The following is a 72089-nucleotide window of genomic DNA, read 5'->3' on the forward strand; positions in this document are numbered from 1 at the left end:
TAAGATGAATGCGTACTTCGGTCCGATCTGACTGTCTGCTGGGAGAAGTAGCAAGGATGGTCAGGGCAGTAGCCTTGCACGTCTCTTCTTTTTTACCCGACTCAATCATATGCATTAAATGGCATGAGTCAGGGAGGCAACTTGGCATTTGTGAATCTTGTCTGCTTTTGAGAAAGCTTCAGGTGTCTGTAGTAATGAATCGTTCTGAAATTGCACAAAGGCATGAAAATGACCTTATTTTTCATTTTTAGATATTCCATTTGTTTTTTGTATTCTTGAAATATTAATTAAATGCTATAATTTTATGTTTCATTAGATAATTAATTAAATTTGCTGGAATCTGCCTTATAGGAATGAAAATAATAACATAAATGTTTTACCATTTAACTTTAGATGAGCTAAAAACTATTCTTGAAGCCTTTGAATTACAATCCCGATGTCATTGTTTGTAAAATTATCAATAAAAAGAAAAGAAAAGAAGGAAAAGGAAAGCATTCAAGGGCCTAGTAACATTGCTTTTTCAAACAGAAAACTTTGCATTAATTTTCCGGTTACTAGGTGGGAAAGGGGATGGCCTTGGTGGGCTTTCCTTTTCCTTTTTTTTTATTAATAATTTTATGATTTCAATTAGATAAAGCACTGCTTACTTACACAGTCATGAGATATGTAACCTCAAATTCCGAGCTTCAAACTCACCAGCAGTTGTTAAAGAAAACGGACACTGACTGGTAAACAAAGAAAATGGGACGTTTTGTCATTCTGTGCTCCATATTTGACGAAGGGCCACTCACCAAAGAGGCTTTCTTTGTCGAATTGAGAGCTTACTGTATGACAAACGTTAAGTTTTCTTTGATTTTAGGGCGTTTGAAGCTTTCAGAAAATGGGGTTTCATGAATCTGATGCTTATATGTCATTGACTTCATAGTGTTTGTATTTCCATTATATAATTAAATTGATCACACTGAAACCTGTACTATGTTTGACATTCAATCTTCTGCAATAAAAGTCTATGATGAATTTCAAAGTTTTTCTTCAGCCATATTGTGTTAGTTAGAAGCTTTAAGTACATATTTAGGTATACTTTCGCGGTCAAAATTTCAATTTAATTGCTTTAACATAGAATTTGAGGCTTTTGAGGAATAGTAACTAATGGAAATAACAAGGTCATTATATATTATCATGACTTTATTCAGGAAAAAAAAAAAACTTTCGCAGACAGCTGAATTAAGAAGTGGACTTTAGTCCAAAATGAAATACCAGACAGTTCGGCCATCTTGACTTTCAAGATATCATTAAACACTGGTACTACTGCTCTTGTGCCCCAGAAGGGGGGTGAACAAACTGTATTTGGGGGATAATTAAGTCCAAATGACCAGGCGACTAGTTAGGAGAGAGGACTATTACATGAGATTTCTTGGCCCTTTTTTGTGGGGGATAAAGCATTTGCTGGTACTGAAAGAGGTAGGGGACCGTTTAGGGAGAACACTGTCATATGAGGCTTAACGTAGGGAGAATACTCCAGAGTCGCTCCAATTTTTTTTATTTACTTCCGTTTTCTATTTTTATCAGTTTTCTGATTTTCTTTTTCATACCATTTTCTTTTTTTTTTGTATTAGGCAAACTAAATAAAAATTTTTAATATTTTGTATATGCACTTTATTTTGGAATTCCTAAGATATTACAAAGTTTGAGCATGGACAATATCTTAACAGTTTAATGAAAATATAATTTATGGTTAACTAACAAATTTAATAGGCGCTCCTCAATGTTGCAATTAAGAAAAATTGTTATGGACGAAAATACTGAGATTACAAGAGCAAGGGTCCTGAATGATATTTATGGGGAAAATGTCATACTACCGCTAATAGTATAACTACATGTGTTGAATAAGTAAAGGTAAATTGCCCAGTATTTTGACATCAGTATAATGTGGGCATTACCAACTACTTTAGTCATATCTTATGTCCATTTTAGTCATTGCTGGAAAAGGTTATCATGAAAGAGTAAAAGATATTTGACTATCTTGTACTCTATCATGAATTAACCTTTTCCAGCTCAGACTATAATGGACATAAGATATGACTAAAGTAGTCAATAATGCCCATATTACTGACGTCAAAATACTGGACATTTACCTTTACTTATTCAACATATGTAGTTATATTATTGGCAGTGGTATGGAATTTTTTCCCATAAATATCATTCAGGACCTTTGCTCTTGTGTCCAAGTATTTTCGTCCATAATTTTTCTTATGCAATTGACATTGAGTAGCGTCTATCATTTACAACAACACATTTGAAATAATCATTCTACCCAATATGTTACAAATTATACAAGCATTTCACGTCTCAATCTAGTTTTAATTGATATTTATTGCCTAAAATCATAAATGACAAAACAGTATTTTATTCAATAAAAAGTAACTGGTTTTAAGCATTTGACATCTGCTTAATTAAAATGTTCAATTAACATCCCATTTATATTTTTTTTCTAGATTTGCAAGCAATTCTACCTACAAAACCTCTTGTATATTCAACCCGAACAATTTACCTCTCAATTTGTAATGTTATTACTTTAAAAGTACTAACCTTTAAGATACTACTCCTAAATGCTATATTGGAAGGAATCTCTCAATTATTCACCAAATCTTTTTAAAATACCCACAATTATTTTTTTTTTTACCTTCCCTAAAGATAATTATCCATTCCATTGTCCTAAATACCGAATACAACCCGATTATTATTTTCATCTTATGCAGTGCCTCACATGCAATTCTTAAATACTCTTAAGTTTACCCTATGCATCAAGAACAAAATGTCAGAGCATTCTCTTCACAAATAATTAACTTCAGCAAATATTCTTATGCAATCAATTGCCCTATTAATTATTGATGTATTTTCCCCTAAAAATATAACAAATATTATCCTTGACCCTTTTATTAGTTATAATTACTCTTCTAAGTCTTAAAAGAATAACCTTGAATTTTACTTTTAACCATTCTTAGAACATTACTTCAAGCAAGAAACATTCCTTCAATGTTGATTTTTATCAAAACTACTACACTGGCTGTTTCTTCCTCTTAAGACTACCATAACTCAAATTACTATTCCTTTCATAAAACCCTCTAATATAAATTTAATTGGCAATATGCTCCAAATTAAAACTAACTATATCAGCTATATTCTAGACTACAGCACGAGGCAGTTAATTGCATTTATTATATACAAATTATGCAAAGCTTAAAACCAGTTGACAAGAGATTTTATCTTTTTAATGAAAATTTTATCATTTGCATAATTTGAAATAAATTCCTATTCAATACATTGAAGAAAAATAAACAGGATCTTTTACTATAAACATGAATTTAGAATGTGTGTGACCAGAATAACGAAAATATTGGTATTTTGGGAAAATTTTTCATTTAAAATTTACTAAAACATACTGTGAACTTTTGAAATTATGTTACAAACACCTTGGAAAAGTTACAATCAATCTAAACTTATCTAGTTACATTTTTTATTGTTAATATATCCTTAATTCCAGGATATGAGAGAGAGAGAGAGAGAGAGAGAGAGAGAGAGAGAGAGAGAGAGAGAGAGAGAGAGAGAGAGAGAATATTATCCATCTAATGCTTAGAAATCCTATAAAACCTTAAAAACAGTGAATCCCTTCAGAAATATTCAAAATTATTCTTATTATGATTTTCCTTGCTTTCTGTTACACAAAATAAATGGATTAATTGCTTGCACATTATATAAACACATTTAATAAATAAAAAGAGGAATATTTACATGGCATACTTGGTTTTCTCTTCAACAGAAACATTTGGAAAATAATTCTGATGTTGGGGCTTTATATGAAATTTTCAATTAAGCAAAAAATGTCATTATTGCAAGAGGGAAGGAAATATGGCAGCTATTCTGAAATTTATAAGCCAAAATCATCAGTTAGTCTTTGCAAGGATCTGGCAGTATTTTTAGACTTCTGGAAGTGTTGTAAAAGTTATATATGGTGTCCGAGTAAAGATCTAGGAGTAATTGTTGACTTCTCTAGTAAATATACAAATACATGTACACATGTTGATTGCTAGAATATAAGCTATTCAACCACCAAGGAAAAAAAGTGACTGACTAGCACTCGCAAGCTGTGGCTAATTAGAGAGAGGACTTTTTCCCAAACTACTGCCTTAAGCATATCTACTTATATCTTTTAAAGAGAACATGGGCCCTCTACAGATTTCACATTGCGTAGAAGAAAATTCAATGAGTTGCTAATAATTGGAAGATAGTCTCGAAAGGCAGAGATGAAATTGTATACATAGACAAATTGTATACATAGACAAAGATGAAATTATATTCCTAGTTAAGAGATAGTCGAGGTTATATTCACATACAAATAATGTTTCTTTTAAATACAGATTGTGGAATGAATTTGAATCAATTGCTAAAAGATTATTAATATTTTCCCTTCAGTCACACACTTCAATAACATGTTTACAGTACTTTACACAATTAAAATATGATACGATCTTGAAGCATGTTAATAGGTCCAGAGGAAATTGACATTAGATTTAACAGCAAGTTAATGAAAATTGAAAACGAGCAGCAAATTTCTAAGGAAGTCACTCTTCATTTACATTTGATGGTCTTAATTTGTTATGTTAAATTTCTTCCTCCAACAAAAACATTTACAATACGACAACGTCAATTTAACATTACCTATAAAAATGACAGCTAACTATTTTAAAAAATAATAGGAATCCATTAACATTATGTATGTTCGTATTAGCCATGACAGTTTGCAGATAACTAAATGAGTGACTGTGCTTGTTTAATAAATAATAATAAAGAAATTGCAATTTGAATTTAAATTAGAAAGTCAAAGCAGCTCATAAATGTGAATCTGAACCTAAATTTCAAGTAAAATTTTGGGTGTTTAAAATCTAATAGAAAAATAGCATCACATGTAAATATTTTCTTTTACGGAAAGATGCAAAGAATTAAACACTAACTAGAAATAGTTTTATATGCACTGACTTTTGTAAAGATTAAGAGCTAATAAAATAGTTGCTACTAAACTCAGTACAACTTAAATTTATGCCCTTCTGAAATAAACACACTTTGATAAACTTGAAATAATCGGATATATCTTTGTTGTCAAAGTTGATATTACTTATTTACTGCAACTTCTCATTTCTTTACCTTCAGTTAGTGATTACTATTGAACCTATGTGATAAAAATGGAATGACAATTGTTAACACAAAACTCCATAAAATTTCAATAACTCTGGTAAATTGTGCATTTCAAGATATTTGTACTATTTCTCACAAGGGTATTTCAATACTCAGAAACGTTGCATGATAAGAGTGGCCACTTCAGTCGACATGATTTGGTAATGGATTGTTTTTCCGTAGTCAATCCCAGATTTACTGTTGTATCTTCCTCTTGATGTTATTTACAATGTCTCACTATAGTTAGTGCATGTGCATATTATTTGCAGGTTAATTTCCTGTTTTGAGCAAGAGGATATAAGTAGTCATTTTCTTTTAAGCAGGTGGTTATAATCTTTCCTTCTCGTTTGATGCTTCTGGTCTGAAAAATAAATAAAATGTTAATTGTAGAGATAATGTCTTTTTAAAATATTCTACTGTGCACTTCAATATCAAGACTATACTTTTAGTAAAACATTCTGCAAAATGAATGCTAAAAAATAACAAATTTGGAAATTTGTATTTTTCCTAACATACAAATCTGGAGCTATCTATAGGGTATTACTTTTGGCAACGCTGTAAACCAGCCAAGACAATTTTAGTGAGGGATAATTACCCCATCAGCTAGTAAGCAGGAGGGGGTTGGGGTAGACTAGCTACCCCGCTCACTCACACCTGTCGGTTGAGTCACCACTTTTGCTTTCTGGCAGGACTTCTAGGGGGACAGGGTGGCGGGCCAATTTGTATAAATAGCTCCAGGTTTGTACGTTAGGAAAAATACAAATTATTTCCAAATTTGTTATTTGTTCCGACACAGATACAAACCTTCACTATTTACAGGGTGACTTACTCTTAGGAAGGAGGAAGTTCTACCAACTGGCCTTGGTCATGACCCGGGGTTCCCTCTAATTGATCTTTGATCTAATTAGTAGGAACCCTACCCTTGCTAAAATCAAAGTAGTTACAAGGTAACTCGATGATAGCGGCCTGCAGAAGGTTGTGTGAGAGAGACTCGTAGCTTGTCTTTACGTAGGAACTTGAGGATAAGCATGAGTTCTAAGACATATCCAATACCCTCCCTCACGAGGTATTGGTGACGTAACAAAGTATTTATTCATACTCAGGATGCACTAGGAAAATGAATCTTACCTGCAGAAGGGCGAGGTCAGTTATGCTTCGGTCTAGCAGAGCTGTTTCCCCAAGGGGGGAGAAGGAGAAAGAAAGAACAGAGCCAGACATTCTTTTCATTCACCCCAGACTAACCCGGGTAACCTCAGCCCTCAACCCTCTGCTACTTTTCCATCAAGGAGCCTGATCACTTGTTGTGCGGCCACCACAGGACCAAAGGAGAAGGTTTCCATGCTCCTGTGGGTTACTAAGGCGAATACTCTCGTGAATACCTGGGGTGCTTGGAAAGACTGAAACACAGCACTCTGAACTGGTAATGGTTCCAATTGAACATGAATCTCAGATACTACCTGGAAGACGGGTGAATTGGGATCTGGAAGTATGCGTCCTTTATAGCTAGAGTGCACATGAAGTCCTGTGTCTTATCGCTTGTCTGACTGTGTCGGCTGTCTTCACCCTGAAAGGTGTGTGTTCAACAAACCTGTTCAGGGCCGAGAGGTCGACGACTGGTCTCCAGTCTCCAGACGCCTTTTTCACAAGAAAGAGTCGACTGTAGAAGCCTGGGGACCCGTCGAGGACCTCCTGGAGAGCGTCCTTCTCCAACACGGACTGGACTTCTGCCATGAGGGGATCCGCACAGGAGTTCGATGGAATCGGCACTCGAGTCAGTGGAGGGGGAGAGAGCGTGAACGGGATACGATACCCTGAACGAATCACCTCGACCATCCAGGGTTTGGCCACGTGGTGAAGCCACCTCTGCCAGCAGCTTTGCAGGCATCCCCCCACACGTGGGAAAATGGGAGGATTGCCTGTCTCATTGGGACCGGCCTCGGCCGGATCCCTTCTTACCCTTTCCTCCACGAAAGGACTTTTTGCTGTGAAAGGCCTGCTTCGCACACTTTTTACCCTGCTGTTTTGGGTCTCTAGCCCTTTTCGGTTGCGGGTTTTGCTGTGCTTTCCGCTGTGGCTGAGAGGGGTAAGGTCTAGGTGTTGAGACCTTTTGGATAAGGGAGTCCTGACTGGACTTCCTCCACCTCTCTGCCACCCGCTCGACATCCTCGGGATGGAACAAAGAATTGCCCTCGAAAGGAGCATTTCTCAGTCTCGCTACTTCGGCCTGAGGGAGACGTCTATGGAACTTGCCTATGAGGGCATCTCTCCTCTTCAGGATAGTGTTGGCCAAAAGGTTCACTACCTGATGGGAGAGGAACTTGATGGCCCAAGTGCCAGACAATAGGAAATCCAAAGACTTCCTGGAGGACTCCCAAGACAGGTCCTTAGACCGCATCAGTTGTCCTAAGGATCCTAACCAGAAATCCAGCTACGAGGTAGCCTGCATGGCATACTTCGCCACTTTCTCCTGGTTTAGGATTTCAGAGGCCGAAAAGGAGACTGGAAGTCCCGTAAGTTTCTCGAAGGGTGTGGCCTTCGAGAGTGCCTCTATAGAGTGGTCGAGAGGCAGCGTTGGAAGAGATTCCCCAAGGATCTCGTAGTACCTCCTCTGAAACACATACGGAGGAGGTAGGAGCTTGGAGGATGAGCTGGAGTGGAGAGGAGGTGGACCCAGTTGCCTGGGACACTGCCTTCTGTTTGGCACCCTTCAACCCTTTGACCAGGGCAAAGCTGCACTGGTCCTTTGAGGTTTCTGAGTGCCGTAGAACTGGTCAAGGACCGTTTCTTTTCCATCTAGAGGGGCTGCCGATGGATCTGGAAGTCCACTGATGGAACGGATGCAGGCTAGAACCTGCCAGAAGGCGTGTTCAACTCCTTCCTCTCATCCTCCGTAAGCTTAGGGCTAGCGGCTGCTGGCAGAGCGTAATCCTCGAGATCGCTCTGCCCTTCCACGTCCGAGCTCTCATCTATAGGAGCCCGGAGTGGGTCGAAGTCGTCAACTGGATAGACTGGGGATAGGGAGACTGCCGAGGAGGTGCTCGCTTCTGGCTGCCTGGGAGGCAGTGAGGAAGGAAGCCTGGCCGAGGATTTGGGGATGGTGAACAAATCCTTCGGTTCCCTCTCACGAGGCCGGAGGTCCTCTGTCCCCAAGGGCCTAGAGGACTCCGTCGGCTTACAGGTGGAATGTAAGTCCGCTGCCTTACGGGACGAGTCCTGTCTGGTCGCAGGTCGTGCCTCCTTAGACACTATCTTGACCGGTACGGGACGGAAGGAGTCTCCATAGAAAGTACCCCTATCCTCCTTGGGGGGCCAAGGACGAATCCTTTTCCTTTTCCCCTTTGGTCTAGCATGTGGTGTCTTGAACTGCAGGGGGGCTACCCTGAGGTTCATGCCTAATCTCCTCCAGAGGTCTTTTGCGAGGGGATGACCGTCTCCCCTTGCCAGGAGGACTCGCCAGTGCGGAATCTTCCAAACTCCTAGGATCGGAGGGAGGAGAAGACCCTGGGAAGAGAGGAGGCGATAAAGGGATCCTAGGTGTGTCACCTAAGGACTGGGAGCGGGGAACGACTCCTTTCATGGCTTGGCGCATTACATTGAATAAGGTGCTAAGCCACGGGAGGTCACGGGCTCCCGAGGAACTAAGGGGGAGGTCCTTAGGAAGGCACTGCTCCCTGGGTTTAGGAACCTGGGCAGGTTTCCTAACCCTTTTGTCTGAGGGAGGCTTCCCTACAGGCAAGATCGGAAGGCGGAAGGGTGCTCGTGGCGCGCAATATGTTGTTCAGGCGCACGGCGCGCAATATGTTGTTCAGGCGCACGGCGCCCAATATGTTGTTCGCGCGCATGGCGCACAACAGGTTCGAGCACATAGTGAGCAACAGGATGTTATGGCATATGGCACGCCATAGGATGAACCCGCGCGCCACGTTCGCCATTTTGTTCGCATATGACAAGTTGGTCATGCGCGCGAGAGCTCTAAGGTTGGTGAGAGAACTCACTGCTACGCTCACCCGAAGGTTCACGATAGCTTGTGTTGTGAGAACGCAAACAATCAACACAACGGGAGTTTGAAAACTACATCATAAAAAGAATGACTATGATCACGAGAGCCCGAAAGTTCAGTGTGAACTGCGTTGCGCGAACCCGAAGGATCAACGCAACAAGAAACTGAAGTTTCTCTGTCACGATACACCGAAGTGTTAGCGTGACTAAAGTTACGAGAGCCCAAGGGTTCAGCGTAACTCAGATTATGAGACCCTGAAGGATCAACGTAACGAGGAAACGAGGTTCCTCTGTCAAAAGACCCTGAAGGATCAGCGTGACTGACGGTACGAGAACCCGGAGGTTCAACGTTACCATCGATACGAGAGCCCGAGGGTTCAGCGTAACAGAAACCCGAAGGTTCAGCAGGACGGAGACCTGAAGGACTCCTGCTGTCATGAGAAATCGTAGGATCTACATGACGAGAGCCCGAAGGTTCACGATCACGCCAGCCCAAAGAGTGACCGTCACGAGACCCCGAAGAGTCAACGTGAGGAGAACCAGCAGGTTCAAAAAGACGTCTCCTCACAGCCCAAGGAGGAGAACGTCCAGGGTGGAGAGGGGTTACCCACCCCTCCACTCTATGAACCTCCGGAGAGGAACGTTCAACAGACTCCGCCTGAGGGGGAGGCTGATTAAGGTCTACAGATAATTCCTCCGCAGGGGAGGAGAGTTCACCCGAAGGAGAACTACGCTTATAACATGGTTCTCTTTCCACCCTCGGAGGAGAACGTAAAGCGTAAGGAGATTGCCAATGTAGAGAGGCAATCTTCTCTCGCGAACGAGATATGTTCCCCTGAAGGGGAAGCTTGCCTTGGAGAGAGCCCCTACCACCGCCCGTTGGGTTAGCTTACTCCTTGGGTCGGAACCAGACTCTCTGCCTGACCGATGGGCAACAGCGCCTGCGCCCAGAAGAGGAGGATCGACCTCTGCAGAGGAAGAAGATGACTGCCTTCTCTCTGCTCCCCTTCGGAGGAGTTCGAGAAGAACTTCCTTCGTAGGGGGACCATCGACGCCCAGCGATGGCCACAAAGACACAAGGTCTGGAAAGGAACAGACTCTCCCTGGGGGAAGAGAAGGAGCCGACTCACTAGGGGAGCCGCCACCCTCGCCTATCCCCCAGGGTTGACCTGGAGTCACAAACCCTGCGCTACTGCTCGACCGTGCCCCGGAAGGGCCTCGTCGAGGATTAGCTTCAGGTAGAGATTTGGGCGTAGAGGAAGTAGAAGCCCGCGATTTCTTCGATTTCGAGGAAGACCGCGAAAGCGAAGACTCGCGTTTAGACTTTTTCTTTTTCTTACGTACAAACCTCTCCCACTGGGAGGCAGGCCACTCCCTACACTCGGAACAGGTGTTGTAACACACGCCGATACACACAAAAGAAAAAGGAAAAATAATAGTCAAGGCAGTTTGTTTAAAGGGAGAGAGAGACGGCACGTCCGCACTCTACCGAGCCAAAAGCAAAAGTGGTTACTCAACCAACATGTGTGAGTGAGCGGGGTAGCCAGTCTACCCCAACCCCCTCCCGCTAACTAGCGGATGGGGTAATTATCCCTCACTAAAATTGTCTTGGCTGGTTTTCAGCGTTACCGAAAGTAATACTCTATAAATAGCGAAGGTTTGTATCTGTGTCAGAACAAATAAAAGATATTATTATGTAATATAAAATAGTTGAAATAATGACAAACTAGATTACGAGACCCCGAAGGATCAACGTAACGAGGAACCGAGGTTCCTCTGTCACAAGACCCCGAAGGATCAGCGTGACTGACGGTACGAGAAACCAGAGGTTCAACGTTACCATCGTTACGAGAAACCAGAGGTTCAACGTTACCATCGTTACGAGAAACCAGAGGTTCAACGTTACCATCGTTACGAGAGCCCGAGGGTTCAGCGTAACAGAAACCCGAAGGTTTCAAGTCGCAAGAGCCCGAAGGTTCAGCGTGACGGAGACCCGAAGGTTTCAAGTCGCAAGAGCCCGAAGGTTCAGCGTGACGGAGACCCGAAGGACTCCTGCTGTCATGAGAACCCTTAGGTTCAGCGTGACGGAGACCCAAAGGACTCCTGCTGTCATGAGAACCCGAAGGTTCAGCATGACGGAGACCCGAAGGACTCCTGCTGTCGTGAGAACCCGCAGGATCTACATGACGAGAGCCCGAAAAATTAAAAATACATTTTGTAAAGTGGAGAAATATTACTTACTAAATTCTAATAAAAAAGATACTGTACTTCACTACAATAATAGAATGGCTAGCCTCTGGTAATCCTCTTCCAAGAGACTACTTAAAAAAACATTATTCCTTATATAAAACATTTACCATTCACCACAGAAGATACCTGGTCAAACACATACAATACTCATAAAACATTTATATAAAAAAGCTATATATAAATTGAGGAAAAAAAAAAATACTGACATGGTAACAGTTTCAGGAGTAGAATATTACTGTATACAAGAGTATAGTGCTGTGGAATTTTTTTTTTTTCAATTTAAAAAAAAAAAGAAAAAAAAGAAGACCAGGAACTTAATAAATTTATCAAACAAATGTATCACTTTCATAATTGAAATGGCATACTAAATTCTAATTATAATTATTATATTGATCCTCCATAAATTAATTCCAACTGTCCTATCATTTCAATTAATTAATTCAAGTGAATTTTCTGATTAACTTTTAATCAAAGAACCAGTCTATTCTACCCATCTTCCTCATGTTACCTTAAACTATGGAAATTCTTATCACATTCCCTGACTGGCAAACCCAGTCTTAATTAGTTTATTGAAGAGTTTATTCAACAGTATTGGTTTTTACTTACTGGGTATACTTCATCCATGGGGTAACCTATTCAACACTATTAAAACGGCAACCTTGTCTCACCGGAGTCACGTCTCTAATGTTTATAAACACAGAACAATAATGTATCTTTTACCAATGATTAATCAATGTTAATCCAACTTTAGCCATGAATCATATAATCCTGCCTTTATCCTCCATTGGCTTCCGTATCCTGCCTCTGTCCCTTAACCGACCTATCATTGTCTAATCAAATTACTGATTTCATTTTATTTCAACTAACAAATTAACTCTTGTTTTGACTATTAAAGTGTGTATACATCACTGAATCTTTAGCAAGTCGACATGACTTCAAATTACAAGCTCCAGATTTTAGTACTCCTTTGTATGAATCTAAACCAGGCTATGTACTGATCTAATAACTTGTTACTGTAACAAACAATGGCCTAGATTAAGTGACCTATCCTACAACCTAAGAGTTATTAAAAATATTATCATAGGATCAAGACATTCTTTTACTTTATTCCTCTTAGTGAATTGGAAGTAAACCTTTCTCAGATTTCTTTACAAAATTTATTTATCTATTAGGATTATTGAAAAATATTTGTAATTTTCTTAACTACAAAAAAACCTGAGTTCTTCAATAAAAGTGTGATTCAGCTTGGCAACAAATGAGTGTACTTTTCTAGAAGGGCGTCTATGAACAATAGTGTGTTCCCAATAAGAGACATGACATCAAAATTGGATGAATGCTTGCCTCTTGAGGAAGTGCATTCGATCAGAAGTGTGTGTAAAATCGTAAGCGTACTTATGTGCGAATATGTAGGAGCGCATAAGCATGAGGATGCTCCAAGTCAGATGAATGAGCGTGAAGAGACAGGCACACCCAGTTTAAGTCCAATGAATGAGAGCATTAGCACAAGCAAGTGAGGTGATGCTACAGTAGGGGAGCACCCTTGCAAGCAGGCGAGGTGGCTGTGGTTTTCCCATAGGGAAGTTCTCTTGCAGGCAGGTGAGGTGGTGCACGATTGTAAGAAGGTTAAGTGGTGCATGATTGATTGCGAGCAAACAAGATTCTGCAATGATCAATTGCGAGCAGGTGGTGGAAAGAGCATATGAGATGGAACTTAAATAGATGTGCTTAATCACTCGCATGTGAGGTGGCGCTACCATAGATGGGTTCGATCACGAACAGCTGAGGTGAAAGGAGCATGTGATCAGATGCAATGGCACTCAAGTAGAAGAGTCTGATCAAATGCCATGGCACTAGAGTAGCCTACTCTAGGAGCACCCAATCGAGAAATAGGGCTGTGATCGCAAACAGGTGGGATGGCATTCCCATTGTTAACGGATGAAATTACGCTTTTTTTTCCATCCTCAATGAAGGATTGGTAAACACAAGCTCCCATGGGGAAAGAAACAATAGGATTGACCCATATGTAACTTGAAGGACTAATTATCTAAAAAGATGAAAAAGAAGGGCAGTGACTTCTCTTTTTTCTTCCTTCTGGCAGTGCGCACCAAGTTCAATTAATGCAAGGATCAGCTTTCTGTGCTAAGAGATGAAGATGCATCAGATTCGAAGTTCTTCTATTGACGGAGAGCAATGAAGTTCCATGTTACATTCCTAAATTACGATGACATCACTGTCACTATTACTCACTAGTCAAGGGCATAATCATCTACAAAAATGCTGTTAACAGGAACTGAAGTGTATATCAGCATATTAACTCAAAGAGCATCAAAAAAGTAACCGCTTTGGCTCTGGATAAGACCAAGTCTGTAAAATTCTTTTTCCTCCTAGTCACGTAAATTCTGAAAAGCAAAGTACTGTACGATTCTATATTGGACTGATGGTCCAGCCAGGATGTTGCTTGGAGACTGGCCATAGAGGTGGCTTCCATAACAGCAGTCTAAGAAGAAGAAAAGATTATGCCCAGTCTCTCCACCATGTCGGTTGGAAGGGGAAAAGGGCTCGATCCTTCAGGAACATAGAATCTGCAATGATGGAATAAGGTCAGGAGTAAGATCCTGTACGACCTGCTTCCTATTAGATTGCCTCTTCAGCAGGTTCCGACTAAAGAAATTTTTACCATTGCAGAGCACCAAAGGGCCAATTAATCGAGGTCTTTCCTCCTTTCGCAGGGTTCCTTAAAGCCTCACCTTAAGTTGTTATCTTTATGATCAGAGCACTTTGATGAATGTCAACTCCATCTCCAAGTTCTCTGCCTCCCCTGGAGCGGTACCTTGTTTGGGGGTTACAGGATCTGTAATCTACGTCGACCCCTCTTCACATCGAGGAGACAGTACACTGTTGTGGCTCAATTCTTGACTCCCTAGCTCCAGTGCAAACCTTGGCTGACTTATTCCCTGTACCGCAGAGGGGTTTGCGCTATCCTGTTGGAAGAACCCTTGGACCAACTCAATACCATGGTCTGGAGAATGCATACGTGAGAAGATGACCATTAGAACATGGTACGGACAATACTTTGTCCTTGTAGCAACTGCCGATCTTGTGAAAATCTCCCCCTCTAGATATCCTCCTCTGAGGATCTCGCCTCAATCAAAACATGCATGTACTTTTGACTATGTGCTAGTTATTTTTCATTGCTAGGATATGTGCTAGTTGCTTTACATTGCTAAACGAGTGTCTGCAAAATCTGTTGTAAACACCTGAGTGATACAAATTGTACTGGCGCTTTGTAACTGGAGACTACTTTCCGGCATTAAAGTGCTAGCATGTGCAGGCCAATGTACTTTCTTGCAACCTAAAATGATAAGGTGAGCAATCATGAGTAGGTAGATGATAGAAACTAGAAGAGCCAGCCTGTAATGGTGAATCCTCATCCACATAAGAGTGAGTGCAGGGAGTTGCAAGTGTCCAAAATAGAGAGCTTGAAGTGGTTTCAGGCTCCTCAGAGTGCATTGTAAAATAAGAGGACATGACGCAGGAGAACCTACTTTGATAGAAGGGGTGCATCCTCTCTTGGTGTGAGCAAACAGGTGCATCTGAAGAAGATCGCTCGTTCGTCAGGGGATGCATAGCAGGGAATGAGAACATGTGTGAAGGACAGCATGTGCAGGAAATGTGTTGGGGAGAGCAGGAGCGCGTAGGTGATTAACACTCCAGAAAAGGCATGAACATATTGATGAGTGTGCGCATATAGGTGGGAGTGCTGTCCAGGGTGTGAGAGCTAACAGGAGAGGATGCAAGGTCTCTCAGTGTTCCAAAGAATCCAATAACATGATGGCCCTTGTTTTACTTGCCATAAAAGGTGCCTCTTCACAGTGCATGTCTTTCACCTCTGCAAGGTGCACCGAGATCGGTAAACACAAAATGGAGAGCAAGGTTTATTAAATTAGACTAGTCAGAGGGGTAGTTCAAGGTCACTACTTCTTCCTTGAAGTTGCCGTAACTGTTTCTATGGTCTGAACCACTTTGAATACATATGAGGAGGGGGGTCCAAATGAGGGAATTCCTCTGCCCATGTGGCAGATGAGGAAGATACTGGCTTGAAAGTACCCACGACTTGCAGCATTTTATGCCTCTAATCCCAAAGAAGCTGGCAAGTCCTTATGGACATTTCCTTACCATTCCTCAACTCAAGTTTGAGGCTATTTACTAGGCGAAGAGCAGAGAATAGCTATGTCTTCTGGGTAACCAGCTACTATCAACTCTCTTGTAGCTTACTCATGAGGGAGAGAAGAAATTCCATCAATACTTGTCACCCACCCAGAGGAGGGGGTCAAAAGTTCAGGTACCAGAACAACAACAACTGTGGACTTTCTCGTTTTTGAGGATGACCACAGAGATGGATATTTTGTTTTGACTGATGGCCAATCCTTACACTAATTGCATGGGCAAGACTGCAAACAATCATGACCCACGCTAGAGGCACATAAAGAATAGGATCCACATCTACTCATGAAGATTCTGCACTTATGTCCAGCAATCCCAGGGAAGGGTTCAATATCCACCATTACAAACACATACACTATGTAAAAATAAAGTGACTTCTTGGTGTTCTGGCGAGAAGTTAGGGCCTCCCTTCCACACATCTGTAACTATGGACACCATTATAAATCTTAGCAACCTAGTCCTAATAAAAGGACTAGGGTTTGCATTCATGTAAGACCATACATTGCGAATTCAACACTATCCTAATATATTGGTGATCAAATCCCACCTTAATTCATTAGTAATCCATTACTACCTTAGTCTTCTAATGAACACTTGAAATCTTCATCTCCCTTTACTGTATAAAACGTAGGATTAGTCCAACTAACAATTGCCAATGAAGTACAAAATGAAAACAATCCTACTGAAATCTAATACCAATAAAATTCTGCCTTGAATAACTAATTATTAGTCCAACTAACAATTGCCAATGAAGTACAAAATGAAAACAATCCTACTGAAATCTAATACCAATAAAATTCTGCCTTGAATAACTAATTATGAATAAAATTATCTAATTTCAATACTGATCAAATCCATAAACTTAATTGTACTAATGCAATTGACACTCCATAATCCTCATAATCCATAAAGCGGTTAATCCAAATTTAATTTACTCAAATAATTTTAAGGTGTATTTCTTGACTGTAACCTGTCTCTAAATGCCCAAATGTATAATGTAATAAAAATGTTATTTTTATTAGTAAAATAAATTTTTGAATATACTTACCCGATAATCATGTAGCTGTCAACTCCGTTGCCCGACAGAATTCTATGGAGGGATACGCCAGCTATCACAATACTAGAAGGGGGTGTACTTACCAGCGCCACCTGTGGCCAGGTACTCAAGTACTTCTTGTTGACACCTCCTCAATTATTCCTCGGTCCACTGGTTCTCTCTGGGGAGGAAGGGAGGGTCGATTAAATCATGATTATCGGGTAAGTATATTCAAAAATTTATTTTACTAATAAAAATAACATTTTTCAATATTAAACTTACCCGATAATCATGTAGCTGATTCACACCCAGGGAGGTGGGTGAAAACCAGTGTACAAGATTAAAGGATAGCTAAGTATCCCATATTTCATATAACAGTTATCTCAAATAACAATGAAATAAGTACCTGGTAAGGAAGTCGAATAGAACCGTTACTCTGCCTCTTTTTTAAAGTTCGTCTTCCTTACTGAGCGCAGCGTTCCTCTTGGAGGCTGAATCAACCCAAAGGTGCCAAAGTACACGGGGTTGCAACCCCTACTAAAGGACCTCTACCAAACCTTTAACCCAGGCGCTTCTCAAGAATGAATAGACCACCCGCCAAATCAAAAGGATGCGGAAGGCTTCTTAGCCTACCGTAACAACCATAAAAACAACAATAAAAGCATTCAAGAGAAAGGTTAAAAAAGGTTATGGGATTAAGGGAATGTAGTGGCTGAGCCCTCACCTACTACTGCACTCGCTGCTACGAATGGTCCCAGGGTGTAGCAGTTCTCGTAAAGAGACTGGACATCTTTCAGATAAAATGATGCAAACACTGACTTGCTCCTCCAATAGGTTGCATCCATTATGCTCTGCAGAGAACGGTTTTTATTAAAGGCCATCGAAGTAGCTACGGCTCTTACTTCGTGGGTCCTTACCTTCAGCAATGCAAGGTCTTCCTCCTTTAAGTGAGAATGTGCTTCTCTGATCAGAAGCCTTATATAATACGAAAGCCCATTCTTGGACATGGGCCTCGAAGGTTTCTTGATGGCACACCATAAAGCTTCTGACTGTCCTCGAATAGGTTTAGACCTCTTAAGATAATATTTGAGAGCTCTGACAGGGCAAAGAACTCTCTCTAGTTCGTTACCTACCATGTTGGAGAGGCTAGGTATTTCAAACGATCTAGGCCAAGGACGTGAAGGAAGCTCGTTCTTTGCTAGGAATCCAAGCTGAAAAGAACATGTTTCAGATTCGGTTGTGAAACCAATGTTCTTGCTGAAGGCATGAACCTCACTGACTCTCTTAGCTGTTGCAAGGCAGACGAGAAAAAGAGTCTTGAGGGTAAGGTCCTTGAAGGAAGCTGACTGGAGAGGTTCGAACCTAGATGACATAAGGAACCTTAAGACTACGTCTAGATTCCAGCCTGGAGTGGAAAGACGACGTTCTTTAGACGTCTCAAAAGACTTAAGAATGTCTTGAAGGTCCTTGTTGGAAGACAGGTCCAAACCTCTGTGGCGGAGAACTGAAGCCAACATACTCCTATATCCTTTAATCGTAGGTGCTGAAAGGGATCTCTCATTCCTAAGATGTAGAAGGAAGTCAGCTATTTGGGTCACAGAGGTATTGGTAGAGGATATTGAATTGGCTCTACACCAGCTTCGGAAGACCTCCCACTTAGACTGGTAGACTCTATGAGTGGAAACCCTTCTTGCTCTGGCAATCGCACTGGCTGCCTCCTTCGAAAAGCCTCTAGCTCTAGCGAATCTTTCGACAGTCTGAAGGCAGTCAGCCGAAGAGCGTGGAGGTTTGGGTGCAACCTGTCTACGTGAGGTTGACGTAGAAGGTCCACTCTTAGAGGTAGAGTCCTGGGGAAGTCGACTAGCCATTGAAGTACCTCTGTGAACCATTCTCTTGCAGGCCAAAGGGGAGCAACCAGCGTCAGCCGTGTCCCTTCGTGCGAGACGAATTTCTGCAGAACTTTGTTTATTATCTTGAACGGTGGGAATGCGTACAGGTCGAGATGGGACCAGTTCAGTAGAAAAGCATCCACATGAACTGCTGCAGGGTCTGGAACAGGGGAACAGTACAGCGGAAGTCTCTTGGTTATGGAGGTGGCAAACAGATCTATGGTAGGTTGACCCCACAAGGTCCAAAGTCTGTTGCACACACTCTTGTGGAGGGTCCATTCCGTGGGAATGACCTGATTCCTTCTGCTTAGGCGATCTGCTGAGACGTTCATATCGCCCTGAATGAACCTCGTGACCAGAGTGAGGTTTAGACCTCTTGACCAAATGAGGAGGTCCCTTGCGATCTCGTATAGGCTCCTCGAATGGGTCCCTCCTTGCTTGGAGATGTAAGCCAAGGCTGTGGTATTGTCTGAGTTCACCTCCACCACTTTGCCTAGCAGGAGGGACTTGAAGTTCAACAGGGCTAGATGAACTGCTAGCAGCTCCTTGCAGTTGATGTGGAGTAATCCTTGTTCCTCGTTCCACGTTCCCGAGCATTCCCGTCCGTCCAAGGTTGCACCCCAGCCCGAGTCCGATGCATCTGAGAAGAGATGAAGATTGGGGGTCTGAATGGCCAACGATAGACCCTCCCTGAGAAGGAGGTTGTGCTTCCACCACAGGAGAGTGGTCTTCATCTCTTGGTTGATAGGGATAGAGACTGCTTCGAGAGTCGAACCCTTGTCCCAATGAGCTGCAAGATGGAATTGAAGAGGGCGGAGGTGGAGTCTCCCTAGCTCGACAAACAGGGCCAGTGATGAGAGGGTCCCTGTGAGACTCATCCACTGTCTCACTGAGCAACTGCTCCTCTTCAGCATGCTCATGATGCACTCTAGGGCCTGGCTTATCCTGGGGGCCGATGGAAAAGCCCGAAAATCCTGACTCCGAATCTCCATTCCCAGGTACACAATGGATTGGGAGGGAATGAGTTGAGACTTCTCTATGTTGACTAATAGACCTAGGTCTCTGATTAAGTCTAAAGTCCAATGAGATTCTCCAGACAACGACGACTCGTGGAGGCTCTCAACAGCCAGTCGTCTAAGTAGAGGGAGGCTCTGATGTTCGACAAGTGTAGGAATTTTGCTATATTCCTCATCAGATGAGTAAAGACCATAGGAGCTGTGCTTAGGCCAAAACACAGGGCTTGGAATTGGTAGACAACCTTTCCAAAAACGAATCTCAGGAAAGGTTGGGAGTCTGGATGAATAGGAACGTGAAAGTATGCATCTTTCAAGTCCAACGAGACCATCCAGTCCTCCTGTCTGACCGCTGCTAAGACCGACTTCGTCGTCTCCATTGTGAACGTCTGCTTGGTGACATACTCGTTGAGAGCGCTGACGTCCAGCACCGGTCTCCAACCTCCTGTCTTCTTGGCCACAAGAAAGAGACGGTTGTAGAAGCCCGGGGATTGATGGTCCCGGACTATAACCACTGCCTTCTTCTGCACAAGTAGCGACACCTCCTGGTGCAATGCTAGCCTCTTGTCCTCTTCTTTGTAGTTGGGAGAGAGGTTGATGGGCGATGTGGTCAGAGGTGGTTTGAGGCAGAATGGAATCCTGTAACCGTTCCTCAGCCAACTGACAGACTGGGCGTCTGCACCTCTCTTCTCCCAGGCTCGCCAGAAGATCTTGAGTCTGGCTCCTACTGCTGTCTGGAGATGCGGAGAGTCAGTTTTTTCCTTTAGATGTCCTGGATCCTTTCCTAGACTTGCTCCTGTGAGAGTCTGGGCGGGAGCTTCCTCGGCTGGGGGCTCTACCACGAAAGGGCGGTATGAACCTCGTAGCAGGGGTATCAGCCACTGGGGAGCGATAAGTCTTGGGGACTGAGGTAGCAACCTTAGACTTACGAGCCGATGAGGCTACAAGATCGTGTGTATCCTTTTGTATCAGGGCAGCAGACAAGTCCTTAACCAGCTCTTCGGGGAAGAGGAACTTCGAGAGCGGAGCAAAAAGGAGTTGTGACCGTTGGCAAGGTGTAATGCTGGCGGAAAGGAAGGTACACAGTTGTTCCCTTTTCTTCAAAACCCCTGATACAAACATCGACGCAAGCTCACCCGATCCATCCCTAATGGCCTTATCCATGCAGGACATTAATAGCATGGCAGAATCTTTGTCCGCAGGAAAGGTCTTCTTGCTGAGGGCCCCCAGGCACCAGTCTAGAAAGTTGAACATTTCAAATGCTCTAAACATTCCTTTCAGCAAGTGATCCAGGTCTGAGAAGGTCCAACAAACCTTAGAGCGCCTCATTGCAGTTCTCCGAGGCGAGTCTACCAGACTTGAGAAGTCAGCCTGGGCAGAGGCAGGTACTCCCAAGCCTGGTGCTTCTCCTGTGGCATACCAAACGCTCGCTTTCGAAGTGAGCTTCGTTGGAGGGAACATGAAAGAAGTCTTGCCAAGGTGTTGCTTAGACTGCAGCCACTCCCCTAAGATCCTTAATGCCCTCTTAGAGGACCTAGCTAGGACTAGCTTAGTATAGGTGGACTTAGCTTGTTGTACGCCCAGCGAAAACTCAGATGGCGGAGAGCGGGGAATAGCAGAGACAAAGTGGTCTGGGTAAACCTCCCTAAGTAGAGCCAAGACCTTACGAAAATCAATAGACTGTGGAGAAAGCTTGGATTCATCCACGTCTGATGAGGGATCCAGGTGTGCCTCCTCATCATCAGACGCCTCATCACCAGAGTGAAGCGAAGGTATCGGACAAGAATGCTGAACAGCAGAGTCAGAACGAGTAGGAACAATAGTAGTGGTTTCCTCTACAAGTAACTGTTGAGGGAGAACCTGAGGCTCAGACTGCAAAGGCTGAATAGCAGACGAAGCAGAAGGAAGGCGCATGGGTGGAGGAGGCTGACTCCTAGCATGAGCGGTTGAACCCAAGGATTGCGCTTGCTGAGCGGTTGGTGGAAGCGGAGTAGCAAGTTCCTGTTCCTGTGGTGTGAGCGGAGCGTGATGAGGTTGAGGCTGCGCAGAACAAGGTAAATGTCTCGCAAGCTGAGGCTCCTGAGGCGCAAGGCCAAGGTGTAGTGGAGCTTGCCTTGTGGATGGTTGAGCTCGCTGCAGCGAGAGCTGAGGAGACTGACTCATGGACGGGAGAGGTTGTTGTACCTCAGCCAAGAGTTGCACCACTGGTGGAGCAGCAAAGGGAGGTGGAGGAAGAGAGGTATAATCCTCCTGATCCCATAGCAAAGGTTTCCTTAAAGAAGGCGGAGGCTGAACACCACTGGGAACAGCAAACTCAGACCGTGGCTCAACATCGTACGCCTGGCAGGTGGTACTGCGATCAGGCGGAGCAAGCGCAGGCGGAGCGAGCGCAGGCGGAGCGAGCGCAGGCGGAGGGAGTGTAGGCGGAGGCGGAGGAGCAACACTCTCAGCCCGACACTCACGCATCAAGTCCGAAAGCTGTGCTTGCATGGACTGTAGTAGAGTCCACTTAGGGTCGACAGTCGAGCTCTGTTGTGGCAGAACCTTACTCCTCTTGGGCGGAGTGCAGTCGACAGATGACTGCGGCGAGTCAGAGCTGAGCCAATGACTGCAACCTGGCTGAGCACTCGCGGACTGGACTCTGCGTTTAAGTGGTCTCGAGACCTGAGACCAACGTTTCTTCCCTGACAGATGATCAGCGGACGAGAAAAAGACGGGCTCAATCGTCTGCGGGTGGGAGTGACGGTCTTTGGAAGACACGCCCGCAACCACCGAGGAAACTTCTGTGCGCCTAACAAGGCCTGCCGAACCCTTATGCCCTTCGACATTGCTTCTCCCCTGGGCATGGGAGCTTGCAAGAGGTCCCGGACTTTGAGGACGACTGGCTCGCACAGAAGAATCCTCACGCACCACACTGGCACTGACACTAGCACTTGGCACTGCACTGACACTAGCACTCGTCACAGCACTGGCACTAACTCCACCCACTGCACTCTTGACCTTAAGTTCCTTAACTTCGGCCATCAGAGACTTATGGTCACTTACCACTGACTCTACTTTATCGCCTAAGGCCTGAATAGCACGCAAAACAACAGACATATCAGGCGGAGGGCAAACAGTAGGTTCGGGGGTAGCCACTACAGGGGTAGGAAAAGGTAGGGGATCATGAGGTGAGGAAAACATTGAAGAGTGAGAAGAACTCCTCCTAACTCTACCTCTCTCTAACTTAGATGAATATTTTAAAAGACGGACAAATTCCAGTTCCGAAAGTCCGGCGCATTCCTCACATCGATTTTCTAACTGACAGGGCCTGTCCCTACAGTCAGAACAAGCGGTGTGAGGATCTACCGAGGCCTTCGGAATACGCCTATTGCAAGACCTACAACGTCTATGGGAGGGGGCTTGCGAAACGTCAGACATCTTGAATCAAAGAGTTAGCCAAAGGGGTTTCCAAAATCAAGCAAAAGATCGTTAACCGTTAATCAGGACTATATAAAAGCTATCTAGCTAATATAAGAAGGTTTCCAGTAATGCGACAGCCGAAATCTGAGAGAATACTTCACCAATTAGCCGTGAACAAACTCGAAGATCATAAGCGTATCCCAGAACGTCTTGCCGGAAGCACGACAGAGGAATAATTGAGGAGGTGTCAACAAGAAGTACTTGAGTACCTGGCCACAGGTGGCGCTGGTAAGTACACCCCCTTCTAGTATTGTGATAGCTGGCGTATCCCTCCATAAAATTCTGTCGGGCAACGGAGTTGACAGCTACATGATTATCGGGTAAGTTTAATATTGAAAAACTGCTGGTTATCATCTAAGAAATATTGCGTTTATAAAAAAGTACCAGGACAAAAATTCTGTAAAGAAACTTGTGATTAACTGGATTACCAGGATTGACTACTGAAACTATATTACAATTTACCAAAAGTGCAACTCAAGAAATTACAAAAAAAAAAAAAGAACAGAGGAGCAAGACTGATAAAAGGTGTCCCACCTAGAGAAAGGATCACCCCTATAGGCTACTAATCAAATTTACACTGGCTGCCGATTAAAGCGAGAACTGAATTTAAAATATGTACAATAACCCACCAAGTTATCAGAAACGGGCGTCCAAAATATTTAGGATAATTGCTACATATTGCCCAGCCAACAAATCTTGTCGACATGAGAATAGTTACAGCTGGCTTCAAACTGTTGGAACCTAGATTTATGTCTACTTTAGGCTCCAGAGCCTTTAAATATGCAGTCCCGAGACTATATAATAAGCTCCCACAAAACATTTGAATGATTGAAGACATTAAGGCTTTCAAGAGGATACTGAAGACTTTTTTATTTCAACAGTCATACAACAGTGACAATTTAACAGTAAATGAATAATACGCGATATGAAACGTTAAATGCTCTGAACGAATAAGGTAAAACGACAGCAGAGGTCCTGTAGAAAGTGGGGTTCCCCTGCTGTATGGGACTGGAAAAGCACCCATCAAAGTAAAGTAAAAGTAAAGTTTTTTTTTCTATAATTTCATTCAAATCAAACAAAAAATCCTCCTTATTAATATTACCTTTAAAAATGTCAGCTAATGCAGCTCCAGTAATTGGTTTTCACAGATTCTATGCTCTCATTGAAGAGCAGCAAAATTTATTATAAACCTTCAATTTCCAGTCTCCCATAGCTCATTGCTCAAGATTCACCTGAAAGAAAAAAAAAAGTGAAAATATTTTTAAAAATTTGCCAAACCTTCTGTATAATTATATAACAGAATTAAGCATGATGTTCTTGCTATCATAATTATCTAAAAGGACCTTTCAAGAGCCAAAGTTACCTATTAATTGGTATTAATGGATTGATAATCATAAGTTTGCAGTTTCAAAAATATCTGATTAATACTATTGACATTGAAAAAATGAACAATACTAATAAATAATTATCTACACGCTATTCTTAGCAACCAAAATTTCTTTGTACAAAAAATATTATTGCTGGGTGTCTAACCTAAGATCCCCATCATTAAAAGTCGCACACATATGTAGATGCATTTCTCAATGAAGCTGAACAAGAGATGTCTACGGCTGTGAAGTACTGAAAGTTTTATAAATAGGGGACACTGTAAAGCACAGCCATGAGAAAAGTATCCAACTAAATTCTCTCTAACAACCTAATCAAAGAGCTAGCAGATCAATATATCACTACAATTAGGAACCCCACTGAGTATCCCTTAAAAACTAGGAGGGATTGGAAATATAGACGGAGATGTTCCACTTCCCTTGAATGAAGAGGGTACTCAGACAATTTCCTACTACCCCTATGTCAATAGCATCTGAAATACTAGGCTCATGCATTGGTTAATCAAACCTAAGGGAAATAGTCAAAGGATTAGCTGTTATTCCCTTCTTGAGGTAGTGAATGGCTTCAAAGGGAAGCATTTTTCTTACCCATACCAGACTTATGGCGACGGGTCAGTGCCGCTTGCTCATCAGTAACATGTGTAAAAGCCATAGCTGCCAAAGCAGCATCTTTCTCTGCTTGATGAACCTCTAAGGGTACCAAGGGTCAAGTAAGCTCCATTACACCCTACTAGCAGAGGCAAGCGGCTCTCTAAAAGCAAGGACCTTTCTCTGTCATAATAGGAATGGGGAGCATAAGTGCAACAACTCTTTCACCTGACCAACAGTGCTGGTGATCAATCCCTAGTGGGCCTGTTTAACTGCAACCGATCAAAGGCAGTAGCCATCATTTGGTGTCAGAGCTACTCGACCGGATCCAATGATATCAGTTAGTACAAATTCGATTAAAGGCAGTAGCCATCATTTGGTGTCAGAGCTACTCGACTGGATCCAATGATATCAGTTAGTACAAATTCAGATGCTCCCTCCTGATGAAGGAAGGTGGCTTCCTTAAGGCCAGTATTCCTTCCATACCACAACAGGAACAATTCTCTTAATAGTAAACAATGGACTGATGAAATCAAGTGGTGTTCAAATTTCTGACGATCGATAGGTTTGTGTTAATATGCTCTGGCCCATTAGTAATACATAAAATGCGTAAAAATGTTATTTTTATTAATAAAATAAATTTTTGAATATACTTACCCGATAATCATGTAGCTGTCAACTCCGTTGCCCGACAGAATTCTATGGAGGGATACGCCAGCTATCACAATACTAGAAGGGGGTGTACTTACCAGCGCCACCTGTGGCCAGGTACTCAATCATTTGTTGTTGACACCTCCTCAATTATTCCTCGGTCCACTGGTTCTCTCTGGGGAGGAAAGGGAGGGTCGATTAAATCATGATTATCGGGTAAGTATATTCAAAAATTTATTTTATTAATAAAAATAACATTTTTCAATATTAAACTTACCCGATAATCATGTAGCTGATTCACACCCAGGGAGGTGGGTGAAAACCAGTGTACAAGATTAAAGGATAGCTAAGTATCCCATATTTCATATAACAGTTATCTCAAATAACAATGAAATAATAAGTACCTGGTAAGGAAGTCGAATAGAACCGTTACTCTGCCTCTTTATTTAAAGTTCGTCTTCCTTACTGAGCGCAGCGTTCCTCTTGGAGGCTGAATCAACCCAAAGGTGCCAAAGTACACGGGGTTGCAACCCCTACTAAAGGACCTCTACCAAACCTTAAACCCAGGCGCTTCTCAAGAATGAATAGACCACCCGCCAAATCCAAGGATGCGGAAGGCTTCTTAGCCTACCGTAACAACCATAAAAAAACAACAATAAAAGTATTCAAGAGAAAGGTTAAAAAAGGTTATGGGATTAAGGGAATGTAGTGGCTGAGCCCTCACCTACTACTGCACTCGCTGCTACGAATGGTCCCAGGGTGTAGCAGTTCTCGTAAAGAGACTGGACATCTTTCAGATAAAATGATGCAAACACTGATTTGCTCCTCCAATAGGTTGCATCCATTATGCTCTGCAGAGAACGGTTTTTATTAAAGGCCAACGAAGTAGCTACAGCTCTTACTTCGTGGGTCCTTACCTTCAGCAATGCAAGGTCTTCCTCCTTTAGGTGAGAATGTGCTTCTCTGATCAGAAGCCTTATATAGTACGAAAGCCCATTCTTGGACATGGGTCTCGAGGGTTTCTTGATGGCACACCATAAAGCTTCTGACTGTCCTCGAATAGGTTTAGACCTCTTCAGATAATATTTGAGAGCTCTGACAGGGCAAAGAACTCTCTCTAGTTCGTTACCTACCATGTTGGAGAGGCTAGGTATTTCGAACGATCTAGGCCAAGGACGTGAAGGAAGTTCGTTCTTTGCTAGGAATCCAAGCTGAAAAGAACATGTTGCAGATTCGGTTGTAAAACCAATGTTCTTGCTGAAGGCATGAACCTCACTGACTCTCTTAGCTGTTGCAAGGCAAACGAGAAAAGCAGTCTTGAGGGTAAGATCCTTGAAGGAAGCTGACTGGAGAGGTTCGAACCTAGATGTCATAAGGAACCTTAAGACTACGTCTAGATTCCAGCCTGGAGTGGAAAGACGACGTTCTTTAGACGTCTCAAAAGACTTGAGAATGTCTTGAAGGTCCTTGTTGGAAGACAGGTCCAAACCTCTGTGACGGAGAACTGAGGCCAACATGCTCCTATATCCTTTAATCGTAGATGTAGAAAGGGATCTCCCATTCCTAAGATGTAGAAGGAAGTCAGATATTTTGATCACAGAGGTATTGGTAGAGGATATTGAATTGGCTCTACACCAGCTTCGGAAGACCTCCCATTTAGACTGGTAGACTCTACGAGTGGAAACTCTTCTAGCTCTGGCAATCGCACTGGCTGCCTCCTTCGAAAAGCCTCTAGCTCTAGCGAATCTTTCGACAGTCTGAAGGCAGTCAGCCGAAGAGCGTGGAGGTTTGGGTGCAACCTGTCTACGTGTGGTTGACGTAGAAGGTCCACTCTTAGAGGTAGAGTCCTGGGGAAGTCGACTAGCCATTGCAGTACCTCTGTGTACCATTCTCTTGCAGGCCAAAGGGGAGCAACCAGCGTCAGCCGTGTCCCTTCGTGCGAGACGAATTTCTGCAGAACTTTGTTTATTATCTTGAACGGTGGAATGCGTACAGGTCGAGATGGGACCAGTTCAGAAGAAAAGCATCCACATGAACCGCTGCAGGGTCTGGAACAGGGGAACAATAAAGCGGAAGTCTCTTGGTTATGGAGGTGGCAAACAGATCTATGGTAGGTTGACCCCACAAGGTCCAAAGTCTGTTGCACACACTCTTGTGGAGGGTCCATTCCGTGGGAATGACCTGATTCCTTCTGCTGAGGCGATCCGCTGAAACATTCATATCGCCCTGGATGAACCTCGTGACCAGAGTGAGGTTTAGACCTCTTGACCAAATGAGGAGGTCCCTTGCGATCTCGTAAAGGCTCCTCGAATGGGTCCCTCCTTGCTTGGAGATGTAAGCCAAGGCTGTGGTGTTGTCTGAATTCACCTCCACCACTTTGCCTAGCAGGAGGGACTTGAAGTTCAACAGGGCTAAATGAACTGCTAACAGTTCCTTGCAGTTGATGTGGAGTAATCCTTGTTCCTTGTTCCATACTCCTGAGCATTCCCGTCCGTCCAAGGTCGCACCCCAGCCCGAGTCCGATGCATCTGAGAAGAGATGAAGATTGGGGGTCTGGATGGCCAATGATAGACCCTCCTTGAGAAGGAGATTGTGCTTCCACCACAGGAGAGTGGTCTTCATCTCTTGGTTGATAGGGATAGAGACTGCTTCTAGAGTCGACCCCTTGTCCCAATGAGCAGCAAGATGGAATTGAAGAGGGCGGAGGTGGAGTCTTCCTAGCTCGACAAACAGGGCCAGTGATGAGAGGGTCCCTGTGAGACTCATCCACTGTCTCACTGAGCAATTGCTCCTCTTCAGCATGCTCATGATGCACTCTAGGGCTTGGTTTATCCTGGGGGCCGATGGAAAAGCCCGAAAATCCTGACTCTGAATCTCCATTCCCAGGTACACAATGGATTGGGAGGGAATGAGTTGAGATTTCTCTATATTGACTAATAGACCTAGGTCTCTGATTAAGTCTAAAGTCCAATTGAGGTTCTCCAGACAACGACGACTCGTGGAGGCTCTCAACAGCCAGTCGTCTAGGTAGAGGGAGGCTCTGATGTTCGATAAGTGTAGGAATTTCGCTACATTCCTCATCAGATGAGTAAAGACCATAGGAGCTGTGATTAGGCCAAAACACAGGGCTTGGAACTGATAGACAACCTTTCCGAAAACGAATCTCAGGAAAGGTTGGGAGTCTGGATGAATGGGAACGTGAAAGTATGCATCTTTCAAGTCCAACGAGACCATCCAGTCCTCCTGTCTGACCGCTGCTAAGACCGACTTGGTCGTCTCCATCGTGAACGTCTGCTTGGTGACATACTCGTTGAGAGAGCTGACGTCCAGCACCGGTCTCCAACCTCCTGTCTTCTTGGCCACAAGAAAGAGACGGTTGTAGAAGCCCGGGGATTGATGGTCCCGGACTATAACCACTGCCTTCTTCTGCACAAGTAGCGACACCTCCTGTTGCAATGCTAGCCTCTTGTCCTCTTCTTTGTAGTTGGGAGAGAGGTTGATGGGCGATGTGGTCAGAGGTGGTTTGAGGCAGAATGGAATCCTGTAACCGTACCTCAGCCAACTGACAGACTGTGCGTCTGCACCTCTCTTCTCCCAGGCTCGCCAGAAGATCTTGAGTCTGGCTCCTACTGTTGTCTGGAGAAACTGAGAGTCAGTTCTTTCCCTTAGATGTCCTGGATCCTTTCCTAGACTTGCTCCTGTGAGAGTCTGGGCGGGAGCTTCCTCGGCTGGGGGCTCTACCACGAAAGGGCGGTATGAACCTCGTAGCCGGGGTATCAGCCACTGGGGAGCGATAAGTCTTGGGGACTGAGGTGGCAACCTTAGACTTACGAGCCGATGAGGCTACAAGATCGTGCGTGTCCTTTTGTATCAGGGCAGCAGACAAGTCCTTAACTAGCTCCTCGGGAAAGAGGAACTTTGAGAGAGGAGCAAAAAGGAGTTGTGACCGTTGGCAAGGTGTAATGCTGGCGGAAAGGAAGGTACACAGTTGTTCCCTTTTCTTCAACACCCCTGATACAAATAACGACGCTAGCTCACCCGATCCATCTCTGATGGCCTTATCCATGCAGGACATTAATAGCATGGCAGAATCTTTGTCCGCAGGAGAGGTTTTCTTGCTGAGGGCCCCCAGGCACCAGTCGAGAAAGTTGAACATTTCAAATGCTCTGAACAACCCTTTCAGTAAATGATCCAGGTCTGAGAAGGTCCAACAAACCTTCGAGCGTCTCATAGCGGTTCTCCGAGGCGAGTCCACCAGACTTGAGAAGTCAGCCTGGGCAGAGGCAGGTACTCCTAAGCCTGGTGCTTCCCCTGTGGCATACCAAACGCTACCTTTCGAAGCGAGCTTCGTTGGAGGGAACATGAAGGAAGTCTTGCCAAGGTGTTGTTTAGACTGCAGCCACTCCCCTAAGATCCTTAAAGCCCTCTTGGAGGATCTAGCTAGGACAAGCTTAGTATAGTTGGACTTAGCTTGTTGTACGCCCAGCGAAAACTCAGATGGTGGAGAGCGGGGAATAGCAGAGACGAAGTGGTCTGGGTAAATCTCCCTGAGTAGAGCCAAGACCTTACGAAAATCAATCGACAGTGGAGAAAGCTTAGATTCGTCCACGTCTGATGAGGGATCAAGGTGTGCCTCCTCATCATCCGACACCTCATCAGCAGAGGGTAGCGAAGCGATCGGACCAGAATGCTGAACCGCAGAGTCAGAACGGGTAGGAACAATAACAGTGGTTTCCTCTTCCAGTAACTGTTGAGGGAAAACCTGAGGCTCAGACTGCAAAGGCTGAACAACAGACGAAGCAGAAGGCAGGCGCATGGGTGAAGGAGGTTGACTCCTAGCAAGAGAGGTTGAACCCAAGGATTGCACAAGCTGAGCGGAGGACGGAGGCGGAGTAGTCCGTTCCTGTTCCTGTGAGATGAGCGGAGCATGATGAGGTTGAGGCTGCGCAGAACAAGGTAAAGTTCTCGCAAGCTGAGGCTCCTGAGGCGCAAGTCCAGGGTGTAGAGGAGCTTGCCTTGAGGAGGGTAGAGCTCGCTGCAGCGATGGCTGAGCAGACAGACTCACGGAGGGGAGAGGTTGTTGTACCCCAACCGAGAGTTGCACCACTGGTGGAGCAGCAAGGGGAGGCGGAGGAAGAGTGGAATAACTCTCCTGATCCCAAAGCAAGGGTTGCCTTAAAGAAGGCTGAGGCTGAACACCACTGGGAACAGCGAACTCCGAAAGTGGCTCAACATCGTACGCCTGGCAGATGGTGCTGCGACCAGGCGGAGCAAGTGCAGGCGGGGCGAGCACAGGCGGAGCGAGAACAGGCGGAGGGAGTGTAGGCGGAGGAGGAGGTGCAACACTCTCAGCCCGACACTCACGCATCAAGTCCGAAAGCTGAGCTTGCATGGACTGAAGCAGGGTCCACTTGGGATCGGCAGAAACGATAACAGACTGAGGTAAAGTCTTAACAGTCGGGCTCTGTTTTGGCAGAACCTTACTCCTCTTGGGCGGAGTACAGTCGACAGATGACTGAGGCGAGTCAGAGCTGAGCCAATGACTGCAACCTGGCTGAGCACTCGCGGACTGGACTCTACGTTTAAGCGGTCTCGAGACCTGAGACCAACGTTTCTTCCCTGCTAGTTGATCAGCGGACGAGAATAAGACGGGCTCAATCGTCTGCAGGTGGGAGTGACGGTCTAAGGAAGACACGCCCGCAACCACCGAGGATAGTTCTGTGCGCCTAACAAGGCCTGTCGAACCCTTAAGCCCTTCGACATTGCTTCTCCCCTGGGCATGGGAGCTTGCAAGAGGTCCCGGACTGGGAGGACGACTGGCTCGCACAGAAAAATCCTCACGCACCACACTGGCACCACTAGCACTTGGCACTGCACCGACACTAGCACTCGTCACAGCACTGGCACTAATTCCACCCACTGCACTCTTGACCTTCAGTTCTTTAACTTCGGCCATCAGAGACTTATGGTCACTTACCACTGATTCTACTTTATCGCCTAAAGCCTGAATAGCACGCAAAACAACTGACATATCAGGCGGAGGGCACACAGTAGGTTCGGGGGTAGCCACTACAGGGGTAGGAAAAGGTAGGGGATCATGAGGTGAGGAAAACATAGAAGAGTGAGAAGAACTTCTCCTAACTCTACCTCTCTCTAACTTAGATGAATATTTTAAAAGACGGACAAATTCCAATTCCGAAAGTCCGGCGCATTCCTCACATCGATTTTCTAATAGACAGGGCCTGTCCCTACAGTCAGAACAAGCGGTGTGAGGATCTACCGAGGCCTTCGGAATACGCCTATTGCAAGACCTACATCGTCTATGGGAGGGGGCATGCGAAACGTCAGACATCTTGTTTCAAAGAGTTAGCCAAAGGGTGATCCAAAAACAAGCAAAATTCGTTAACCGTTATATCAGTATTATATAAAAGCTATCTAGCTAATATAAGAAGGATTCCAGTAAAGCGACAGCCGTTAATCTGAGAGAATACTTCACCAAATATCCGTGAATAAACTCGAAGACCATAAGCGTATCCCAGAACGTCTAGCCGGAAGCACGACAGAGGAATAATTGAGGAGGTGTCAACAACAAATGATTGAGTACCTGGCCACAGGTGGCGCTGGTAAGTACACCCCCTTCTAGTATTGTGATAGCTGGCGTATCCCTCCATAGAATTCTGTCGGGCAACGGAGTTGACAGCTACATGATTATCGGGTAAGTTTAATATTGAAAAAGAAAATTCCATGTCCACTGGAAATTAAAGTATCGAATGTTGACAAAATTAAAAAATAGTGCAGTACCAGCTGAACTCGGTTGAGTCCCTTGTCAGGCTGGGAGGAACGTAGAGAGTAGAGGTCCCCTTTTTTGTTTTTGTTTCATTTGTTGATGTCGGCTAACCCCCAAAATCCGGGGAAGTGCTTTGGTATGTGTATGTATGTATATATATACTGTATATACATACTGTATATATTTCGAATTATAAAACAATCCTCTAAACCAGGCGCCTACAAATTGTTTCAAAGTTCGGTATCATTGTAGTGTATTACCGGGCAATGTAGCCTAGTAAAAAAAACTACTTTTTCTTATAGAAAAATTACGCTCTCTTCGAAAATGACACTCGTTCCCGTCGCAAATGAATAGTTTCAGAAATATGTATATATCTATATCCTACGGTAATGGGGGACCCCCAATGGGAACTCAGGGTTTTGGGTGGGGAAAACATACTGGGGAAACTATGTATAATCGTAAAACAAACATTTTCTTCATTATACATTACCTTCTTGGATTTATAAAACCGGAGGAAAAGTCAAAACAGTATAACTGGATAAACTTGGAGGCGCCGTTGCAAAGGTTATGTCTCATGAAAAAATACAGTACTGTAACCAGTGCTGCGAACATCTAATCTAGATCAAATGTTAGCATACCATGCTAACATTAGCACCCTCTCGTACGTACGTACGTGCATACCAGTTTTCGATCTTCTGCACAAAAACCCCGCCAACTGCGCAGAAGCTTTTCCCCCACCAATAGGATTTCTTCTTCTCTAACCGTGCAATGTAACTTTCCGTCTCTCTACCAGCTCTGTTCAGGTCTATTACTTGATTAGTTATGTAATACCCCCGTATACATATTAATTTTGACCCAAGAATTACTAGTTTTATTATCCTATACCTTATAAAATCAGCTCATTTTATATTCCCATTCAATATCATTTATCATACATTCCATTTCATCTTCCTATATTGGGTTTATTTCTTTTGTTATTTCCTTGTCACTCCCCAGTTTCACATAAATACTTGCTCTGGACAAGTTTCCCTATCCAGTTCACTCATGTTTACCCTCTAGACTTCGTTGTTTTCCGTTAACCAATCACAAACCGATACAAAGTTTACACAAGGGGGTTGTCAGTTGATATTTCCCTACCCCATTCCTTTATCTCTTTAAGTGGTCTGTTCATACCCCTTCCACCAAATCCTTTTCCCTGGAAACCTTTGACCTAGTAAGGAGTCCGTCATTTCATGTGAGATTTATTTTTTCGAATTTTGCGATGGAGGAAGTTATAGAAACTTTTAACGGCTGCAGTATTCCATACCTAAAAGCATTTGCTAAATTCCAAGGTGATTTTTATAATTCTTCATCCAATGTTGATAATTTCCTTAAAGCACACAATGTAATTCCTCAACGTTTACAGTGCCATTCCCTCCTATCTTACAGGAAAGACACCCACGTGTTTTATTGTAATACCGAAACCAAGATACCTAAAACCAAAAAGAAACGCTGTTGTGGTTACTGTATACCGTTACTTCTTATAAAGGTAAATTTTTGGGGGAAAAGTCACCTGCCCCCATGGAAGATGATAATATTTGCAAAACCCTTTTTACATAAACATTGGGACCATGATACCCTCATGGAGGGTATCGACATATCCTCCAAAACTAGTGTCGATTGGAGAAGTTTCTGTTCCGAGGTTACCGAATACTTCTTCGATAATCAAGAGGCGATTGGTGGAGCTGGAGTAATAGTTGAAATAGACGAATCACATTGTGGGATCCGTGTGTACGATATGTTTTCCCGCGCATTTATAAAGACGTGCGGAGCCTGTTGCAGGCACTTGTAATCTGGGTATCTGATTAATAAACAATGAATCGTCATCGACTCTTCTTCTTCGACCCCAAGATGGCGCAGTGAGATATGAACCTACGCCTGTGGAGCGTAGATCAGGATGGCACCACCTATTAGACCTCGTCTTGCAACGCCCTCCAGGAGGGCCATCGCAACTCCGTCACTTCGTCAGGCCCGCGACACCATTATGTCCCAGCAATGAGCTATCACTGCACTGCAAACCCAGGTGGCTAACCTGCCGGTAGCCGGAGTGCCACGGGTGTCCAATGCTTCAGCTCCTGAGAAGTGTGATGTGGAAATGTCTTCAGCGGCGTTCAGGACATGGAGGCGGTCTATGGAGTGCTGGATTCACCTGAACAGGTGGCCTAGTTTGGAGGCCGTCATGCACATCCGTCTTCTGTGTGTGCCAGCTCTACAGAGAGCTTTAGATGCAAAGTTCTCAGCGGCCCAATGGTCATGTGCGAGCCCCAAGGAGGCATTAGATAGCGTTGAAAAGCTAGTACTACGGTCATCCAACCAAGCAGTGCTATGGAGCGAATTCTTTAATGATGTTCAGGCCACGGATGAGCCTATCAATGTGTATTTTCAAAGGTGTTCTCAGTTAGCTCTAGATTGCAAGTTCGAGTGCCCACAGTGTAATTCCGATCTGTCTGAATATATGCTATTGCGTAAAGTGATGGTAGGGTTGAATAATTTAGTGCTTAAGAGAAATTTTTCAAAGTTATCATAGGTATGATAGCGTAGACGCCCTCAGGGCACAGTGCATAGCATTTGAAGCTGCGGTTAGGGATGTAGGTGAGAGCGGGAAAATTTCCCGCCAAATTGCAAGTTATCCGCCAGTCGAGGCAGCCAATGTCACGGAGGAGGGGGTGTGTGCAGCCGCCACTATCCACCGTGCTGTGCATCGTACGCCGCCAACGAGGTGCGGCAACTGTGGCAGTTCGCACTCTGCTAAGAATTCGTGTTTGGCCAAAGGTGTTACTTGTTATAATTGCCAGAAAGTGGGGCATTTGAAGAAATGCTGTAGGGGCAAACGTAAGGTCCTGCCAGAAGTATCTAGTGCTGTAGTGATTGCATCTACCGCCGTTGCGGGACAACCGTTATTAAATGTATCAGTGTCAGTGCCGGGGGGGAGGGAGTGTGTACCCACCACCGCCGTTGCCGATACGGGGGCCCAGGTTTGCGTCGCTGGCAGCGAGCTGTTGCAGCTGCTGCACCTCGACCCCGCGAAAGTTGAAAAGCAGCAGACGCTGAGAGATGTTGCAGGCATTCGTTTGAAGTGTTTAGGGGCAACTAAGTGTTGTGTATCATTAAATGGTCGATCCTCTATGCAGGAGATTTTCTTCGTGAATTCTGCAACAAATTTATACTTGTCATTGTCAATGTGTAAAGAGTTGGGTCTAGTCCCAGCTACGTTCCCCTATCATCTCGCCAGTGTTGCCACCGTTGATACAGTAGAGGAGGTGGATCTCTCACGTCCGACAGTGTTACCATTACCCCCGCTGGAAGAAAACGTTCCCTTACTTCAAGATTGGCTACTCCAACGTTTTTCGGCGACAACCTTCAACACCTCCAAGTCACCCCTCCCAGTTATGGAGGGCCCACCCCACCGCATCCACCTCGTCACCGGGGCCATACCCTATGCTTGCCACACACCTGCAGCGGTCCCAAAGCACTGGGAAGATGAAGTCAAGGCTCAGCTGGAGGAGGACGTACGTAGGGGCATCATCCACCCAGTACCACCGGGGGAGGCCACAGAGTGGTGCGCCAGAATGGTAGTAGTGGCCAAAAAGGATGGCCACCCGAGGAGGACAGTGGATTATCAGCGCTTAAATGCATGTTGCAAGAGGGAAACGCACCATACACCAGCACCCTTTGATATAGTATCTGGTGTACCTGTTCGAAGCTATAAGACTGTTGCAGATGCGTTCTGGGGTTTCCACCAGGTGGAGTTGGATGAGGACAGCCGAAGACTGACAACTTTCATAACCCCATGGGGCAGGTACCAGTATCGTCGCACCCCGATGGGCCACTGTGCAGCTTCCGATGCCTACACTCGACGGTTTGATGACGCAATTATGGATATTCCTCGCAAGTACAAGTGTGTAGACGACACCCTTCTGCATGACATAAGTGTTGAGGGAGCCTTTTGGCACACCTTTGATTTTCTCATTTTCTGGCTACCTGCGCGAAGAAAGGCATTACCCTAAAACCAGAAAAGTTCTCATTTTGCAGGAGAGAGGCTACCTTTGTTGGTTTTTACCTGGGGTGGGACTCGTATGAGCCTACAAGTGAAAGGTTGGCTGCCATAAGAGACTTTCCCATGCCAGCCCAACCATCAGTTACGGATATCAGATCCTGGTATGGTTTCGTCAACCAGCTGGCACCCTTTTTGGCCACCGCGCCCCTCATGGAGCCGTTCCGGGAACTACTGAAGAAATCTACAGGAAAGAAGGTATATTGGGACGAACAACTGCAACACAAGTTCCGACAGGCTCAAGATATTATTTGTCGGCTGGCAAAGGATGGACTACGGTATTACGACAAGACTAGGCCTACAGCAGTAATCACAGATTGGAGTAGGGAAGGTATAGGTTTCGTTGTCCTGCAACAGTACTGTGGTTGTACCTCCCTAGAGACCCCTTGTTGTTGCAAAGGGGGTTGGCGGCTGGCTCTGTGTGGGAGTCGTCACCTGTCTGCTGCCGAATCCGGATACGCAGCAGTGGAAGGAGAAGCTTTGGCAGTGGCCTGGTGTCTACGGAAAGCAAGATTGTTTCTGTTGGGATGCCCCTCCCTCATTATCGTAACAGACCACCGCCCACTAGTGAAGCTTTTGGGGGATAGGGCCCTCACAGATGTGGTGAACCCAAGGTTATTCCGCCTTAAAGAAAAGACTCTGCAATATAAGTTCACAATAAAGTACCTGCCAGGAAAGTGGAATTCAGCAGCCAATTTTCTATCTCGGTACCCCTCCCTAATGGCAGTCCCAGATAAGGAGGACACCATACAAGAAGAAGATATCTCCGCGGCGGTAGCAGCAGCAACAGTAGCTGTATTGAGCCAAGATGACGGTATTACAATGGACGAAGAGATGGTCATGGACGCAGCAAATAATGATCCCGTATACCAGCTGTTGCTTGCAAGAGTCCGTGCTGGGGACTGGCCTAAGCAAAAATCCCAAGAACTACAGTGTCTTCGACCCTTCTACAGCGTAAGGGACAGGTTGGCTGCTGCACAAAGTATGGTGACATATACCCATGAGGAGGGGGCAGTGAGATTAGTGGTACCTGACTCATTACGTAAAAAGTAGCAAGGAACCTGCATGCCAGCCATCAAGGGCTAGATTCGATGTTACGTCGTGCAAGAGCAACCGTGTATTGGCCTGGAATAGCAGGCGACCTGGAACAATGCCGAGCTTCCTGTGATGTCTGCAACCTGCACACGCCCTCTTCACCGCCAGAAGTCATGATTGTTACCCCTCCCCCTGAGTACCCCTTCCAGCAGACGGTGGCTGATCTCTTTCAACTCGAAGGACAAGTTTATTTGGCCTACGCTGACAGACTGACGGGTTGGCTAGAAATAACGCATTTCCCCAAGGGAACTGGTTCCAACAAAATTATAGCAAAACTACGTGGCTACTTTTCCAGGTGGGGGGCTCCCGAGCAACTCTCCACTGATGGAGGCACTAACTTGGCTAGTGAGGAGATGATGGACTTTCTTAAGAAATGGAGGGTTACTGTCCGCCTTTCATCTGCTCATTATCCGCAGTCAAATGGGAGGGCAGAGGCTGCTGTGAAATCCGCCAAAAGAATCATCCGCTCGAACACGGGGGCCAACGGTAGTTTGGACAACGACAGGTGCACACAGGCAATGCTGCAATACCTGAATACGCCCTTGAGAGAGATAGGCAAGTCACCAGCTCAACTAGCAACAGGAAGAGCACTTCGTGATGGTGTTCCTACAGCAAGACAGCAGTATAAGGTAGATCGCCACTGGAGAAGAACCCTTCGACAGCGGGAAATATTGATGGCATCGTCTAGTGACAGATTTCCCCAATCACCAAGACAACGCTCTTGCAACATGACTCCATTGCATGAGGGCACCCAGGTTAGGATTCAAGATCCCGGGACTAAAAGGTGGGACAGATCAGGTGTCATCATCTCCCATCACCCATACCGGCAGTACACAGTAAGGCTTGACGGGAGTGGAAGGTTATCATTGCGCAACAGAAAACATTTAAAGGGACAGATAGCTTGTCCCACGCCCAGCCCACCGTCTGACCCAACCCCTAGCACCACACCAGCAGCAGTGAGAGCCCGCCCAGGTCTAGCTCCCCCACACCCAGTCTACCCCGTGCTACGAGACCGCAACGCTCCAGGAAAGAACCTGGCTGGCTCACTGAATTTGTTAAGTAATATGTAATTGTCATTGCTTTTGTGTACTGCTAGCCTATAAATAGATGATTTCCTTGTCCACGTGTTATTATGGATTTTTTTTTTTTTTTTTTTAAAGAATTATTGAAAATTCATGCTATACTATACATCTGATAGTGTTGCTCACATTGCTTTGTTCTGTGAATGTTTTAATTTTTTCTTGTATGGCTATGTTTGCAGTATGCAGTTGATCCATTTCTATTATGCCAATTCGACCCATTTTTATTAAGCGATTATAGATTTATTTACTCTGATTATTTTTGTGTAGCTAGATGCTACATTGTGCATCCTATCTGTTTTGTTACTGATTTACCCCATTTGATAATTATCAGATTGCAGTGTAATTGTTGTAATTATTACATGTCAATCTTGGAGGGGCATGTGGGATCCGTGTGTACGATATGTTTTCCCGCGCATTTATAAAGACGTGCGGAGCCTGTTGCAGGCACTTGTAATCTGGGTATCTGATTAATAAACAATGAATCGTCATCGACTCTTCTTCTTCGACCCCAAGAGGAAAAGCTAAATACAACCGTGGTAGACTGTTAAGTGCCATATGGGTTTTTGAACGTGAATCAAAGAAATTTTTCATCCCTTTAGTTCCCCCCCGTTTCTACTAAACGTGATTTTGTAACTCTAATTCCCCTCATTCAGAAATATATCAAACCTGGTAGTGTTATTAGTGTTAAGTGGTCTGCCTACAACTCTCTTTTGGAAATTGGTTACGAACATAAAACTATTAATCATTCTGAACATTTCGTTGACCCCCAAGACTCCATCCATACACAAAATATATAACGACTCTGGAGAGAAGTGAAGGAGTGGGTACAGAGACCTGGAATGAAGACTGAATATTTCAAGCAATATTTTTCCAGGTTCTTTTTTACCCACTGCTACCCAGAACATGCGTTATTGCACCACTTCTTCATTACTGCCAGTCGACTCTACCCTCCGATACAACAAAAGCCAATGGACCCCCTAGACCCACAAGACCCCGATGTCCCACAACCATCCACATCCCAGTCATAGGAGTTAAGATGTCAGTCTCACCCTCCCATGACCAGCAAGTTTCAACATCCCCTTCTTAAAGGTAAGTCATTCCACAAAAGTCATTATATTGGTTTTGTTACCTGTTAACTTCTAGGTTAGGTTAGGTTGGTTTGTTAGGTTCTGTACCCTTTTTATATATTATTACGTAAAGTGTATATGGAACAATTCATTAAAATACACATGATAATATTACCGTAACATTGCTACCATTAGCAATGCCTTTGTAACGTTGCTCATTCTAACGTTCGTAATACATACATGAGTTTTGTGACCTGGGAACTCCTAGGTTAGGTTAGGTGGGTTTGTCAAGTTCTGTACCCTTTTTGTACTTTTATATAGTGTAAAACTTAAATGGAAAAATTATTTAAAATACGTAAGGAAATATCTAGCATTATTATCGCTAGTAATGTCACCGTACCGTTGGTACCGATGTGTACCGTTCGTAAAGTGGTTAATTTTACCGTTCTCAGTAAATACCTGAGGTTTGTAACCTGTCAACTACTAGGTTAGGTTAGGTTAGGGTGGTTTGTTAGGTTCTGTACCCTTTTAATACTTTTTATATAGTGTAACCGGTAATATCACCTTAGCATTTGCAACGGGAACAATCCCGGCCAACGTTGGTAACACTGTGTATCATAGGTAACGTTGCTAATGTTATCGTTCACAGTACATTCGTGAGTGAAGTGGCACCGTTGAACAATTGCTTATATTTAAACATTTTAACACAACATCATGATTATATTGAACCATTTAACAGAATATGTGTTTTCCTGCAGAAAATAACACGGTTTAACCGCTTTCACCTTCATTTCCTCCGTAATAACAGCAACCAATTTGGCAACTTAAAGTTAGTCGGATTGGTTGATCTGTTGGTTTGCAGTTGAAATGAAGGTCAAATTCGGTTAAATCGCGTTATTTACTATAGGAAAACATATTCTGTTCGAAACCACACCCTGTAATACAATACAACTTTACCCAAAGTTCTATATTCTATTAAAACTAATATTCATTACACATCAGACTTGCGTAGCAGTTAGGATTTGGATCTAAGATGTGCCAGTGGTACAATGTCTTGGCCTATGACTGCAGACTCAAAATGGAGTAGGCCAACCAACATTACAAACTACCTATCTATACATTTATTAGTTGAAAATAACTAATAATACTTTAATATAACTGTCTCTGTATTCAAATTAACGGTACTAACCTTTTTGGGAAAATGTGGGATGTTTCATTGCAGAAAATGTCAGGTTTTTCAATTACTGTGTTCCTACATGAAGACCAAAAAGTGTCGTGACACACCTGGATGCGGAACAATACATTTGGCAGGATTATTGGAACGTGGAAATATTTTTTCTAATCAAATCCTTATTTACTATAATCTTTCTTTTTTTATACAATGACATAAAAAATAAACCAAAATATGCATTAAATACACACTTAACTCAGCTTGTTTTACGATAAAATGGAGGAAATACCATGGACTACTTTCTGACTTTTTTTTCCCAAATTTATTCTGATTTTTTATACAAGATTGATTGATTGATTTGAGGTCTTCAGTTTTTATACAAGTAATATATATATATATATATATATATATATATATATATATATATATATATATATATATATATATATATATATATATATATATATATATATATATATATATATATATATATATATATATATATATATATATATATATATATATATATATATATATATATATATTAAAGTGAATGTATTATTTTTGGAAATGAAAAAGATCTAAAAAGAATCGAATGCTTCCAAAGAATTGAAATGGGTCAATCGATTATTGACCTAAAGAAATCTGTCAGGAATCTTGGAGTAATCATGGATGATAGACTGACAATGAATGAACATATAAATAATATGGTAAGAAATTGTAACTATCATATTAGAAACATAGCATTTATTAGTAAATACTTAGATGAAAATTCTATGGCCATACTCATTAATAACCACATATTTTCAATAATTGATTACTGCAACTCACTGTTCTATGGCTTACCAAATTATCAGCTGAAGAAAATTCAGAGTACAAAACAGAGCCGCTAGATTAATAAAAGGACTACAAAATAGGGAAAGAGTTACCCCTGCACTAATTAAATTACACTGGCTACCGGTAAAAGCGAGAATTGAATATAAGCTACTCTTACTAACGTATAAGATACTGAACCAAAATATCTAAGAGAATGCCTGAATAAACTAGAACTAGAAACAAATGTTAACATAAGACACATGAGTGACAAACATAGGCTATCTGAACCAAGAACAAATAGTAAATTTGGTGAAAGGGCTTTTAGCTACTGTGCGCCTAGACATTATAATAAACTGCCAACTGAAATGAAGGACCTAAAGGGAGCAATTGAATTTAAGAAGAAACTAAAGACATTACTTTTCACAAGATCATATGATTTGGAAGATGCTACAATCAAAGAATTGTATAAGTTATAATGAAAATGTTTCGTTAGATAATTAATATGGTCCCGCCCGAGAAGTAGTTCACTCGACTTCAGTGGAGGGTTGGATTTAAACCCAAAACAAGTAACAAATAAGTATATATTATATATATATATATATATATATATATATATATATATATATATATATATATATATATATATATATATATATATATATATATATATATATATATAACATTACAAGGGGATATTTATTAGTAGGCTAAAGATTGTCCTTTTTCAAATATAATATTACTTTTATAATTTTCCAAAACCTTTTATGAATTTCTAGAGCATAAAATTTCCTGTTTTCATATATGAATAGTAAATATTAGCAAAAACGCAAAAAAAAAAAAAAGCCATTTCAATTTTTCTCTGAAAACCTTTTGAGATATCAACCATCAATTTTTTTTTCTTTTTAATAGAAATCACCCAGTTAACTTAATTAGGGTTTACTTAAAACTTTTAGGGTATTTATACCTCACCACTGGAGACCATAGAGACATAGATAATCACCATATTTCAATGTTATTTACTATGCAGTGATGAGCCTCCCTTCCCTTTCCTGTGGCAAATGCCCACCTATGAGTAGGATGTTGCTAGTTCAATATAGTCTATCCTATTTTTTAGACAAATTTTATGCTTTATTCATATTTAGTTATTGCCTCTGACATTCCTTGCATCTTTGAACATAGCCATAAAATAAAATAAAAAAAGAATAAATATATGAATGAGCAAAGAAATTCAATGAAAATTAGATAATAAAACGGGCTACAAAACTTTACCTTATGTCCTGTTCACACTACCAGGCAAACCATAACTGATAACGCCAACTTGCAAACTAGGTTAGTAGGAGGACGAACAAAGTTTACAGCCTAAAATTATGGTGACCTATCTTTCCTCACTGATGGTGACACTGTAGTCTATTAAGATAGGAAATTAGAGATGATATTTCAAGGGAGGTTTCAGAATTGTACATAAACTATTCTGTATGATTACTACTCATAAACAACTTATTCAATTCTAGGGAGGTTCACAAGATTTTGCCTGTTAATCTCTCTCTCTCTCTCTCTCTCTCTCTCTCTCTCTCTCTCTCTCTCTCTCTCTCTCTCTCTCTCTCTCTCTCTCTCTCTCTCTCTCTCTCTCTCTCTCTCTTTATGATTACTACTCATAAACAAATTCAATACCAGGCAGGTTCACAAGATTTTGCTCGTCAATTTTCTTACCAAAATACCCCCTCTCTCTCTCTCTCTCTCTCTCTCTCTCTCTCTCTCTCTCTCTCTCTCTCTCTCTCTCTCTCTCTCTCTCCAAATGCTCATAATTCAAGGTTCTCGAGCAATTTCTCTTATTGCCAACTCTAGTAGTTTGAGGAATTAGAGTTTAGTTTTCTCATTATTGGTAGGCCTACAGATGTTTGTGTGTCCTCACTTTTGTTGGTTTGATCTGTTACTGAACTTGTTTAATCAATTTTTTTTTTCATTAGATTCATATTAAAATGAATATGAAGATGCCCATGTGTGAGAATATGATTTAGAAAAATTGTATATATCATAATTTTTTCTATAACAATCAGAAAAGTTTATAGAAATACGGTGGGCAGAAATAATTATGTTTTGAATTGTTGTTAAGGCTATGTTATGAAATATAGTACTGTAGCTTTATGTCTGTAAGGTGACACATGGTCTGAATTCATTTACTTTGCGATTTTAGTATCTCGTATTGATTATTATCCATGGAAAAATACTATATGTTTTTGGTGTCCGCTGTGTTTTCTTTGACCACCATTTGGTAGCACTATTTGTTCCCAGATCCCCGTCTGTGGTTTTTCTGCTTCTGATGTCATTAATCCTCATTCTCACTACACATTAGGATCTGGTATACCTATTTGACCATCAGGTATGCTTGATAGTTTGGACATGCCTTTACGAAGGTAATAGCCTCCTATAAGGTCTTAAGAGATAATTGTTTATGGGAAACTTATATAGATATCTTTACCTCAAACTCTTGAAGAGAAAATGAATAATTACGTACTTTGGTCAGAAAAGGGTCAAGTAGGGGATTGCATGTGCTTACGTAAATATAAGAAAGGGATGTCATAGCGATGAAATAAATTGTTTTTATTAAGAATACTATTTGAAACATAAATCTGAATTTCCAAATTTCCAAGCTGAGGTCATATAACCAACAATGAAGACTACAAAAATATTCTTACCAAGAATATCACAAATTCTAAAAACATTTTGCAAATCTCTTAGCTATACAAACCTAAAGTCCTTTAATTGGGAGATGGTTTCAGTGTGAGCTGGAGTTACACGGTTGTAAGAATTGTTTAACGAGCGATTAAACTACTAGCGAAGGGTGCGGGAGAGAAGTTCCACGTCCCACACCAATCTGATAGCTTCACTTTTGACTTTATGGCCCAGGACTGGGAGTGGTGGTTGAGGAAGGAAATTAGGTTAAAGGACTCAAATTTGTATAACTAGGAAATACAAATTACTTTAATAACTTGGGATTTGCTCCTATGCAACATACAAACGCTTATCCTTTAACAGGGAGACTTGCTGCTTGGAGAGTTGTAAGTCCCCATAGAACCCTGGACCCATACGGAAGCAAAGTGGGGTCTCCAGCAACCTCCAAACTATCTTTCATAGGGATGAGAAGACTGATAGGACCTGGTCTGTACATGGGGTCGTATATTCAGTCAACGAAGAAACCCTTCCTCCAAAGGGGAAATCAGTTTGGAATAAAATACCTGTCTGATGATCAATGGGTTGGTATGAATTCTACCATCCTCCCTCTCACATAGGGAGGATAGAGGAAATACTTCTTTAGTAATAAAGAATGGAACTTAGAAATGAAACTTACCAGCATTAGATCAGATCCAGTATGTAACATTTAGACCACCTTGACCCCAAAAAGGGAGACAGAAAAATGAAGAGCTAATCATTCTACATATTACTATAGATGAGATGCTTCCTAGCCCATATGAGAGGTAGGATGGTTACACAACTACTTGAGCAGCCACCACAGGACCAAGATCGAAGGTGTTAAGTGACTTAATGAGTCTTAGGTGGTACCTTGACCCTCTCAGCTGTTGAGGCATACATCATATGGATTGTCTCATGAAGCCAGAAAGAGATAGTGATTCTTGACACCTCTTTCTTGGTTTTGCCAGCACTAACAAAAAGTCACTGACCTGTCTTAATTACTAACCGTTTCATGTGGAGAGGGCATGGTGGTCTTGAACATGGGGTCATGTGCTGAGACGAGTTCTGAAAACTCTATCACAAAGCTGAAGGAGACCTTACAAACCTCAGTGTAGGTGACTAAATAAGAGATTGTGCAACTAGCCTACTATCTTCATCGATGGTAAGCCAAGCAAGAAAACAGTTTTGAGAGTCAGATCTCTGTCTGACAACCTCCTCAAAGGCTCATCTGGGGTACACCTCAAGCTTTGAGGATGAGGGTCACATACCACTCCTTGGACCTGAGGTCCCAGGATGGGCAAGACTAGTTTACTCGAAGATCCTCATGAGAATAGACAACTCACACAAGAAGGAGATGTCTATACCCTTTAGTCGGTATGCTATGCACAAGGCTGAGTGGTAGCCTTCGACTGCAACGACTAAGAGGGGTTTCTCTCAGTTAAAGAAGACCAGGAAATCCACGATCTGTGTTTAGAGTTGCTCCAACTGAAGTATCACTTCTACAACACCAGTTACAGATGGCCCACTCCCTCAGGTAGACAGCTGCAGAGGGCCATTGCAGGTATCCAAAGATCTCCTGTGCAGTGCCTCAAGAAAAGCCTTTTACTTGGAGCAGATTCTAAATAGCCCCCAGCTGTAAAGAACCAATGACTTCACAGACTCTTAATACTGTACCTCTGAAAGTAAGGCTGACAGAGGAGCGTGGACCATTGGGGTAGTTCTTTTGAAATTTCAACTGAAAAGGCTAATAGATCGGGATACCTCTCAGCACATGGCCATCTCCCGGCCCCATTTCTAACTTACGCCAAAACTCGGGTTCAACACCTCTTCCTAGTACCAGCACAATTTCCGTTGTATCACTTCACAGTCTCTGACAGTGAGGGAACCACCACGCCTTTCCCTATCCGTGTCACTGGCACTGACGGAACTGAGGGAGAAGTAGCCTTAGCTACTAGCTCCCTCATCAAGACTTTCTTAAGGTAAATTCATCATAGGCAATCTGCAGAAGACAGGTGAAGAGCTTCCACCTTCCAAAAGAGTGCACTGAACTCTGGGGGTACACCACATACCAACAAAACTTGAAAAGCTTGCCGATGCAGATCTGAGGGCTATCTGGTCCTGATGCATAATCCCCAGGGTCTGAAGCAGCAAAATACTTATACAATGTCTCATTGGATGTTGCCAAGACAGAAACCAGCGAAGGCTTGGCTTGCTTCTTTTCCTTTAGGACGTACGACTCCCACTGTACAGGAGGCATGGCAATGATAGCAAACAATCATGCACCCCTGCAAGAAGCACAGAAGGAGTAAGGCTCTACAGTGGGGTTACTCTGTACTGTACTCATAAAGCCAGCCTTTTGCTATGTTAACCCTCTTCTTGCCAAGTACGCATTTCTTGCTTACCTTTCATACTCATATCTAAATAACCAGCATTCACTTTCTGGAAAAGAAAAAGAAAATGAAAAGTTCGATTACAAGCAGGCAGTACATCTGTACTCGCCAGCAACCAAAACAAAAGTGAAGCTTTCAGACATCAGCAACCAAAACAAAAGTGAAGCTTTCAGACACCAGCAACCAAAACAAAAGTGAAGCTCTCAGCTTGGCGATGGGGTGGCCTTCTCGCCCACACCATACACCAATAATGTAAAAATAAACTTGATAATCAAAATTATGATCAGAGATCAGAACATCTTAGATAATACCTTATAAAACTGGATATAAAAGGAATACAGTTCGCAGGACAAAATGTAAATTTGATAATTAGTAATAGAGATAAACAATATCCTAAGACATGGGGACACCCTTGGGTGTGACATAACAAACTGAACTCGGGTAGGAACTGTAAGTGAGGCAGGTAAGAGGAAGAAGATGGCAAGACATAGTAAATTTAGGAATTAATTAGGAATTAACTTGTTCGGGGGATACCATGCTCCCTGCGGCTACGGTAGCGAGTTTAAGGGCCTCTAGATGTTTAAGATAGTGCCGTCTGAACACTGACGGGGATTTCCATCCGGTATATTTAGTAAGATCTGCAAAGTTCATGTGATGGAAAAAATTTATTGAGATTGCTACCGCCCGTATGTCATGGACGTGAGGGAAAGACTCAGGATTAGCCTGTTTGATAAAATACAAAATCTGTTGCCTGATCCCTTTTAAAGTTATAGTCCCTCCCTGCTCTCTAACAAACAAGGGCCCTGAGGTCTTATAGGAAGTCCTCGATAGAAAGGACTTTAGAGTGGTGACAGGACACAGGGAAGGATCCTGAGGGAGCGGGATAATTTTCCAGGAGGACCATCTGTTCTGAGGGTCTTCATTTTTGGCCAAGAAGACTTTGTCTGGGGAGAGGAGAACTTCTCCTGATGGAAGGAACTCAATGTGGCCTGGATCTCTTGAAAAGGCAGCTAATTCCGAAATTCTAGCGCCGGATGCTAAACTCATAAGAAATAGAGTTTTTCTGAGCAGAGGTATATACTCACATGAGTCGTTGATGGTTTCTGACGCCAGTTTAAGAACATCATTGAGAAACCCGGAAACCGAGCTAGGACGAATGGATGGTTTCAGTCTGGCACAGGCTCTTGGAATTGAAGCTAGCAATGAGTCTGTTAGATCTATATTAAACCCGACCAGGAAAATTTTCTTCAATGCAGACTTGATGGTAGTAATAGTGTTAGCTGCCAAACCTGACTCAAACAAGGTTCTGAAAAAGGTAACCGTTAGGTTTAATGTCATAAAGACAACATTAGAATCCTTCAAAAACTTTGCTAGTTTTTTGACTGCTGAGTCATATTGACGAAGAGTGGAGTCTCTCTTATCTGATTCTAAGAATAAAGTATTCTGGGGATCTATGTTAGCCCCTTTTTGGGCTGCAAACTTCATGAAGTCCATAAAGTTAGGGCGTTCTCAATGTTTGAGGAAGCGAACACAGTGCGCGTTTGTACTATTTGAGTCAAAGTCGGGTTGGGAATCTGGCGAGGGCGGAGACTCAGCTCCAGTAAAAGAGGAAACCAATTGCTCTTGGGCCAATTGGGGGCTACCAGGGCTACTTGACCTTTGAAGGTTCGAAGTTTGTCCAGCACCTTCATCAATAGGTTCACCGGTGGGAAAGGATAAATCCTTTCCCAGGTGTTCCAGTTCTGAGACATGGCATCTGTGGCGTAAGCCCGAGGGTCCAGGTTGGGGGCCACATAACATTTTAGTTTGTGGTTGGACTCCGTCGCGAAGAGATCTACCTGGAGGTCCGGGACCTGGGAGAGGATCCACCGAAACGATTTTTGATCTAGTGACCATTCTGACTCCAACGGGGTCGTCCTTGAGAGTGCGTCTGCCACAACATTCCGAACTCCAGCCAGATGGACAGCTGACAGGTGCCATTGGTTTGAGGCTGCTAGGGAAAAGATCGCTACCATCACATGGTTGATGGTGCTTGACCTGGAGCCTCCCCTGTCTAGGCAACGGACCATGACTTCGTTGTCGAGAACTAGTCTCAGGTGTTGCTTCTTGGCCGGGGAAAGACGTTTTAAAGTTAGTAAGACCGCCATGGCTTCTAGGACATTTATATGGAACTGTTGGAACATTGTGGACCAAAGGCCCTGAACCTTCCTGTGTTGGGAATAACATCCCCAACCTGATAGGGAGGCATCCGTGTGAATGACTATCTTTGGAGGAGGGTACTGTAACGGAACTGATTTCGATAGGCTCTTGGTGGGTGTCCATGGCAGAAGCCTCTTCCAAAGAATGGGAGGAAGATGGGTCTTCTTGTCTCGACATTTGTTGTTCGCTCTGGAGCGCCAAACCCGGTTTATGTCCTTCAGTTTCGCTTTCAGTAGAAGGTCTGTCACTGAAGCGAATTGTAGGGATCCTAGGATCTTTTCTTGATTCCTTCTGGATGTTATCTTTTCCCTGAGAAAGCGTTTGGTATTCTTCGCAATCTCTATTCTCTTGGATCTGGGAAGACATAGGGTGTGAGAGCGTAGGTCCCACTGTAATCCCAGCCACTGAAACTTGGTTTCCGGAGTTAGGCGGGACTTTTTGAAATTGATTTAGAATCCCAGAGACTGAAGATACTGAATCACTTTGTTTGTCGCTCTGAGACAATCCTTGACGTTGTCTGACCAGACTAGCCAGTCGTCCAGATATGCGACGACTTGGACCCCTTGGGTTCGAAGTTCTTGAATTACTGATTCCGCCAGTTTCGTGAAAATTCTGGGCGCGATGTTGCGCCCGAAAGTCATCACTTTGAACGTGTAAGCCTTGTTGCCTAGTCTGAATCCTAGGAATGGGCAGAAATGTCTCGCTATTGGAATGTGATAGTAAGCATCTGTAAGATCGATGGAGGTGGTGACGGCCCCACAGGGAAGTAAGGTCCGTACCTGCGAGACGGTAAGCATGTGAAACTTGTCGCATTGAATGAACAAGTTTAGCCGGGAAAGATCTAGGATGACTCTTCGGTTGTCTGAGTCTTTCTTCGGGACGCTGAATAAGCGACCTTGAAACTTCAGATGCTTTGTTTCTTTGATTGTGTTCTTCTGCAATAGATCTTGGGTAAACAGAGTCAGATCCGGTGTCGGGAGTTGATGGAATTTGGTCGGTGGAGGAGGCCCTTTTATCCAACTCCACCCCAGGCCCTTGGAAATTATGCTGAAGGCCCAAGGACTGAACCTCCAGCGACTCCTGAACGCATAAAGTCTCCCTCCTACCTGAAGATTCTCAGTAGTTGGAGGATTTTCCATCACGGCCTCCGCGTGATCCCTTTCCACGGGAGAAATATCTACCCTTGCCTCTGTTCTGAAAGGAACCTCTTGATCCATGGCCCCTGCCTCGCTGGTATCCTTGAGAGGCACCCCGGAACTCATAGGTAGGGTTGTAAGCCGGTGAGGTGAACGTACTTGAAGCCATCTGGCTTTTAGGGACGAGAACATATTCCTCTTGGGGCTGAGGTCTGGAGGTGGAGGGTTGGATAGTCTGAGCAACCGGGATCGGTTGGACTACCTGGAGAGGTTGGCGGAACTGGGGAGAACTGCTATTCTGCTGGCGGAACTGTGCAGAACTATAAGGACGTAGCCTTTTCCTGCCCCGGGATTGAACGTTTGACTGTTCGAATTTCCGTTTGGGAGTGAGACCCCAACGGACCTTGAGGCTCTGGTTAACCCTGGCAGCTTCGCTCAACACCGAATTGACCATGTCCTCCGGGAACAGGTCCGGACCCCAAGCGGAGGCTTTAATGAGCTTATTCGGCTCATGGCGGATAGTAGCCTCTGACAAAACATGCCTACGGCAACGTCTTTTGGCTACCAAGAAGTCATAGCAATCCGATAACAAGGATTGTAAGGTGGCCTTTGTCAAGACCTTAAAGACGTGTTCCTCCTCAAAGTTGAGGGAAAGCATCTCTGACATCGTCGAGATGTTTAGGCTCCTGCCAAATCTAGACCGGGACTCGAACTCGAGTCGAATTAAGGTTTCGGGAAGTCTTGGAAGACGTTCGCTAAATTGCGTTAGACGCACAATCAGCGGATAATTTGTCAGAGGTAAAGGTTGACTGGATGTTAAGCCAACATTCGTTATCTGATGGGAGCAGAAGAGATGTAGGGTCTGTCTCCCGAAGCTGAGGCAAAGGTTTGTCTTCGGCCACTGCCTGAAGAGCTAAGTCCACCATTTTGGTGACGCAAGGAGTAGGGGTTTGCTCGTCCACAAGAAACATAGTGTAAGTGCTCTTGTGGGGAGTTAGCATGGTGTTCGTGCAACCCCACTCATTCAGGGTTCTAACCCAAACAGACTGAGCCTGTTCTTTTGGGAAGATAACGGTCTCCTTAGGGACCTTATCTAGCCGGATAAGAGCTTCTTCTGTCAGCCGGGGAAGGGGAATTGAAGGCCGGGAGGGAAGAACTCAAAGTCTTCGATGGGCCGGGTTCCGAAGCCTTCAATAGTCAACATCCCGTCAGTGAAAGGGGAGTGGAGCGCCATTTTCCACGGGTTATTTTTAGTGAAAGGCGGGAGTTTTGAGGCGTCCGGGATGAGGAACTGCTGTTGTTGAAGCAGTCCTCCTTCTAAAGTGTCCAGTAACAGCAGATAGCATCGTGCTAATCTGAGTCATCATATTAGTGAGAGCCACCGGGTCGAAGTTTGCCGGGGCAACTGAGGAAGTTGGCTGCACTCCCGGGTCCTGAGAAGTAGAGGAGGTGCTAGCTGAGCCACTTGGGGCTCCGGGGAGGGAAGCCTTTTTTGACTTGGTTGTTTTGGGTAGTTTAGGATTCTTGCGAGTCCTAACTAAGGGTCTCTTCTGAGACTTAACCTTGGGAGGAACCGGGTGTGATCTTGGGATAGATTCACGGTTCGCATCAAAACCTAGAAAGGAAGAAGTATTAGATGACGAAGAAAAAGAGGGGCTAAGAAGAGGGATCTTAGCACCGGACCCACCTGCCTCACCTGGCTCCGGTTCGTCTAAAACCATAGGTTCTAAGTCCAAATTTAGAGTTGCAACATTGTCCTCAATGGGGTCGGGGTCGTCACCGGGGTCAGTATCCTGATCAAGAGCAAGGCCAAGGGTTGCTGCAATGTCGGCAATAATAGGGGCTGCCACTTCTTTAGGCACTGCTGCAGAAGATTTTGCGTTGGGATAAATCAGGTTGCAGTATTCTTCAGAAAGAACGTAAGGCTGCTTGGCCTTGACGTTACGGGCGAAGCCGCCTACCCAAACTTTCAAGGTGGCTCTTGCTGTGGTCTTAGCTGCTTGAGAACTCTGAAAGAGCAGGGATATGGTTAGCAAACCCGGGAGACGGAGCTCGAGAGAAATGATAACCAAAGGTTCATTATATAAAGCAAGGTTCATTATATAAAGAAAGATGAATGCAAGTAGAAAAACGACCTATAGAGGACTCACTGATTCCGAAGAGAGGGTGGTGACAAGGTCGTAACAGACAAGGCAGTTGTTGGGGTGCCAAACAATAAGGTCATCCATTTGGACCCCGCAGTTGGCGTGAGATCTACAGACCTCATGTCCGCAGGGCTGTTGAAGGACGGCCGCGCAGGCTGTCATATAACAGCGGACCACCTGTAAAAGGAATAGTCTATGAACACCTAATTAAGATCTCTGGAAGGGACCCCGCAGGGTCCGGACCTTGAAATTAAAGCAAAATGCATAGTCTTAGACTAAACATGCAGAGAACCTTAGACTATTCCAAGAGGAACCCGGAAGAGCCGGGGATGAGAAAAGGATGTATAAATAAGGGATTGAATAGTATTAAATAACAGTCCCGGGGACCGGGAATAGAAATACTTAAAGTAAACTTAAAGTATACTTAGAGTAAACTTTAAGTTACATCCTTAAAATACATATAATAAAGAACTCCGATTATTATGATCTTATACATTAACATCCGTGAGAGTATAGGGCTCCCATAGGGAGAGTAGGAATCATAATCTCTGTCAGTGTCATCAGATCCGGCAGAATTGTAAGCCCGGAGGCCACAATGTCTGATGACGGGAGGGTAACGGTGGGAGAATGCTGGAGGAGCCAAGGGATCCACCAACGAGACTACCGGACGTACCGGGACGAAGGTAATGATTCGTGTAGAATGCTATAATTGTAGGTTAATAATAGGTCCTACTACGAACAATAATGGCAGGAGGTACCGTATGATGGGGACACTCCTAAAATATAGATAAGGTCTCATTCTTAATTCCATTTAAGCTAAAATCAAAAGCCATACCGAGAAAGCATAAGGTATACTGCCCAATCTCATGGATAGGGCACGTGATATAGTCCCTGGCGGTCCCGGCCTTCCCCCTCCCCCGACTGATGGCCAATCGAGACGACGGGAGGGGGGAGACGAGAACCGCCCGGGATGAATGAGACTATGTAGTACCCCGTGAGATAATCTCGATCCTCAATATGTCGGAATGTTGAGGGAAGACTGAGGAACAAGCATACTTGGCCCGTATTGTCATAACCAACAACCATCGAACAAGAGGAGAGATGCGCTCTGGGAGGGGTGGAGGGGTACAGGGGAATCACGTGAACAGGTGGTGGTAGACAGGGCTACCAACTGCAGATCCCCTCAACACAAACATGGTAAAATCCCAAAAATATGATCATAACGGAGTGTGACAATAATCAAAATGTAACTGCTATATATACTTAATAATAAATAATGAATAAAAGCGTAATCACGTAAAAGGCTAGGCATGCAAAATTAATATGGCAAGAGAGGGACGCAAGCGAGCGGCAAGGAAGGAAGCATGACGTCATCTCGGAAGATGGAAAACAGGGATACCAACCTTACTACTGAAGCGGGTAGATACTGAACAGTAACACAAAATAAAAGGGCTACGTGAGAGTCCCACTCGAACCAAAACGTAAAACTATGTGGAACGTAAATAAGTCAGTGAAATGCTCCTAAGAATAAAATAGCAAAACAGTTCCCCGAGGGAACGCTATCCACTAACATGCACGAAGGCAGGCATGCCAACATAACTGAAAGCCTTAATTGATACGTAACACTGATACCATAGCTTATAATAATAATGATACGCTAAAGTTGTAAGCATATAACCGGTGTAAAGGTAAAAATCTCCAAAAAGTTTGAACGAATAACAATGACGAAAGTAAAGAACGAACGAACTAGCGAGAAGGGGCAGCGAGCCGGGGAACCACGAACGGTTAAGAATAAATCACTCTGAATTAATAAAACAAAGGCTACACTGTCCATTCACGCTTAAAACTCATGGATATAGTACTTAACTTCGATGGAGTAACTTGGGATTCCGACATCGATGCGTAGAAAGGGAGAAATTACCAAAAAACACCGAGTCAAACACAACAAAGATGCACGCGTATCGGGTGCTATGAAGGAGTGTTAGGCAAGCATGGGTAGAGTTGGTAGTACTGGTCTGTGCGGCAAGAGTTGTTGAACGGCACCTCACTATTGAGGGATTCTGAAGAGGAAATGTCTAAATGGTGCGAGACCTCTGATTATATTACGCCCCAGTTTATACCGACACCAATAGGTGAGCGAGCTAGTTCAACCTAGCATTCCTATGCATTTTTTTCTCTGGTAATATTATAGCAGTTATTTACCTTAGAAATGGTGCTAAAGGAGCATTTCACTGGCCGGCACAGGTTGAGCCCAGAAATGACTAGATTAAAAAAAAGAAAAACCTTGAATAGGAAACTATAAAATTTATCTGCCTTCACAAACATGTGATATAGATTTACATATATTTATAAATTGGCGATGTACTGAGAGAGCGATAAGTGAACTGCGATATGGCGAGGGATCACTGTACAGTGTATAAAAAATATGGGAGCTCTTAAAGACCTAAACCCACAATCTGGCTCTAAAGTCCTGGTGGGCACCTATTTATTATTTTCTGAACAGCTTTTGGTTTACTATATAATTTGTACGTTATTTATTGTGCTGCATCTAATTTCTATAATGAAAGTTTTATCCTAATTGCTCATTTATCTTTTCATTTTTATATTCCACCTCTCTTCTGCTACTATTTCTGCAAAAATCATTATCATCTATTCTATATTTTCCTTTATTCCACTACATTTTCTTAACCTTGGCTCATTTTCTTTAATTTGCTTAAATATAGACTTCATTATTTCTTTGCAAGACCATGGTTTTCTCTTGAGAATTAGGCTTCTATTTTACATATGTAGATATAGTATTCTCACTTCATTCTTCTTGCAAAATATTTTCATTTAATTGCATTCTAAAGAGGCCATACAAGTTGATAAAACTGTATTGTACTGGAAAATACTCTGACAAGTTTGATTAAAATGACAATTATTCAGGCAAAACCTGAATGGAAGCTTTACACCTTTGAATATCATTATTACCAAACTATTTTGACTGAATTACCATTTTCATTAAGAAAAATCTTAATTTGTAAAGGGCTGACTTAAAAGATTTGCTTGCAAAACATAATTACTATACAGTTCATTATATCTCATTTGCTGTATTGCAACTCCCAATTTAATGGCTGGAGACTAAAAAATTTCTGGATTTTAGAATTACCATTTTGTTGTTGGTTGGAAATCAAGCGAGCACATAAAACATGACTTAATTATTAGTGTTAATCTAAATCTTGAGACAACCTTGTAAGAAAATGTATCTCTAATATCTGTTGATATGTAATATCTAAAAATTATATACTGTAGAATAAAGATTTAAACTAAAGATTAACCAAGTTTCATTACCAAGCTTGAGTGTTGTAATTCACAATTGTGAAAATAAAACCAAAATAGGAAGAGATCATTTATATATAAATGCAGTATTTATCTTTAACAATAACTATCAAAAATTTCAATGCAATAAACAATCACAATTAACATAGTATTAAAAATATTCTATACAACATACAGTATATATAAATCACATTTCTAGTTTGACTTAAGACTGTGGAAATAGATGACTGCACTGAGAATTCAAGGATAAATTCTATGCAAAATATCATACATTACTCTCCACCACTAGCGGTAGACTCTGATTGTACAGCCATCCTTTGGAAACTTTTGATGATTTTGCCATTTTCTTCAAGTAATTTCATTACGTGTTCTTGAGCTTCACACATCTCCCGCAGCCTGTAAGAAAATAAAAATATTCTTGTACATTACTTTCCCTACATTTATATCACTGTACAGTACTCATTTATTTTCTGTTCTTTAACAAACTTGTGCCTTTTCTTTTTTGCTCAGAAATTCTTAATCTAATAATCAATGAGAAATGTAATGTAAACCCTGGAAGTAAAGGTATACCTCGACTTACGTCATTCCAAGATAAGCCGGTTTAAAATTTACGTCGGTTGTCAAAAATAATACAGTACACGGAAAAATAAAAATCCAATTTCGAGACGTTTTGTTTGACTTTCCGTTCGTCCGCCACAAATATCGAAGTCATAATATCACTGGAATAGCGTTAAAAGCACACAAACATGTTACTTGACTATAAATAAGAATTAAAGTATATAAAATCATTTTAAAATACTTATATTTAACATTATATTCCACATAATTAACATAAATCCCAGTGAATGAACTATGAAAACACCTGTGACTTTTTATATTAATTGGGATTCTTTAAGAGCTTAACAGAGATATTTTCTATGATAGTTCAACTATCTACCATTTGATGCATTAACAGCACATAATCATATTATTCTACAATAAATAAGAAAAAAGTATATAAAAACATATGAAAATACATTTTTGTCTACTATTTTCTTAATATCAAGTGCAACTTAACAAACAACAATTACTTTTTTATTTATGGCTGTGATCAGTTGATCTCAAGACTATCACGAACAACAAAGAATAATTTTTTAGCTCATTCAATATAAATTACATCAGCACTAATTTGTTATAGAATATCATAGTTTTCATCCATTTTGTTTATAGCTATTACTATTAGTTATATGAACATCCATTTTGTTTATAGCTATTACTATTAGTTATCATATGAATATGTTCTCTCTCTCTCTCTCTCTCTCTCTCTCTCTCTCTCTCTCTCTCTCTCTCTCTCTCTCTCTCTCTCTCTCTCTCTCTCTCAGGTATACACACAGAACAGATTTAACAGAAATATTTGTTTCCTTAAAAACTATTAGGCAAATACTACTAATACAAACTTTTACTTTGCTTAAATCTGTTCGATCGAAGACTGGGATTAAAATGTCATTCGATTTCGTTATCTGATCTGTAGATTTAGTCAACATCACAACATATAAGTACTGAAAAATGTCTACAATAATCATGGTTTTCGATGATATATGAACTTCGTTTAATCATTTTTGAACTTTACAATTATCAATTCAAGATGTATTTTAACAACAGCAATTACCGATTTTTTAACTTTGGTATCGTGTCAGCTGTTTTCAAGGTCAAAATGTTATCATTAGGCTCACATATAGTTAACAGAGTATTGTTGATATGATTTAACTCCCTATCAAGTAATCTTCGAAGAAAAGAGGAGCAGCACAGTTTAACAAACTCTTGGCCAGTTTATTAAGATGCCCATCGAACAACAACAGACGAATCAGCCGTTAGCGCTGACGATCCGCAGCCATCTACGTAGATTACGTGATGCAAACAAAGATATTGAATGCAAATATTAATAAATGTAACAAAGTTTATTTTATACTTTCGCAAAATAATCATAACAAGGTAATTTGTTATTTAATCTTTCTATTTTACACTATCTCAGAGCAAAATACATTCACAAATAAACAGGCCGCGATGTACTGTAAACATGTTAAATTGTAAACATCTACATTTACAAGTACGAATGTACATTTATTCGTAAAATTATATCACTTTTTCGGTACTAAATTAAAATTTAAAATTTATTTGTTCGCAAGCTTGAATAGATTCTTATTAACCATATATTATTCAAATTGCATTTATAAACAAAATACAGAACTGAGAATGGTTATTTGAGGTTAAGCCTAGTGACAAGTAAATTCAGAGACAAGTAAATTCGACTTACGTCGTTTTTCAACTTAAGTCGCCTCTCCTGGAACCAATTACCGACGTAAGGGGAGGTATACCTGTAGTGCTACACATAACCTTAGTGATATACATTGAGAAAACAATCTGAAATTAGATGGCTAATAAGTTAGGGAAATGTTAGTGAAGGTAAAATATATGTCAGATAATTTATGGAAACTGAAAACTCTATACAGTTGTCCATGATTAGTAATTGATAGTAGAATGCTAAGCAAATGCCAAGTGAATGCTGGCCAAGCATTCACAAACCATTATTTTACTGAACTTCTTCAGTGTTGGAAAAGATATAAAATCAAAAAGAATAATTAATTTTGTTTTCCTTTGGGGCAGCAGCAAGCAGTGCAACGCTATCCAATTATAATGGCCAACTGAAAAGGTATATTAATAGGAAAAGCTGAAAATAGAAGAAATTTAATTTACAGGTAATATTTCCAAATCTACTACTGTATCTCAAAACCATAACACCACAAAGATCTACAGTACTTATATACATTAGTACTAAAACTGATGTTAAATAAAAATAAATATTCATGTAAAAATAAATATAAAAATTTCTTGCTAGGTCATATGAGGGTAATTTACCTTTCTGGTCTACAACAAAAATTACGTTAGTGTATTACTGTACAACTAAATATAGCCCTTTCCAAATATGAATACATAAAAAAATAGAAACTAATATTTCCTTGTCCTTTTGGACATAGTATACCATTATCAAAAAATTGAACCAATCACCAATAAATTATTTTAGAAGGCACTACAGTACACACTAAATTGAAAAATTACAAATGATATATTAGTAACTGTACTTCAATTAAAAAGCATAACTGCATTTTCCCTTCTCCCCATAGCTGCTTCTGGAAGACTATTTTAGCACATTGAAAGATTTAACGAGTTGGATGCAACGGGATATTTCATCAAATGTTACCTTTCGCAAGCCATAGATTATCCTAAAGCTTTAACAAGAAACTATATAACTCTATTTGCATGCTTTTTAAAGAGGAAAATAAGGAGTCAACTGTATAGTTAATGTTACATGCCTATCTGAGAACAGACAAGATAAAAGACAAAGACTACAATACTGTATACAATGCTTGCTGGTTTACTGACAAGATACTGCAAAGTACACGGTATAAGGTATACACAGCAGAGAACAGTATAACCTTCTACAGGGACTAAATTTTTACATTTCATTCAAACCATGACCCTTTTATAACCTAGTCAAAACTACTCCAGAATAAAAAGAAAGTCATCTCAACAGTATGCTGTACGAGGAACATACAACCTTCCCAAGAGGTGAACTGATACAATAGCACAAGATACTGGATTTCCAAATACTTTCTCTTTCTATCGCCCTTGAGAAAAGGAGATAGGCAAGGATCAATTCTACAGCTATTATAATAATTCTACCAGAAGAACCATGTACCTCAGGCTATCACTAGAAGGCAGTGAAAGGGATAAATAACTTCCAAATATTTCTTACTTTAAAAGATAACAGTCTGACAAGGCTGATGAGCATTCCTTACTTTCAGACCCATATGAGATTTCACTCAAGAAAATGTTATGTCTTTTGTTCTTCGTCAACCTAAAATCAACTAACGTTTTCATGATAGATTTTCCCTTCATGTGGCTGGTCATGAAATGTTTCCTCCACTATCTTATTGAATCCTGTGGTCTAGGTTTTCATCCTAACTGGAAAGTCTTTTGCAATTACAACTCTAAACTGTCAGCTCATCTTTTGTCTATTTATCCGATTATATACATGGACATTTTCAAAGTCTAATGGATAAAGCTGAACCTTTCAGAAAGCTGCCCATACAATGATATTAAAGATTATTTTTTTGTAGATGCTAGTGGTAACCTTTACTATTGAGTGGGATAAAAACTCACAAAAGACTTAACAAAATACCTTAGAGCACATTGTGTATGTGCTATAAAGAAATCATTGTACTATCTAAAATCTAAAATGCAAGAATTATATTTTCTGAACTTATACAGAAAACATGCAAATGTTAATGCACATCTAAAGGGTATAGATGAATTGGTTAAGTAACTAGTAATTGCAAAGGTTCATATTCTGAGAAAACAGGATCTCCAAATATCTTAAAACTATTAAGACACATGTCTGATTTTTCCAATGAAATGGGATAAAGATTAACAAGCAATATAATTCTATTTTGGATACACATATACACATAAAACTTTGAACATGTGATGTAAAGAGATGAGGAACAGCAGATGGGAATAGCAGTAAATAGGAAAGTGGTAGGAAAAAGACTCGTAAAAAGGGCAAGGAATTGTAAAATGAAGACTTAACCATGAGAGAGAGAATGGAGAGCTCTATATTCACAAATGGTCCTGTCTTGGGAAGATTTGACATAAATGTGTACATGATGATAACGATGATACATATACAGCAATACCCATCTTTATGTCAATTCCCACTTATGTTACTCATCTTTGAGTATTAAAAGCAAAAATAAAATACACTTTGTGAGCTTTTACCTAAACTTACATCACTTTCTATATATTATAGTAGGTATCATGTTTTATAAATGATAGCAAGTTGTAAGTATCAGGTTTTATAAATGATAGCAGGTTGTAAGTATCAGGTTTTATAAATGATAGCAGGTTGTAAGTATCAGGTTTTATAAATGATAGCAGGTTGTAAGTATCAGGTTTTATAAATGATAGCAGGTTGTAAGTATCAGGTTTTATAAATGATAGCAGGTTGTAAGTATCAGGTTTTATAAATGATAGCAGGTTGTAAGTATCAGGTTTTATAAATGATAGCAGGTTGTAAGTACTTTTCCTATTCAATGTATACAATGTACCAGGAAAATCCAACCTACGTTCGAAAATCAACTTGCATTGGGTCTCTTGGAACTAAGTAATTAACGACCTAAGGTGGGGTATTACTAAAGCATTTAAGAAATTTAGTGTATTTTATGGGAATGTTTGTGGCTCTTTGAGATACTATATCGGCTTTCATGTAACACTTCATGAGATCCTTACTCATAGAAAAGGGTCAACAATAAATGAGAAAATCAAACATGCAAAAGCAGGCACAAAAAATATCAAAACAAAAGGGTTATCGATTACAAAACACTACAGTTAAAAAAAATACCTACATAAAGCAATCACAAAACAAGTAGAAATAGGCAAACTACACTGTTTGTAGTAATGGTTAATATCAGTTTTAACATTCCAAGTTATATGCTCCTTAAAATGCCAAAGGGAAGCCAAAAACTAAATAAACCTAAAGCTCTTCATAAAAAAATAAGAATGTTTTTTACATCCCATACAATACTATTCAACTGGTTAACATGTTACTTTCATCCCCCTTACGAGAAAGGAAAAGGAAAACTACACCTATTTACTGAGAAACTTCCTTAAAAGATTGAAAAGATGTTTACGGCAACAGCTTAACGGGACAAAACAAAAGCAGAACAGTAAAACAATCCAAAGCAGGGAACATTAAACTTTCTTCTTCAAGAAGCAACATGCTATGGTACAGTATTACTTACGACAGTTTAACTTTAGCTTTGTTTATGTCTTCTTTCTTTGACTTCTGACTATCTTTAAGTTTTGTATTATCTCCCTGTTCATTCTGTTTGTTTTTACCAGAATCTTGCATCTGAAATTAAGAAAAAAATAATTTTGCATTTTTCTTAGCAACTAAGAATGCCTTAAATGTCCCTACAAAATATATATGCTTAGCTAAATTATACATGATATATTAGTGTATTCACTTCACAACATGGGAGAAGAACATTATATTTGGAGAAAATGTCAACTGTTCAACACTGAGGGTAACAAGAGAATAACCTACTTAACATTATAATGCTTCTTTAATACTTAAATTAGGAGACAAAAAGGGCTTTAAAACAACTGAATTTTCAGCATAACTTTGAGAAATGTTGAATAGAAAAGATAATCAATGCAATGAGTTCACCCACAGAGACATAAACAGTAATGAAGAATAAATGTCACACCGAAGTGATTTGGATATACTGTACATAAAAATTTTATCTTAAATTAGGTTCTATTTCACCATCCTGGAGTCTGCGGAATATTTGCCTGGAAATCAAGAGTGGGGTAATTTGTATTCCTCAAAACTTAAAATCCTAATTCAGACCAAATACCGTGTAAAGTTTATAAGATACAATGTGCCAATGCAAAGAAGAATAAACAATTAGATGTTATAATATTTATGGAGATGCAAATACTGTAACAAGACAGTACCAGCACAGACTCCTGCAATGTAAGCAGGAAAACTTTTACAATTGTGTAAAACAACATATATAAAACACTGCAGTATAGCAGGAATGAAACCCTAACTTTGAAGATGTCCACTGCAACTGCCTCTAGTGTATGCAAGAAAAGCTGTTTATGGCATTCATGCTAATGATAAAATTATCATTATCACATTATAGTCAATTCTTTTTAGTGAGGCAGATTTGCACCGACTCGCAGGGGTGCCCTTTTAGCTTGGAAAAGTTTCCTGATTGCTGATTGGTTGGATAAGATAATTCTAACCAATCAGATAGCAGGAAACTTTTCCGAGCTAAAGGGGCACCGATGCGAGTCAGTGCAAATGTGCCTCATTAAAAGAAATTGAGTATAGTTTATAAATTTTTATTTTCAAAGCACATTCGTTAATTTCCTGTCATGAGAGTATTTATAAGCTAACTGAAATTTTAATGAAATATGGCAAACCCTTATGCAGTTGATATTCAGTTTACATTTTAAAACAACCATAAAAGCTTTGGGTTCAATATAGAAATAAATTCAGATACCATAGTATTCCGCATAAAATATCCATCTAAAAAGGAATTCTAATAATTAAATTTTGTATTCCTATACTCACCTGATGCTCCTATTGCTTTTGTCTCCAGAAGCTTGGAATGTTGACATTATCCCTTAAAATTAACCCTTTTACCCCCAACGGACGTACTGGTACGTTTCACAAAACTCATCCCTTTACTACCAAGGACGTACCGGTACGTCCTTGCAAAAAACTGTTTTTTACATTTTTTTGCATATTTTTGATAACTTTATGAGAAACTTTAGGCATTTTCCAAAATAATGAGACCAACCTGACCTCTCTATGACGAAAATTAAGGCTGTTAGAGCAATTTAATAAAAATATATTGCAAAATGTGCTTAAAAAAAAAAAGCCTGGGGGGTTAAGGGTTGGAAAGTTCCAAATAGCATTGAGGGTAAAAGGGTTAAGAAATTTTCTTTTTCATTCCTTTCAACACTAATACCTCTAGTAAAGCAATGAGACTTACCAGCACCTAACAACAATGACAAGCTACACATGTAGTATTGCTTCATAAATACTTCCCTTGCCTCTTGATAACACTTACCAGTGAGAGGAGGGCAAGTATAAAATAATTATGATTAAAATTCCGTTTATTTCTATGAACCTTCCCTAATGTTCATGCAGCTGACTCCCACGCTCTTAGTGGAAGTGGGTAGCCAGTGAAGTTAAGAGATAGGGCTTTAAGTTTCCTGTAATCAATTAAATATCATCCTAGACTTACCTTTAATCTAGGCTTTTGTATAATCTAATCTCTAGGTTGACATTTTAAAAATGACTTTATCCTTCATTACTCATTTATATGACGAGAAATTCATTACCGTGGAACTTCCCATATAATTATATAGATATCAATAAATTAATTTAGAAAAGTTACTACACTGCAACCCCAAAGGAAAATTCTACCCAATCAATCACTTAAATTTGTTATGTTATCAGATCACATCTCCAGCAGCCACTACAGACTCTATAGCCCAACAATCATGACATATCAACCAGGACTTTTAAAATAATGTTTAACAAATTCATATTTGGACCATCATTCAGGTGATGCTAAAACCCTTTCCAAACAAAATTTCTTAGCAAAAAGTTTAGATGTAGCTGTACCTCCTATATCATGAAATGGAGTTTTTATGATAAAACAAAGTTTTATGAATACTTACCTGGCAGTTATATATACATAGCTAATAATCTCTATTTCGGCAGAATTTTTCTAAACGAGGCAACCGCCTTGCGGTGGTTGGGTGGTAACACCCGTTAAAGGGTGGTAGGAGGAATCATTCCCGTTTTCTGTTCTTCAGTTCATTTATGCCTGACCTGTCTCCTGAGGGGAGGTGGGTGGGCCTTCGAATGTATATATAACTGCCAGGTAAGTATTCATAAAACTTTGTTTTATCATAAAAACTCCATTTTTATGAATAGAACTTACCTGGCAGTTATATATACATAGCTGATTAACACACTTGGAGGGGGTGATAGACGGTAAACATCGTTGGGGAAACAACCAAAAAAGTTGTAGGATAAAAAACACCTTGATTCCTTACCTGCTAAGGTAGCTGACTTCAAAGGTTCCTGCCTTTTGAGTCGCTTTCCCTTAGGAGTGTCAGCCAGGATGTGACCTGCAGTGCTGAAAACACTCAATCGAGTCTGTCAACGGGGTGAGACCAACAATCTGACTAGACTTCAGGACTACCTATTGCCCAAAATAAAAACTGCAACCTTACCAAAACCAACCACCTAACTTTTGCAAAGTAGATAAAAATTATCTAACTAGACTGAGGTGACTGTACACAAGTCGAAGTCCTCAGACAACCAATAAAAACACCAACCTACGCACAAGTATACAAAACTAAGGTTGAGGGGAGGTAGTAACTCCTTTGCCTAATACAGAAGCCGTAGCTACGTATGGGCCCAAGGTATAGCATTTCTCATAATCCATTCTCACCTCTCTGAGGTAATGAGAGGCGAACACAGAGTTGCTCCTCCAGAATGTCGCATCCATAATTTGTCTGACCGACATGTTCTTGTGGTAAGCAAGCGAGGTCGCAATAGCTCTCACTTCGTGAGCCTGCACTTTTAAAAGTCCGAAGTGTTCCTCCTCACACAAGAGATGCGCTTCTCTTATAACTTCCCTCAGGAAAAAAGACAAAGCGTTCTTGGAAAGGGGATTCTAAGGATCTTTCACAGAACACCACAGGGAGCTAGAAGAGCCTCTCACATTTTTTGTGCGAGACAAGTAGGCCTTGAGGGCTCGTACTGGACAGAGGAGCCTCTCTTGCTCTTGACCCACTAGGTTAGTCAAGTTAGGAACCTCAAAGGTCCTTGGCCAGGGCTTAGAAGGGTTCTCGTTCTTAGCGAGAAGTCTAATCTTAAGGCACAAACTGCCCCATTTAGATTGAAGCCTACCTGCTTTTCAATTGCATGGACTTCACTGACTCTTTTAGCTGTTGCTAAGGCCAAGAGGAAGAGGGTTTTCTTCGTAACCTCCCTAAGGGGAACCTGTGAGATGGGCTCAAATCTCTTGGTGCACAGAAATTTAAGAACCACATCAAGGTTCCAAGAAGGGGGCTTAAACTGGACCTGCTTGGTTGTCTCAAAAGACTTCAAGAGGTCATGTAAGTCCTTATCGCGAGACAAGTCCAAGCCTCTATGCCGACAGACTGAAGCGAGCATACTTTTGTAACCCTTGATAGTGGACACAGCCAGCTTAGCATCCTGCCCGAGGTACAACAAGAAATCCGCAATCTGGCTCACAGAGGTAGTGGATGAGGAAATCTTGTGCTTCCTACACCAAGCCCTAAAAGTCTCCCACTTGGACTGGTAGACCCTCTGTGAAGAGACCCTCCTCGCTCTGGCGATAGCTTTCGCAGCTTGCGCTGAAAATCCTCTCGATCTGACGAGCTTCTCGATAGTCTGAAGGCAGTCAGATTGAGAGCGAGGGGGTTTTCATGATACCTCTCGAAGTGGGGTTGTCTGAGCAGCTTTGGACTTGCAGGGAGGCTTCTTGGAAAGTCCATCAACAAGTCCACCACCTCCGTGAACCATTCCCTCATCGGCCAGAAAGGAGCTATCAGGATCATTCGTCCCGAATCGAGGAGAGCGAATTTCCTGACTACCAGATTGATGATCTTGAACGGGGGAAAGGCATATGCGTCCATCCCCGTCCAATCCATCAAAAAGGCGTCTACTGCTATTGCCTCCTTGTCCGGAACAAGGGAGCAATAGTTGGGGATCCTCTTGGATAAGCTGGAGGCGAAAAGATCGATGAGGGGTCTCCCCCACAGCCTCCAGAGACTCTGACAGACCTGTTGGTTGAGGGTCCATTCTGTGGGAAGGACCTGCCCTTTCCTGCTGAGCATGTCCGCCCTCACATTTCTCTGTCCCTGAACAAACCTCGTCAGCAGACCTATCTTGTTCTCCTTCTCCCAAAGAAGGAGCTCCCTTGCTGTCTCGAACAGAGACAGAGAGTGAGTCCCTCCTTGCTTCCTGATGTAAGCAAGAGCTGTGGTGTTGTCTGAGTTGACCTCCACAATCTTTCCAGACACCAAGTCTTTGAAGGCCTTTAGCCCCAGAAAAATGGCCATCAGCTCCTTGTTGTTGATGTGCCATTCCAGCTGAATTCCTTCCCAATAGCCTGAGACCTCCTTGCTTCCTAGTGTTGCCCCCCAACCTGACTCTGATTCGTCTGAAAACAACACTAGGTCTGGGTTCTTCTTGTGTAAGGAGATCCCTTCCCCTAACAAGGCTGGATCCAGCCACCACTTCAGAAGATTCTTGACTTCTGTTGGAATGGGGAAGGAAAAGGAGTCTTCCTGCGTCTTTCTGTTCCACGTTTTCGAAAGAAAGTGCTGAAGAGGCCTTAGATGGAGTCTCCCCAGAGAGACAAACTGTTTGATGGAGGATAGTCCCCCCAGCAAACTCATCCACTCCTTCCCTGAGCACCTCTTCTTGTCCAGGAAAGTTCTGACTTTTACGAGACACTTCGTCTGTCTTTCCTGTGAGGGAGAAGCCCGAAAAAGAACTGAATTCAGAACTATCCCTAAATAGAGAATAGTCTGATTCGGCTTTATCTGAGACTTTTCCCTGTTGATGACCAGGCCTAGATCTTGAGCCATCATAAAAGTCTTCCGTAAATCCTCCAGACATTTCTCCCTCGATCGTGAACGAATCAGCCAATCGTCCAGATAGAAGGCTATCCTTATCCCCTCCTGATGCAGCCAGCCTGACACATTCGCCATTATCCTGGTGATGACTTGAGGAGCCGTGCTGAGACCGAAGCAAAGAGCTCTGAATTGGAAGCACTTGCCCTGCATTACAAATCTCAGGTACTTCCTTGAAGTCGGATGGATGGGGACATGGAAATACGCATCCTGCAAGTCGAGGGACACCATCCAGTCCCCTGGACGTACTGATGCCAGCACCGACTGAGTCGTCTCCATGGAGAACTTTGTCTTCTCCACAAAGATGTTGAGAGAGCTGACATCCAGGACTTGTCTCCATCCACCCGAGTTCTTGGGGACTAGAAACAGGCAATTGTAAAAGCCTGGGGAGGATAGATCCCGAACCGGTTCTATCGCTCCCTTGTCTAGCATTTGGTCGACTAGGTCTATTAGGGCCTTCTGTTTCCCCGGATCTGTGTACCGGGCTACTAAGGCCAGCGGAGCATCTGCGAGAGGAGGTTTCTTCAGAAAGGGGATCTTGTATCCATCCTTGATGACTGAGAGGGACCAGGTGTCCGCCCCTCTCCTCTTCCAAGACTGCCAAAAACCTGACAGTCTTGCGCCTACTGTCTGGAGGAGACGAACTTCATTTTCAGGAGCGAGGTCTGAACGAACCCCTGGTAGATCTTGGTCCTGATTCTTGCCTTCTTCCTCTAAAATCTGGTCTTGAAGAAGTAGTCCTGCCCCAAAAGGGCTGCTGGAATTTCTTTTCCTCCCGTTTCGAAGAAGAAGGAGTGGCTGCCAAGGGCTTACGAGCAGAACAAGATAAAAGGTCTTGGGTGGCTTTTTGGGCCAGTGAAAGCGTAATGTCTCTAACCAGGGACTCGGGAAAAAGATGTTGAGACAGGGGGCGTAAAGAAGCTCAGACTTTTGCGCAATGGTAACAGACCTTGAAGTAAAAGAGCAAAGCAGGGCTCTCTTCTTTAGGATCCCAGCTGAGAACAGCGCAGCCAACTCATTCGCCCCATCTCTGAGGGCCTTGTCCATACAGGACATAATACTGGTAAGGTCTCTAGTTCCTTCCATCTGGTCAGTTTTCCTTGCCAGAGTCCCAAGCGACCAGTCTAGAAAACTAAAAACCTCAAAGGCTCTAAAAATACCTTTGACGAGATGATCCAGTTCCGACATCGACCACATGACCTTGGCTGAGTTGAGAGCATGCCTTCTAGCAGAGTCCACTAAAGCCAGAGAAGTCACCCTTGGAGGAGGAAGGCACTCCCAGACCCAAAGGTTCCCCAGTCTCATACCACATACCCGCTTTTGAAGCAAGACGAGCTGGTGGAAACGAGAAGGAAGTCTTAACTGCTTGTCTCTGCTCCTTCATTCAGTCATCAATCTTAGCAAGAGCCTTCTTTGCGGAAATCGACAGTTTCATCTTGATGAAGGCCGACTGTTTCTTGGCCTTCTTTCTGTTAAATTGGGATTGAGGAGATTGAGGGGCAGCAGGTTGGAATTCCTCTCCAAAAAGTTCAAGAAGGGAGCGAGAGAGAACTTTGTAATCTCCAGCAGCGTCGGCAGGTTTATCATCGTCATCAGAAACCTCCTCGAGGTCCTGATCTACATCTGCAACATCCTTCGAACAAGAAGAAGGTTCCTTAGGATCCGACAAAGGCAAATCAAAGGAATCGTCCTGCAAAAGATGGGTTGCATCCTGGAGCCCAGTGCTAGAAGAATCCTTGGAACGAGAGGCAGTATCGTCCTGAAGAGGCAGGCTGGTATCGCCTTGGCGCCGAGAACGAGAGGCAGTATCGTTCTGGTGCCGAGAGCGAGAGGCGGTATTGTCCTGGCGTCGAGAACGAGAGGCGGTATCGTCCAGGTGTCGAGAACTAGGGGCAGTAACATCGTGGCGTCATGAACGAGAGGCGGTATCATCCCGGCGTAGTGAACGAGAGACGGTATCGGCCTGGCGAAGCGAACGAGAAGAGGTATCGTGCTGGTATCGTGAACGGGAGGCGGTATCGTCCTGACATCGAGAACGAGAAGCAGTATCGTTCGAGATAGTATCGCCCCGGTACCCAGAACGAGAAACCGTATCGTCCTGGTATCGAGAAGAAGTATCGCCTTGCGAAAGCACACATTCCTCATCCTAGCGCAGAGAGGGAGAAGTTTTCTTTAGAGAAGAACTTCGTTCTCTCTTAGAAGCAGACTTCTTAATAAGTAATGAGTCATCTTTATCTATCAGACTGGGCGTGAGGGCGGCTAAATGCTTGCACCAACATAAAGAGTTGTTTCTGCATGACAGACATAAAGGATTTAGCAACATCAGTTGGGTCTTGCGGCCCCGAAGGGGAGGATGACGAATCACACTCGTAGAAAGAGGAGGATCTTCGGCAGTAGGCTTAGGCTTCGCCCTTTTCACAGGCACGGAGTCGAAATCATCCTCCGACAGACAAGGTTCATAACTGCTAGAACCGTGAGAGGAAGAACGAGACACTTCGTCGCGGTTCCATCTCCTCTTAGTAGGTCTTGACGCTTCAAACTTCCATTTACGTCTGGGAGAATTCGGAGAAGAAATTAACACATCCGACACGTCTTTTCCGTGACGGTCAAAAACAGCCTGGGAATCGGTAACAGGGCTGTTTGAGGCGACGGCTGACCGAGGGTACCTACCTCTCACCCCCTTTCGGTCGTCGATGTACCTTCTCCCTTGGTCCTGGGAGCTTGGTAGAGGTCTAGGCCTAAGGTAATGACAGGTTCGGTCAGTCGCCACCCCCACTGCACTAACACAAGCACTTTCACTATCCTTACCTTTAAAGGCCTCCAGTTGTTCTTTAATGGCCTTCAACTCGGCAGCCAGGCTAGCGTACCGAGGGTCATCCGCAGATACGGATCCTGTAGGAGGTGCAGGAGTTACTAACTCAAGGGAAGGATCAACTTCCAAAGAGGAATCAATTATAGGTTCAAAAGATAAATCTACACTAAGTTCGTCTTCCTTACTACTAACAGACTTAGACTTAGACCTAGAAGCTCTTCTAACTCTATCGAGCTCTAGTTTACGCACATAGCGCTTCATAATCAACCAATCCTTTTCATCCAAAACTTTACATTCCCCGCACCTATTATTAAGGGCACAAACAAAACCCTTACAATTCAAACAAACGGTGTGAGGGTCTACCGCCATTTTCGGTAGTCTCACCTTACATTCCTCAATCGCACAGACACGGTAATGACTTTTTTCACTCATAATGATAATAGCAAAAAAGCAAAGAAATAGCAAAAACACGATTGCCAAATCCCCAAATCAGAGTACTTCACCAAATAGCAGACTGGTACACCGATACAGGGAAAGCGAAGAAAAACTTTTAATGACGGACCAACGTGTTGTCGATCCGGCTGGCAGAGATGAACTGAAGAACAGAAAACGGGAATGATTCCTCCTACCAGCCTTTAACGGGTGTTACCACCCAACCACCGCAAGGCGGTTGCCTCGTTTAGAAAAATTCTGCCGAAATAGAGATTATTAGCTATGTATATATAACTGCCAGGTAAGTTCTATTCATAAAACTGTAATTTTCAAAACTCTCATTAGGTTTGGATCCAATTCTTTTCGAATTTCATGACCAAATAATAATACTGAATGACATTGCACTCTTGGAAAGATGCTGATTTGTAATATTAATACCACAAAAGAAATTACACGTTACCCCTAATGTCCGTAGAATCGTCCAAACAATATTGAACAGCTCTTATTGGTCGAGGAAAACTATCCCTTGAAAAAACGAACGCCTCGTTTTGTAAAGAGAGAAAATGAAAAAATTGTTGAAAATCTCTAGTTTCAAATGGCTTTTAGCTCTGAAATATGGCAAAAGACATAAAATCATCTTGTGATTACCAAAAACTACCTTAAATGGTATTGCTTGGAGTTCATGTATTCCTTTTCTGATGCCAAAGTCAACAGAAATACAATTAGTCTTCGACATTCACAGGTTTTAACTTCGCGAATTCAGACATTCGCAATACAGAGAACTGTATAAACTATTAAATAAAAAAAATCACGTATTCGCGGTGTCGGGATAAATACTCTCGCGGCCTGATGATTTCTAACCCGCAGTGTTCCTTTGCACCCGGCATGTTTTGCACCTTCTTCCTCTCCCCACAGCACAACACTCCATCTCTCTCATTCACTCGGCCTTAGCCTCGCATCGTCTCTCCTTCTGTGTGCATTGCCCCTTTAGTCCCTTTTGTGCAAAATTATATCGTCATGTCGAACTTCATATGTAAACAGGTAGTGGTGTTGTGCTGATACTTTTTTTATTTTAAGTTTTATCGTGGTAGTGTATTCACTCTGTATTAGTGTTATTGTTATATTAACTACTGTACAGTACTGTATATGAAATACCATACTTTACAATAGTAATGTAAATATAGGCTACGTGTAGGGTAAGTTTGAACAGTGCGAGTCGACCTGCCGAAAACAGCAATCACTAACGAGTGTTACCTTAGCTAGTTAAGCTGTACTGTAGTGATAGTACTGTTCATATATTAGAGTAATATACACAACAGTATCAGTGAGTGTTGTTAGATAGGAACAAGGGTGGTTTTGTTGTTACTGTATGTATTATATGTATGTATAATTGTGGCAATGTCTCGTGTTATGTGTCCCATACTGTGTACATAGTACACATATGTACACTTACTGAAATGTGTTCATTTATTGACACAATACTTATACTGCGATAGAAACCAAGAAAAACAACATTAGGCAGTACAGTGGGTTACTTTGTGTGTTAGTTGATCATACGTAAACAATGGGGCAGTGAGTTAGCGAGTTAGAAGTTAACCCACTCTAGGGCAGTAAGTACAGTAGGGTCCCGAATTATGCGAGAATTTGGTCGATTAATGACCTCGTGTGAATGGAAAATCGCGAATTTCGAAACACACAACTAAAAGAAATAATTCCATTGCGGCCATGGCAACCAGCAATTTGCCTATTCAAATGTGTTTACTACCCATTTCCAATACTTTCTTTGTACTATACTGTATTTCTTTATAATATCAAATTGTTCTTGTAAATAA

General features: G+C 42.3%; 1 protein-coding gene and 1 long non-coding RNA gene across 7 annotated transcripts in view; both read right to left on the bottom strand.

The window, feature by feature from the left end:
- Window positions 1-5288: 5288 nt before the first annotated feature.
- Window positions 5289-41148, bottom strand: LOC137649573 (uncharacterized). The gene is made up of 3 exons (XR_011045786.1): window positions 41043-41148; window positions 24208-24337; window positions 5289-5593 (listed from the first exon to the last, which is right to left on the bottom strand). It is a non-coding gene; the product is annotated as an uncharacterized lncRNA (long non-coding RNA).
- Window positions 41149-55775: 14627 nt separating this feature from the next.
- LOC137649953 (inhibitor of nuclear factor kappa-B kinase subunit epsilon-like) overlaps window positions 55776-72089 on the bottom strand; it is a 127180-nt gene continuing 110866 nt past the window's right edge. For 4 of the 6 annotated variants that reach the window (XM_068382924.1, XM_068382925.1, XM_068382928.1 and 1 more), the window contains 2 exons: window positions 61556-61665; window positions 55776-56114 (listed from right to left, as the gene is read on the bottom strand). In XM_068382924.1, coding sequence (XP_068239025.1) covers window positions 55991-56114; window positions 61556-61665 — 234 coding nt within the window. In that variant the 3' untranslated portion in view covers window positions 55776-55990. Of the gene's footprint in view, window positions 56115-58011; window positions 58119-61555; window positions 61666-72089 lie in introns of all 6 variants that reach the window. The other 2 variants (XM_068382929.1, XM_068382927.1) reach the window with 2 other exon arrangements.

Source organism: Palaemon carinicauda, chromosome 11, assembly GCF_036898095.1.
Source record: "Palaemon carinicauda isolate YSFRI2023 chromosome 11, ASM3689809v2, whole genome shotgun sequence".
Taxonomy (NCBI): domain Eukaryota; kingdom Metazoa; phylum Arthropoda; class Malacostraca; order Decapoda; family Palaemonidae; genus Palaemon; species Palaemon carinicauda.